We start from the raw sequence: 56,841 nt of genomic DNA, 5'->3' as shown, positions 1-56,841 counted from the left end.
TTTACCACGGCCAATCCATTTCACCGATAGAGAGAGGGCTATTATGATTTTTATCCCATCACTCTGGACGCGGGTCCACCACACAGGATTGCTGTATTTAAAGAGGGGAATATATGTTGTGGATTTGTACGATTTTAGTTTTAAAAAGTCTTCAGCAAATGTATTTGCTGTCGCACAACATTTATCCTCTCGGTGAATGGTGGAAACATTCATACCTTAGATTTATATATTTAATGTTCAGACATTGGAGAAGGAATGGGGAATGTTTTATTTTACTGAGAACAGCTATCAAACTGTGAGCGTCTAAATAGGTGGAAACTCAACTTCAGGCAGCGATTCCTACAATAAATTTGGTACCATTCCAAAATATCATAGCGTAGATTCCATGCCTAAAATCACAGCCAAAATCTAACTTTCCTTACTCCTTTCCTTTCTTCTGGCATCACACCCCACCCACTACTCCCAGCACACACACACACAAAGCCCCTTCCAAATGCCAATCAAACTCGCAGCATCTAAACCTTTGGCATTCCCAAGTACACACAAGATAAATAACTCGGGCCAGACCAGCTCAGAACTTCGATCCGGAACTTTGGGAAGAGGAGCGTTGAAAAGGGATAACGAAACATTACCGAGAGGGAGAGAGACTTGTTTGGTTTGCCGGAGTATCCCACACAAGCTGGGCTGTGGGCTGGGAGCTCGCTAGCTTCGACACTGTCTGGGTCACTTTGTCACACTGTCAGGATGATTCTTGGAGTTTCTGGCTGGCTGATACTGTGCATTCTGGAACTGGCTTCCAGTGCAGACCAGGTAAGGCAGCTTGTACCCTGGAGAAACAGCCTGAAGCTACCCTCAAATGTTTCCTTCTGAATGTGTCTGTATTTCACCCTGAAACTTCGAGGTAAAAAAAAGGTTTTTTTTTTAATTTGCTGCCAATCTTGTCTCTGCATTTAAAGTTTGTGAATGATGCAGGAAGTGGGAGAGACAGAGAACAAAACAAGAAAGGGACAATTGTAACTGATGAATTGCAGTTGAAATGTGACAAGCCAGCGGTGAAGTGTATTGATTGGTGTTTAAATAGTTGTTGCAAATTGCGGACCTGTCCCTGAAAGTAAATGATTTATCTGGATGAATGAGTTAAAGTGGCAGTTTGCCAAGCATTTGATAAACCTGTTTATCCGAAGCAGGACTTTTGTGTGTGTCCCGGGCGAACCACACTGTCAAATGGGACACGAACGAACCCAAATCAAAGACAATGAAACCCACCTCCAATAAATACAGCACTACCCCCCTCCCCCCACCCCCCGCTGTTTCACTCTGGGGTTTTCTTGTCTCCAGAAATACACCTTGGTACAAACTTTCAGTTCCTCAGATGGCTGCCTGGGATCTAAATTTAAAACCCCAAACGGTGGTACAGTGGTTAGCCTCACAGCTCCAAGGACATGGGTTCAATTCCCGCCTTGGTCACTGCCTGTGTGGAGTTTGCACGTTCTCCCCGTGTCTGCGTGGGTTTCATCTGGGTGCTCCAGTTTCCTCCCATAGTCCAAAAGACGTGCTGGCTAGGTGCATTGGCCATGCTAAATTCTCCCTCAGTGCATCAGAACAGGTGCCGGAGTGTGGTGACTAGGGGATTTTCATAGTAACTTCATTGCAGTGTTAATGTAACCCTACTTGTGACACTAATAAACAAACTTTAAGTCTCAATTTTAATCTCTGATACAGATGTGTGGACAGGTTAATTTCTGATAACTTTGATTTGATATATTATTGTCACATATTAACATACAGTGAAAAGTATTGTTTCTTGCGCATTATACAGACAAAGCATACCATTCATTGGGAGGTAACGAGAGGGTGCACAATGTGGGTTACAGTCTTAGCTAGGGTGTAGAGAAAGATCAACTTAATACAAGGTATGTCCATTCAAAGGTCTGATGGCGGCAGGGAAGAATGTGTTCTTGAGTCAGTTGGTATTCAAACTTTTGTATCTTTTTCCCGATGGAAGAAGGTGGAAGAGAGAATGTCCGGGGTGCGTGGGGTCCTTAATTATGCTGGCTGCTTTGCCAAGGCAGCGGGAATTGTAGACAGAGTCAGTGGATGGGCTGGTTTGCGTGATGGACTGGGCTTCATTCACGACCCTTTGTAGTTTCTTGCGGTCTTTGAATCATAGAATCTACAGTGCTGAAGGAGACCATTCGGCCCATCGTGTCTGCACCGACCACAATCCCACCCAGGCCCTATCCTCAGAATCCCATGCATTTACCCGAGCTGGTCCCCCGACACTAAAGGACAATTTAGCATGGCCAATCCACCTAACCCGTCCATCTTTATACTGTGAGAGGAAACTGGAGCACCCGGTGGAAATCCACGCAGGCACGGGGAGAATGTGTAAACCTTTTCAGTGTTGGTGAGATGAGAGAGTGTTTGTTTGCTCAATGTTGCTCCTTGGTTACTGCTTCGTGTCCCGTTAGCTGGGTACACACATGTAGAATACACTGACTGATGTGTGAGAACACTGCTGAATAAAGTTAGTGCATGTACAGGCTAGAGCGGTGTCACATTAACTACACACATGGCGTAGGGAGGGCAATGGCCGAGTCGTATTATCACTAGACTATTAATCCAGAAACTCAGCTAATGTTCTGGGGACCCGGGTTCGAATCCCACCACGGCAGATGGAGGAATTTGAATTCAATAAAAAGATCTGGAATTAAGAATCTACTGATGGCCATGAAACTATTGTCGGAAAAACCCATCTGGTTCACTAATGTCCTTTAGGGAAGGAAATCTTTACCTGGTCTGGCCTACATGTGACTCCAGAGCCACAGCAGTGTGGTTGACACTCAACTGCCCTCGGGCAACTAGGGATGGGCAATAAATGCTGACCAGCCAGCGATATCCGTGTCCCACGAATAAATAAAAAATAATCCGAGATTGGACGGCACTATTCTTGGCCCTACAAAAAGATCTGGCTGCCCCTTATTTGACTCTTAGTTCACTGGTCGAATGGATGCACAAGCAGCCCGGCCACTGACCCCCAGTTCCAGCATTCAGCCGGTACCTGCAATATAAATGTGTCCAGTGTGTCTTTAGTTGAGTGGAGTAGCTGTAGGTGCACACATGTGCACACAGTACACGGGGCCTGTCCAAAAACCTCTAGGTAGTGCTGCATTCCGGAACATACAAACACAAGAATGAGAGCATTATACCACCACCGGGTAATTAGAGTTGTGTGTTTATGTGGAGTTGAAGGCATCATTTATTTTGGCACTTGGAGAAGACTGGAGGTAAAGGAACTCAGAGGCTGTGATAAACCTATGCAATTGGGTTCATTGTCCTCAGCTGCGAAGGCACAGAAAGAACTTGCATTTATATAGCGCCTTCCACGACTGCCAGACGTTCAAAAGTGCTTTGGAACATAGAAATATAGAAAATAGGTGCAGGAGTAGACCCTTCAAGCCTACACCACCATACAATATGGGCGGCACGGTGGCACAGTGGTTAGCACTGCTACCTCATAGCGCCAGGGGCCTGGGTTCAATTCCAGCCCAAGGTCACTGTCACTGTGTGGAGTTTGCACATTCTCCCCATGTCTACGTCGGTTTCCTCCAGGTGCTCTGGTTTCCTCCCACAATCCAAAGATGTGCGGGATAGGTTGATTGGCCATGCTAAATTGCCCCTCGTGTTAGGGGATTAGTGGGGCAAATATGTGGGGCTACGGGAATAGGGTCTGGGTGGGATTGTGGTCGGTGCAAACTCGATGGGCCAAATGGCCTCCTTCTGCACTGTAGGGATTCTATGATTCTAATATGATCATGGCTGATCATGCACTTTCAGTATCCCACTCCCCCCTTCTCGCCATACCCCTTGATCCCTTTAGCCGCAAGGGCCACATCCAGCTCCCTCTTGAACATATCTACCAAACTGGCCCCAACTGCTTTCTGTGGTAGAGAATTCCACAGGTTCACAACTCTCTGAGTGAAGAAGTTCTTCCTCATCTCGGTCCTGAATGGCTTACCCCTTATTCTGAGACTGTGACCCTTAGTTTTGGACTTCCCCAACATCAGGAACATTCTTCCCGCATCCAGCTTGTCCAGTCCCATCAGGATTTTATATGCTTCCATGAGATCCCTGCTCATTGTTCTAAATTCCAGTGAGTACAAGGCCAGTTGATCCAGTCTTTCTTCCTATGTCAGTCCTGCCATTCCAGGAATGTGGTACTCTTGAAGTGAAGTTCCTGTGTGGGGAAACGCAACAGTCAAGGTGCCCATGGCAAAGTCCCACAAACAGCAGAAAGATGGCTGCATCCCCTGTTTTAGGGATGGCTGTCGAGTGATTGGCTGGGATGTCGGGGGGGACTTCCCTCTGAAATCGTGCTTCCAGAGTCTTCCGGGAAGGAAAGATAGGTTTAATGTTTCACCCACAACACCTCCAGTGGAGCAGGGCTCCCTCAGGACTACCTTAGGGTGTCAATCCAAATTATATACTCTAGTCTCTGTACTGGAGACTTGACCTCACAACCTTTATGTCTGAGCAGTTTACTTGCTACACACTGAGCCAGACTCGACACCTGAAGAGAGACTTCTCCCTCTCGATTAATAATTCTGACTCGCCCAGCAAATGTATCTCTGAAGAATGGACAATTGTGCGAGTGTGAGTGTTTGTGTGTGTGTGTCTGTCTATCTGTGTGTGTTTGTGGGAGTGTGTTTGTGTGCCTGTCTATCTGTGTATGTTTGTGGGTGTATGTGTGCCCCTGTGCCTGCTTGGCACTTACTATGCCAGGTCCTTCCCAATGGTTGTGGATTAATTTCTGCCCCTCAGGTCTGGGTCTGTTATAGACTGGTTGCCATTAAATGCCAGGATTAGTTAACCGTTCCATTATTGTAGCATCATACAACCACCAGGATGGTGAAAGGCCAACTGGATTCAACATGGTCTATTTTTTATCAGGTGATTCCTACGTTAATTTGAGTTTCAGCTTCAAGGTCAAAGAATTTTTTAAAAGTTGCTGATTTCCTGTCTTCCCTTTTGCCCACGGCACACTCTGCAAACTGGCATACGCAAAGTCAGAAGTGGGGATTGTGCAAACTTCGACAAACATGTTCAGCACCATTCACAGCTCCTCAGAGACTGAAGCAGCCCGTACCCATATACAGCAAGGCCTGCTCAGCATTCAGACTTGGGCTGATAGTGGCAAGTGACAGTCATGCCACACAAGGGACAAGTAATGACCATCTCCCACGAGAGAAAATCTAACCATTTCCCCTCGATATTCAATGGCATTACCACCACTGAACCCCCCCCCCCACTATCAACATCCTGGGGATTACCATCAACCAAAAGCTGAACTGGACAAGGCATAGAATCATAGGATCCCTACAGTGCAGGAGGAGGCCATTCGGCCCATCAAGTCTGCACTGACAACAATCTCATCCAGGCCCTATTCCCGTAACTCCACATATTTACCTCTAATTTATGCATCCCAGAACACTAGGGGGCAATTTAGCATGGCCAATGCACCTAACCCACACATCTTTGACTGTGGGAGAAAACTGGAGCACCCGGAGGAAACCCACACAGACACGGGGAGAACATGCAAACTCCACACAGACAATGACCCAAGTCAGGAATCGAACTCGGGTCCCTGGAGCTATGAGGCAGCAGTGCTAACCACTGTGCCACCCACAGGCATAAACTATATTGTGACTACACACTGCTGCCTCACAGCTCCAGGGACCCGGACTCAATTCCAGCCTTAAGTTTTAAGTTTAAGTTTATTTATTAGTGTCACAAGTTGGCTTACATTAACACTGCAATGAAGTTACTGTGAAAATCCCCTCGTTGCAACACTCCGGTGCCTGTTCGGGTACATTGAGGGAGAATTTAACATGGCCAATGCACCTAACCAGCACGTATTTCAGACTGTGGGGGGAAATGGAGCACCCGGAGGAAACCCATGCAGACACGGGGAGAATGTGCAGACTCCACACAGACAGCGATCCAAGCTGGGAATCGAACCCGGGTCCCTGGCACTATGAGACAGCGGTGTGCTACCATGTGACTGTGCCACCATGATGACTGTGTGGAGTTTGCACCTTCTCCTCATGTCGGCGTGGGTTTCCTCCGGGTGCTCCGGTTTCCCCCCTCAGTCCAAAGATGTGCAGGCTAGGTTGATCGGCCATGCTAAATTGCCCCTTAATTTCCCAAGATGTGTAGGTTAGATGGATTAGCCTTGGGAAATGTGTGGGCTTATGGGGATAGGGAGGAGGAGAGGGTCTGGGTAAGATACTCTGTCCGAGAGTCGGTGCAAACTCGATGGGCTAAAAGGCCTCTTCTGCATTTCTGTGACAAGAGCTGGTCAGAGGTTGGGAATTCTGAGATGAGTAACTCATCTCCTGTCTCCCCAAAGCCTGTCCAACATCTGTGGAACACAGTTCAGGAATGTGATGCAAGACCCTCCACTTGTCTGGATAGGTGCGGCCCCAACAGTACTCAAGAAGCTTGACACCATCTACCAGCTGAAACATTCATTCCCTCCAGCACCAGCGGACTGGGGCACCAGTGTAATTATATACATTGCTGCACCTCATCAAGGCTCCTTTGACAACACCTTCCAAACCTGCAACCTCTATCACCTAGAAGGACAAGGACAGCAGATGCATGGGAACACCACCACTTGCAAGTTCCCCTCCAAGCCACGCACCATTTTGTCTTGGGACTGTATCATGGTTCCTTCTCTGTTGTGGGATCAGAATCCAAGAATTCCCTCCATAATAGCACCAGGTGGACTTCAGTGCCTCAGGAAGGCAGCTTGTCACCATTCGCTCAAGGGTAGAATTGGGTTAAAAATGTTGGCCTGGCCATGCTCACTTCCCATGAAAGAATGAAAGAAAATGAAGAATTTGCTTACTAGCTTTTCTTCAGAACATGAATGTTTTGGAAATAAAGGCCTTGGGAAAAGATAACAGGACAGTTTAAGGTCTTCCAGCTACACACCTTGTAATGTCTGAAAGATCTGCTGAGTTTTTCCAGCATTTTCTGTTCTTGTAGTGTTCTGGGGGCCCGTGTTCGAATCCTGCAAGGACAGATGGTAGAATTTGAATTCAGTCAAAAAAAATCTGGAATTAAGAATCTACTGATGACCAGGAAACCATTGTCGATTGTCGGAAAAACCCATCTGGTTCGCTAATGTCCTTTAGGGAAGGAAACCTGCCGTCCTTACCTGGTCTGGCCTACTTGTGACTCCAGAGCCACAGCAATGTGGTTGACTCCCAACTGCCCGCGGGCAACTAGGGATGGGCAATAAATGCTGGCCGGCCAGCGACGTCCCATGTCCCACAAATGAATTTTTTACAAGTGTCTGGCTTCCACTTGGCAACTTGAACATCCTTCTACAGTTGAAATCAGGCACCCATGGGGGGGGGCAGTGGTGATGTGCGATAGTATAAAATTGGCGATAGAGGCCCAGTTTGTATCTCTCCCAATTCACTTCAACAGAAACAAAATCAATAGAGATATAAAGGATTCACTAGCCACTGTTTTACACATTTACACAAAGTCAATGTGAGGAGCAGACCCATATCGCGTCATTATTTTTCACAATTCCTAAAAAATCTCATTCTGGCAAGGCACAGATTGGACTTGCATCTCTGAACTATTTAGATTTATCATAAGAGATGAGAGACTTCAGTTATGTGGAGAAGATGGGAGTATTCTCCTTCGAGCAGAGAAGGTTGAGGGGTGATTTAATAGAGATTTTCGGAATGGAGGGATATTGAATGGAGAGAAACTGTTTCCTGGGAAGCTTAAAATAATTGACAAAAGAACCACTCAGGAGTGAGATTTTTTTTTAAATGCAGAAAGCTAACATAATTTGGAATGCACTCCCTGGAAGGATAATCAAGGTAGATTCAGAGGCAACGTTCAAAAAAGAATTTTGATATGAACTTAAAAGGGAAAGGTTTGTAGGTTTATGTGGGTAATTGGATAATTCTTTCATTGAGCAGGTACAGGTGCGATGGGCAGAATGGCCTGCCACATTGCACGATTCTATAGTTCCGTGATTCGCTAACTGGTTTCACTGAAGGATATTCGGGCAATTTTGCATGTTGTTGACCCAAGCCAGGAGTAGGCGCAACTTCCTTGAAAAGAAAATGGAGTCACAGGTGGACAGAGTGGTGAAGAAGGCATTTGGCATTATTGATTTCATTGGTCAGAACATTGAATACAGGAGTTGAAACGTCATGATGAAGTTGTACAAGACATTGGTAAGGCCATACTTGGAATACTGTGTGCAGTTCTGGTCACCCTATTATAGAAAGGATATTACTGAACTAGAAAGAGTGCAGAAAAGATTTACTAGGATGCTACCGGGACTTGATGGTTTGAGTTATAAGGAGAGGCTGAATAGACTGGGATTTTTTCCCTGGAGCGTAGGATACTTAGGAATGATCTTATAGAGGTCTGTAAAATAATGAGGGGCATAGATCAGCTAGATAGTCAACATATTTTCCCAAAGGTAGGGGAGTCTAAAACCAGAGAGCATGGGTTTAAGGTGAGAGGAGAGAGATACAAAAGGATCCAGAGGGGCAATTATTTCACAGAAGGTGGTGAGTGTCTGGAAGGAGCTACCAGAGGTAGTGGTAGAGGCGGGTATAATTTTGTCTTTTAAAAAATATTTAGACAGTTATGTGGGCAAGATGGGCATAGAGGGATATGGGCCAACGCGGGCAATTGGGATGAGCTTAGTGGTTAAAAAAACAGGGTGGCATGGACAAGTTGGGCTGAAGGGCCTGTTTCCATGCTGTAAACCTCGATGACTCTATAAGAAGGCGATGGGAGAGTGGGGTTGGGGGGGGGGGGTCACATGATGCAAATACGGGAACATTTTCCCAAGTTCTGGCTCTATTCCTCTTTTAATCCTTTTATTTATCCTGATTCACAATCCATAATGATCTAACCCTGGATTGTGCACTCTGCGCTGTGTTCCTGGAAGATTCTGATTACCTTTGGGTGATTGGTGGGGTTGAGAGTAATGTCAGGAAAGTCCTCGTTTGATTGAGGTGGTCGGAGGCAGCTGGGGTGGGGCCTTGTTCGCAGCGATGGTTTAGCTGATGAGCAGGTGTCGCAGACATCGAGATGATGGCGACCATTGTGGGTAATGTTGTAGATGGTGGTCGTGGCTTCCTGGCACAGATCATCGGCACTCACATTGATGAACTGCAAAATATCCAAAAGAAAATGGAGGAAAGAATCCTGTCAGTCAAGTTAGTAGTTCCCTCAGTGAAGCCTCACCTTTAATCATTGGAAATCCTGCTACATGGTATGTCGGACATCCTGGTTAATTCGGGGAGATGAGACTGGAGAAGGAAGGCACCCAATATCCCGAGAGGATATATTCCCGGCTGAATTTTTTTGATTTTGATTTTATTATTGTCCACATGTATTGGGATACATTTGAAAAATATTGTTTCTTGCTCGCTATACAAAGCATACCATTCATAGAGAAGGAAAGGAGAGAGTGCAGAATGTAGTGTTACAGTCATAGCTAGGGTGCAGAGAAAGATCAACTTAATGCAAGATAGGTCCATTCAAAAGTCTGACAGCAGCAGGGAAGAAGCTGTTCTTGAGTCGGTTGGTATGTGACCTCAGACTTTTGTATCTTTTTCCTGATGGAGGAAGATGGAAGAGAGAATTCCTGAGGTGCGTGGGGTCCTTAATTATGCTGGCTGCTTTTCCGAGGCAGCAGGAAGTGTCGACAGAATCGATGGATGGGAGGCTGGTTTGCGTGATGGACTGGACTTCATTAACGACCCTTTGTGGTTTCTTGCGGTCTTTGAATCATAAAATCCTACACTGCTGAAGAAGGCCATTCGGCCCATCAAGTCTTCACCAACCACAATCCCACCCAAGCTCTATCCCCATAACCCCATGCATTTACCCTAGCTAGCCCCCCTGATACTTTCTTGGGTTCTTGGGCAGAGCAGGAGCCATACCAAGCTGTGATACAACCAGAAAGAATGCTTTCTATGGTGCATCTCTAAAGTTGAGAACTGGCTGCCATGCTTTTGTAATCTCGATTTGAAGGCTGGGTTATCAGGTTTGAAGAGGCATACAGTATCCGGTCTTCGAATCTGTGGTGGGTTATATACCCCGATTGCTGGTCTTACATTGTCTTGACCTCGGTGGTTGTCAAGGGGGGGCTGGAGTCAGCTGGACACAGTTAGACCCCGCCAGCTACTGGGGCCTGGGTCTCTCTCTACTGGGGTTTCTGGGGATGATATAACGGAGGTGCAGAAGTTTCAATGAAACTACGAACAGATCCTCGATGTTGGCCGACAATGCTGCCAGGGCTCTGGCCTTTTCAAGCACCGGGGATAATTCCATGGCAGTTTCCTGGCTGACAGATGTAGGACAGACCTGTTCGCACTGGCAAAGACAAACTCTGCAGCAACAACCCTGAAACAAGACATTCATAATCCAAATATGATTGCTGCTTATACCGACATGTAAACCAACGATCTGAGTAAAGGTTAGAAGCGGGCTTTCGAGAGAGGGAGAACATCATTTTGAACAGGTAAGAGTTTTTGGCATGAATCCATGCTAGCCTCAGCCCAACAGTGTCCTTTCAGAGGAGATGGCCATCATAGAATCCTTACAGTGCAGAAGGAGGCCACCTGGTCCATCGAGCCTGCCCCGACAACCCCAGCCAGGTCCTATCCTATCCCCCATTACCTCACATATTTACACTCCTAATCCCCCTGACATGAAGGGGCAATTTAGCACGGCCAATCAACCTAACCCGCACATCTTTGGACTGTGGGAGGAAACCAGAGCCCCCGGAGGAAACCCACGCAGACACGGGGAGAATGTGCAAACTCCACACAGTCACCCGAGCCGGGAATCGAACTCGGGTCCCTGGTGCTGTGATGCAGCGGTGCTCACCACTGTGCCACCGTGCCACCCAGAATTGGAGTGATGTGTTTGCTGCTTCCTCTGATCATAGAAACCCTACAGTGCAGGAGGAGACCATTCGGCCCATCGAGTCTGCACCGGCCACAAATCCCACCCAGGCCTTATCCCCGAAACCCCACATATTTACCCAGCTAATCCCTCTAACATCCCAGGACACTAAGGGGCAACTTAGCATGGCCAATTAACCTAACCCGCACATCTTTGGACTGTGGGAGGAAACCCACGCAGAAACGGGCAGAATGCGCAAACTCCACACAGACAGTGACCCAAGCTGGGAATTGAATCCGGGTCCCTGGAGCTCTGAGGCAGCAGTGCTAGCCACTGTGCCACCGTGCCGCCCCTGTTAAGGACTAATGATCAACTGAATTCAAATCCCACTGTGACAGTTTGAAAATTTGATGTCACTATTGATATAAAGGTTGCTATCAGTAAAAGTGACCAAGAATTTGTTGAATGTCGCTTGAAAACCATAATTAACTGTTGTAGCTTTCTGTATCCGTTTGTGGTTATGGTAAGTACAGAGCGAGGAAAGCTCTGTAGACCACTCTACCACACCCCATCATTTATTTTCCTTAATTATAGCGAGCTTATTTTAAAAAATCTTTCTTGGAACATGGATTTTCCTAGTATTGCCCACTTCTGCCAGCCATCTTTCCCACCATGTAACAGTGGGAACACTTGGATAAATGTATTTATTAGTGTCACAAGTAGGCTTACATTAACACTGCGATGAAGTTACTGTGAAAATCTCCTCGTCGCCACACTCCGGCGCCTGTTCGGGTACACTGAGGGAGAATTTAGCACGGCCAATGCACCTAACCAGCACGTCTTTCAGACTGTGGGAGGAAACCGGAGCACCCGGAGGAAACCCACGCAGACACGGGGAGAATGTGCAGACTCTGCACAGACAGTGACCCAAGCCGGGAATCGAACCCGGGTCCCTGGCGCTGTGAGGCAGCAGTGCTAACCACCGTGCCACCGTGCCGCCCATAAGTGCTCTGGCCGGTCTGACCATTCGCGCCGGCGGAATTTTCCCATCCTGCTGCAGTGAACAGAGTTTAGTCTGTGCACCAAATTCTCCGACCTCGCTGCAGCGGCAGCATGGTGTGGATACCCGGTAAGATTGTGCCCTTAGAATGGAGCAGCAGTGAAAGACTTTGGCCGGAATTCTCCGACCTTGCCCATGGCTGTGATCCTCCAGTCCCGCTGCAGTGATTGGAGTTTTGGCTGAGTGCCAAATTCTCCGCTCTCACTGGCAGTGGTGGCGGGGCGAACGAGAGCGGAGAATTCTGCCTGTTTTATTGACATAAGGTCTTTTCAGAGTTTAATGCTAACTGCGCATTGACATGTCTCTTGTCTGCGATGCTTGTGTAACACTGGCAGGATCTTGCAGTGATACAGCAGGGTTTAATTACATCTCTCTCTGTGTGATTATATAGAAGGCCAATTAACACATTTGCAGAAATTGTGGGACGTGCAGATTGCAATTCAGATCAGTGTTGGACTAAAAATAGCAAACTCAAGGAACTAACACTTTTAGCAGATTGTAGCTAAACTGTCAGAATAACATTACAGACTTCGGAGTCCAGGTGAGTTTATATATTAGTGTCACAAGTAGGCTTACATTAACACTGCAATGAAGTTACTGTGAAAATCTTCCAGTTGCCACACTCCAGCGTCTGTTCAGGTACACTGGGGGAGAATTTAGCATGGCCAGTGCACCTAACCAGCACGTCTTTCGGACTGTGGGAGGAAACCGGAGCACCCAGAGGAAACCCACGCAGACGCATGGAGAAACATGCAGACTCCGCACAGACAGTGACCCAAGCCGGGAATCGAACCCGGGTCCCTGGCGCTCTGAGGCAGCAGTGCTAACCACTGTGCCACCGTGCCGCCTAGTGTAATATAGTCCATTTTGCTCATACAATGAACATTGTGCCACCCTGAAGTCTGTCTACTGACAGAGGGATAGCTCGGTAGTGGCACACTGTGACTAATCTTCGCTCTTCTTACAGCTGCCCTTAGGTTATACACTCTCCCTGAGGGTAACTTGAATGGGTGAAGGATATAATCCTATCCTCTAATTTTGAGTGTGATGTTTGCGGGTGTTGGAGGTCTTTCCTGTTGCATAGGCATCAGGAATGAGCAGAATTAGAGAGTGTACGGTATATTTTCAGCCTTAGAAGGTGCTCTGTGCTCCAAGTAAGATGTTCTAGCTGGAGACGTGAAGAAGATGGAGAGAGAACGTCAATCGAAATTAGCTTCAGTGCTGACTGTAAAATGTCTCCAGTACGTTTGAACTTATATCAATGCTCTGATGTGCATTTCAGGTCAAATTTCTCGAAATATGGCTTGCAATTAATATTATTTATTCTTTCATTGGATGTGGGTCTCGCTGGCTGGGCCAGCATTTCCTGTCCATCCCTAATTGCCCTTGAACTGAGTGGCTTGCTAGGCCATTTCAGAGAGTGGTAAAGAGTCACCCACATTGCTGTAGGTCTGAAACCACATGTAGGCCAGACCAGGTAAGGAGGGCAGATTTCCTTCCCTAAAGGACATGAGTGGACAGTTTTTGACAACTATCGATGATAGTTGTCATGATCACCATTACAGAGACGGGCTTTATTTTCCACCTTTTAATTGAACTTAAATCCCATCAGCCTCCATGGTGGGATTTGAACCCATGTCCCCACGCCATAAGAACATGAGAAATAGGAGCAGGAATAGGCCATCTAGCCCCTCGAGCCTGTCCCGCCATTCAATAAGATCATGGCTAATCTGATAGTGGTTTAGTTCCACTTACCCGCCCGCTCCCCATAACCCTTAATTCCCTTATTGATCAGAAATCTATCTACCTGTGACTTAAACATATTTAACGAGGGAGCCTCCACTGCTTCAAAGGGCAGAGAATTCCAGAGATTCATTAGCCTGGGCCACTGGATAATGAGTCCAGCAACATGAGCACAATACTTCTGTCTCCCTGATGTGACCATTACTCTTTGGGGCAGTCACTATGTGAGTCTGGGTGTGAGACCTCATGACCTCTCAATAGTAGGTTTAGCTGTATCTCATTTGGGTAGCATTGTCACCCCTGAGTCAGTAGTTTGTTTGTTTATTTATTAGTGTCACAAGTAGGCTTACATTAACACTGCAATGAAGTTACTGTGAAAAGCCCCTAGTCGCCACACTCTAGCGCCTGTTCGGGTACACTGAGGGAGAATTTAGCATGGCCAATGCACCCAACCAGCATGTCTTTCAGACTGTGGGAGGAAACCAGAGCACCCGGAGGAAACCCACGCAGACACGGAGAGAACGTCCAAACTCCACACAGACAGTGACCCAAGCCGGAAATCAAACCTGGATCCCTGGCGTTGTGAAGCAGCAGTGCTAACCACTGTGCCACCATGCCGCAGGCCCATCCTGGTGACTTGCACAGTGGTTAGCACTGCTGCCTCACAACACCAAGGACCCGGATTCAATTCCCAGCTTGAGTCACTGTCTGTGCGGAAGTCTGCACATTCTCCCTGTGTCTGCGTGGGTTTCCTCCGGGTGCTCCGGTGTCCTCCCACAGTCCAAAGATGTGCGGGTTAGGTGGACTGGCCATGTTAAAATTGACCATTGGTGTCCAAAGATGTGTAGGTTAGATGGATCAGCCATAGAATCATAGAATCATAGAAACCCTACAGTGCAGAAGGAGGCCATTCGGCCCATTGAGTCTGCACCGACCACAATCCCACCCAGGCCCTACCCCCACATATTTTACCCGCTAATCTCTCTAACCTACACATCCCAAGACTCTAAGGGGCAATTTTTTTTTTAACCTGGCCAATCAACCTAACCCGCACATCTTTGGACTGGTAGCCATGGTAAGTGTGTGGAGTTACAGGGATAGGGCAGGGGAGAAGGTCTGGGTAAGAAACTCTGTCAGAGAGTCAGTGCAGACTCGATGGGCTGAGTGGCCTCCTTCTGCACTGTAAGGATTCTATGATTTTAGAGAAAGAAAATTAATCTATATAGCGCCTTTCACTATCTCATGACATTCCAAAGTGTTTGACGTTCAACAAAATACTTTCCAAGTGTCGCCAAGGTTGCAATTTAGACAACACATCAAACACTTGGTTAACAGCAAGCTCTCAGAAACAGCAATAGGTTCATGATCCGATAACTTGATTTTTGTGACATTCGTTGAGGGATTAATATTGGCCAGGACAGCACACCGGGAGTATCTTGAATATGCAAACTCCACATGGACAGGCTGGAAATGAACCCAGGTCCCTGGTGCTAACCACTGTGCCGCCCGTACCAACAACAGCAGGGTCTGAGACAATATGCTGTAGTCTGTGGATCTGTGCAATCTAAATAGGGTGGGTACTAAAAGCTAACCAAGAAAATACACAAAGGACTCTTACTAAAACTTCCATTGTAAATACTTGGCTTCGTTGCTGTGCAGAAAATCAGATGATTTACTGTCAATTTCCACAATTAGAGAATAATTATGAAATGAGGTCTGTTGGTTCTTCACATGGGAAGGGTCAGGGAAACGAGTGTTCAATGGGCAGTATTTTATGACCGTGTTGCGCTGTTGCAGGGGCCAGTGCCAGGGACCAGGAACATTGAGGGTGGGGATAGTGGGGGGCAGGGCTAATGGGGTGAGGGGTCCACTGCCACTCTGCAACGATCGGTAGCGGGACTGCGATTGCTAGGGGAGGTAACGGTCCGCGATCGGTCTGGGCGGGAGGGTGGGGGGGGTGCGGCAGGGACTGCATCTCGGGCCAAGGGCCCCTGCAATTGCAGGGGGGGAGGGGTTGGATTTGAGGCTGCCTGCAGCAGCAGGGGCCTAACAGCGCTCTTTGCCTGTCAGACACCTGCTACTGCTAATGCGTATGTGCAGCATCAGAGATCTGCACATGCGCACTACCTCCCTCTGCATGCTTTTGGGTGCATTAAGCCCCGCCCACAGCCTTCTGCAGCAAGCAACAGGCTCACTCAGAACGTTGCAGCCAGTGTGTGTATGGGGGGGGCCTGAAAACACGCCCAAAAGACGGATCTGAAACTCTCCCAGTTCCACGCCCGTCTGGCACTTGTACTAAAAAGGGTAAAAATCCAGCCAGTGTCTCTAATTATGTGTTTTGTTTTAGACAATTTAGCCAAAGTGAGGGCTGTGAGCAAAAACCTCCTTTTCCTGAGTGTATCTTTCAGTCTGTGTTTTTACTGAAAGTTGTGCTTACCTGAACAGGTGCCAGAGTGTGGCAATGAGGAGGTTTTCACAGTAACTTCATTGCAGTGTTAATGTAAACCTACTCGTGACACTAATATATAAACTAATGGAGTCGCTCTGGAATCCCCTCGAACTCCTCTCAGTCATGTACAACACAGCGGCACTACCATGTTGCTGCTCAGACAAACAATGGAAGGAACATCCTGGGGACCTCTCTCTACGTAGCAACAAAAGAGTTACGAGTTGTTAAATCTTTTGTCATGAGTGAAGGAGAGCAAACATTGCTTGTTTGATAGGCCCAGCATTGTCTGTTAAGATGTGCTTGTTCACAGTCCATGGGATGACTTTTATGGGGGGTATGTATTATTTGTACACTCCCTTGCCCCCTCCATCCCCAGTCGAGCAGTCAGTCACTGCCACCTCTACTTGAAATCAAACTGTTCCGTGAGAATAATACTGGGGGGTGCCTCAATCAGACTAAATTTGGATCTCCGCCCCCTCAGCGATGGGGTGTCCCATCCTCAAAAACTACAGGGCAATCTGGCTGACAGGTCTATAGTCCCAGGAGTGACAGAGGCAGTCTGGCCGCTGTAGGCACTGCATGTACTCCCCAGGAAGGAGGAACAGAGATAGGGGACTTGAAGGTAAGTCCGGGTATTTTGGTCAGGGAATGATTGGGGATCCCAGCAGGAGGGGTGGGGGGAGGCCATTGAGGGAGGCACAAAGTAGGGATACCAACATGGAGGCACGCCCCTGATGGGCATAGGGAATCCACCAAAAGGTGGTATTACCACCGCCCCCCCCCCCCTCCCCTGCCCCCTTGCTTTTACGAAACCTGCTGGGCAAGCCACCCTTCCCAGACGCATGTATTATCATAGTGGAATGAGGCCCTTCAGTGGTTAATTATTGGCCACTCAGGAACCTCAATAGGCCTAAGAGTGGGCGGTGCTGGCCCTTCCCCCTGTAAGATGGGTGTCAGCTTGGGGTTCAGACAGGTAAAAGGTTTACCAGGAGGTTGCCTGGTATGGAGGGCATTAGCTATGAAGAGAGATTGAATAAACTGGGATTGTTCACCCTGGGGCGACCTGATAAAAGTTTCTAAAATGATGAGGGGTATAGATAGGGTGAACAGTTAGAAGCTTTTTCCCAGGGCAGAAATGACAATTACAAAGGGGACACAAGTTCAAGGTAAGGGCGGGAAGATTCAGTGGAGATGTGCGGGGGAAGTTTTTTACACAGAGGGGGCCTGGAATGCACTGCCAAGTGAGATGGTTGAGGCAGATAAGCTAACGACATTTTAGACTTATCTGGATGGACACATGAACATGCGGGGGATAGAGGGAGACAGGCGGTTGGTCTAGATAGGACAACATGACCAGCGCAGGCCTGGTGGGCCGAAGGGCCTGTTCCTGTGCTGTGCTGTTCTTTGTTCTATGTACACGGTGGGCTTTCCACCAGTTCCCCTATCCCTGACCACCTTCAAATATGCCAGTGCGTTGGTTGGGGTGGGGGCAGGGCCTTAAAATTCACCCCACGTTTGTAGAGCTGTATAACATTGATGGGCCTTTTCAGACAAGAATCTTCATGATTCCAATTGAGTGTTCAGGCGCTCTCGCCTGAGTTGGAAATCCATGGTATGCAGGATGACGTTCCCAGAAATGAGAGAGCGCTGCTACACTGTCGGAGGTGCCATCCTTTGAACAACACATTAAACCAAGCACCCTTCTGGTCTCTCGGGTGGATCTAAGAGATCCCATGGCACCATTCTGGAGAAGATTCTGGAGAAGGGGTGGCACGGTGTTTAGCACTGCTGCTTCACTGCGCCAGAGATCCAGGTTCGATTCCCGGCTTGGGTGACTGTCTGTGTGGAGTCTGCACGTTCTCCCCGTGTCTGCGTGGGTTTCCTCCGGGTGCTCTGATTTCCTCCCACAGTCCGAAAGACGTGCTGGTTTGGTGCATTGGCCGTGCTAAATTCTCCCTCAGTGAGTGTACCCGAACAGGCGCCGGAGTGTGGCGACTAGGGGATTTTCACAGTAACTTCATTGCAGTGTGAATGTAAGCCTGCTTGCGACACTAATAAATTCAGTTTAAACTTTAACAAGATCATGGGAGTCCTCCCTCGTGCCCAACTGAATATTTATCCCACAACCAACATCGTCACAACAGATTGCCTGCCCATTGCCACATTGCTGTTTGTGGGAGATTGCTGTGTACAAGTTGGTTGTTGAGTTCTCCATATTGCAGTGATGACTACACTGAAAACAAAACTTCCTCCCGTTCTCCAGGGTCATCCTGAAGTTTGGAAGATCTGAGCAGGCTTCTGGCCTCATTTCTGGTGTGGGGCCCACAAATGGCCTCACAGCATCAGATTATGTCTTTGCCCACAGTGGAAAATCAGTGTTTTGACGAAAACGTCTTGAATCTGAACAATATCATCAACCTGTGGCATCCTGAGATTTGATACATTTGATACATTGGGCGGCACGGTAGCACAGTGGTTAGCACTGCTGCTTCACAGCTCCAGGGTCCCGGGTTCGATTCCCGGCTCGGGTCACTGTCTGTGTGGAGTTTGCACACTCTCCTCGTGTCTGCGTGGGTTTCCTCCGGGTGCTCCGGTTTCCTCCCACAGTCCAAAGATGTGCGGGTTAGGTTGATTGGCCAGGTTAAAAAAATTGCCCCTTAGAGTCCTGGGATGTGTAGGTTAGAGGGATTAGCGGGTAAAATATGTGGGGGTAGGGCCTGGGTGGGATTGTGGTCGGTGCAGACTCGATGGGCCGAATGGCCTCCTTCTGCACTGTAGGGTTTCTATGATTTCTATGATTTCTATCATATGAACAGGAGCAGGAGTGGACCATTCGGCCCTTCGAGCCTGCTCCACCATTTAATAAGGCCACGCCTGCTCTGACGGTGACCTCAAATCATGGCATCCCTACAGTGCAGAAGGAGGCCATTCAGCCCATCAAGCCTGCACCAACTACAATCCCACCCTGGCCCTAACTCTGTAACCCCATGTATTTACCCTGCTAATCCCCCTGACACTAAGGTGCAATTTAGCAAGGCCAATCCACCTAACTTGCACATCTTTAGACTGTGGGAGGAAACCGGAGCACCCGGAGGGAACCCACGCAGACACGGGGAGAATGTGCAAACTCCGCACAGACAGTGACCTGAGGCCGGAATTGAACCCGGGTCTCTGGCACTGTGAGGCAGCAGTGCTAACCACTGTGCCACCCATGTACATCCTGCACCCCCCCCTCCCCCCCCCAATAACCTATCACCCCCTTGCTCACCAAGAATCTATCCATCTCTGCCTTTAAAATATTCAAAGACTCTGTGTCCATTGCCTTTTCGGGAAGAGTCCCAGAGACTCGCCACCCTCTGAGTGAAAAATATTTCCCTCATCTCCATTTTAAATGGGAGATCAATTATTTTTAAACAGTGACCCCTAATTCTGGATTCTCCCACAAGGGGAAACATCCTCTCCACATCCCCCCTGTCAATACCCCTCAGGATCTGAAATGTTCCAGTCAAGATCTGGAGAGTTGATAAATTAGTGAGTGAGCTAAAGCCTTGGACAAGCATCACTGGGAGCCGAGTATTGAATTCAAATGAATTTTCAGACATCCCTTTCATTGTCAGTTAGCATCATTATAGGAAGCTCACCATGCCATGCAATGTGGTCGACATATACCATCTTGTGGGAAGAGGATTAGACTATTTAACACATTGAGCCTGTTCCGACAGTCAGTATAAGTATAGAGGCAATCTGTCCAAATCCAGCAAAATCTTAGTAAGGAAGAAAGTCATTGCTGCGTTTGTATAGCGCCTTTCATACCCCTGGCCAACACACTGTGCTTCACTGCCAATTAAATACAAGAAACACGTTTCAGAATCACCTCACCAATGTAATGTTATCCAGGCAGAGCAGAAGGTGAACTATGTCTGGAGTTTTTTATCGATTCACATCTACAGAATCAATACGATACAGAAGAAGGCCATTCTGCCCATCGGGTCTGCACCAAATCTCCGACTGAGCATCCTACCCGTAACCCCACACAGCTATCATCGTTAATCCCCCTAACCTACATGTCTTGAGACACTAAGGGACAATTTAGCCTGGCCAATCCTCCTAACCTGTACATCTTGGGACACTAAGGGGCAATTTAGCCTGGCCAATCCCCCTAACCTACACATCTTGGGGCACTAAGGGGCAATTTAGCATGGCCAGTGCCCCTAACCTGTACATCTTGGGACACTAAGGGGCAATTTAGCATGGCCAATGCCCCTAACCTGCACATCTTGGGACACTAAAGGGCAATTTAGCCTGGCCAATCCCCCTAACCTGTACATCTTGGGACACTAAGGGGCAATTTAGAATGGCCAATCCCCCTAACCTGCACATCTTGGGACACTAAGGGGCAATTTAGCATGGCCAATCCCCCTAACCTGCACATCTTGGGACTCTAAGAGGCAATTTAGCATGATCAAGCCACCTGGGCGACACGCTGGCATTGCTGCCTCACAGCGCCAGGGGCCCGGATTCGATTCCTGGCTTGGGTTACTGTCTTTGTGAAGTTTCCACATTCTCCCCGTGTCTGCGTGTGTTTCCTGCAGATGCTCCGGTTTCCTCCCACACTCCAAAGATGTGCGGGTCAGGTTGATTGGCCATGCTAAATTGCCACTTAGTGTCAGGGGGACTAGCAGGGTAAATATGGGATGACGGGGATAGGGGCTGGGTGGGATTGTGGTCGGTGCAGACTCAATGGGCCAAATGGCCACTTTCTGCATTCTAAGGCTTCTAACCTGCACGTCTTTGGACTTGGGAAGAAACCGGAGCACCCAGAGGAAACCCACGCAGACACAGGGAGAATGTGCAGACTCCACAGTCCACCTAAGCCGGGATAATAATGCTCTTCAATTTACCAATATGGTAGATTGCCCCTTAGTGTCAGGGGGACTAGCTGGGATAAATGCATTGGGTTATGGGAATAGGGCTTGGGTAGAATTGTGGTTGGTGCAGACTCAATGGGCTGAATGGCCTCCTTCTGCACTGTAGGATTCGATGATTCTACATCCTCTAACTGTGACCCCTGGTTCTGGGCTCTCCCGCCATTGGGAACATCCTTCCTGTGTCTACTGTTAGAATTTTATAGGTTTTTAGGAGATCTCTCCACATTCTTCTGAACTCCAGTGAATATAATCCTAACCGACTCAATCTCTCCTCATACGTCAGACCCGCTGCCCCAGGAATCAGTCTGGTACACCTTTACTGTACTCCCTCTATAGCAGAAACATCCTTTCTCAGATGACGAAATCTAAACTGCACACAATATTTCAGGTGTGGCCTCACCAAGGCCTGTATAATTGCAACAACACACCCCTGCTCCTGTACTCAAAACCTCTCGCAATGAAGGCCTTCTTTACCGCCTGCTGTACCTGCATGCTTACCTTCAGCGACTGGTGTACGGGGACACCCATGTCTCATTGTACATTCCCCTCTAAAGCCACTCAGATAATCTGCCTTCCTGTTTTTGCTACCAAAGTGGATAACCTCACATTTATCCACATTATACCGAATCTGCCATGCACATGCCCACACACTCAACTTGTCCTAATCACACTAAAGCATCTCTGCATCCTCCTCACGGCTCACCCTCCCAGCCAGCTTTGTGTCATCTGTAAATTTAGAGATATTACATTTAGTTCCCTCAGCTAAATCATTAATATACATTGTGAATAACTGGGGTCCCAGCACTGATCCCTGTGGCACCCCACTAGTCACTGCCTGTCAGTTTCATTTCCAAAGTAAACTAATACCCTCTCACCTATATAATTTTCCAGTCTAATTCCATACTAATTATGGGCTTACATTAAAACAGTTTTAGTCTTTTAAGTACTTGAAGAACACTGTTATCAAACCTTTAATTAAGTCAGAGTTGAGTCAAGTTGCTGTGGGTGTGTCTATATTTTGGACATACTCCTCAGGCACCTTTTTTGAAAAGCTGTCAGCTAGTCCCCTCTTTATTCATCATCATGAACTGTGCATTTCCAATCATTGTGAAACTGAGTTAAGAAAAAGCAACAGAGGTGCAGGAGCTTCTGTTCATGCACAGTGTGTGAAAATGAACAGCATTCCCTTGATGGGGTGGCACGGTGGCACAGTGGTTAGCACTGCTACCTCACAGCACCAGGAACCCAGGTTTGATTCCCGGCTCGGGTCCCTGTCTATGCGGAGTCTACACGTTCTCCCCATGTCTGCGTGGGTTTCCTCCGAGTACTCCGGTTTCCTCCCACAGTCCAAAAGACATGCTGGTTAGGTGCATTGGCCATGCTAAATTTTCCCTTCGTGTACCCAAACAGGCACCGGAGTGTGGCGACTAGGGGATTTTCACAGTAACTTCATTGCTGTGTTAATGTAAGCCTACTTGTGACACTAATAAATAAACTTAATGCGATAGTGCTAATCATAGTTTATGTATAGTCTATTATTGTGTCATATTGTGTGTGTATGTATACTTATATTTGATACATATATTTAAATTGCCACTCTGCTACCATTACTAATGGTGAATCAGAGGATATGCGAAAGGCTTTCATTTTATTTTTGGAGGAGGTATGTGCGTCGAGGCTCCGGAGATTAATCAGAATGCTGTTGGCTGCTCCTTCTCATCAGAAGAACGATAGTGTGTTTTCTGTATCGGGTCGCTCTGTGACAAGCTGGACAGCTGAATGTAGTGAGTTCAATCTCAGTGCAGGAGAATCCTATGACCGGAATTTTACCATCCCGCCCGCCAGGGGAATCGGAGCGGGTGAGGGGCGGCCCATGGAAAGGTCCATTGACCTCAGGTGGGATTTTACAGTTTCAGAAGGAGCGAGGCTGGAAAATCCTGCTTATGCATTTGGCCCAAGTTGACGTCCATTCAGAGAAGCCACAAGTTGTTGAGGGAATTGAAAGTGTTCCGTTGGTGCAGTAATGCACATGGAATCATCGAATCATCGAATCCCGACAGTGCAGAAGGAGACCATTCAGCCCATCGAGTCTGCACCAACAATGATCCCACCCAGGCCCTATCCCCGTAACCCCACGTATTTGCCCTGCTAGTCCCCCTGACACTAAGGGGCAATTTAGCATGGCCAATCAACCTAACCCGCACATCGTTTGGAGTGTGGGAGGAAACTGGAGTGCCCGGAGGAAACCCACACAGCCATGGGGCGAATGTGTAAACTCCACACAGTCACCTAAGACTGGGATTGAACCCGGGTCCCTGGCGCTATGAGGCAGCCGTGCTAACCACTGTGCCACCGTGCCGACATTGATACATTACCGTACTGGAATGATGGGAAGAGTTGGAGTCATCACTTGAATGAACTGTTGGGATGGAATGTCCAAAGATGTGAGGGTTAGGTTGATTGGCCATGCTAAATTGACCCTAGTGACAGGGGATTTGCTGGGTAAATATGTGCGGTTACAGAAATAGGGCCTGGGTGGGATTGTGGTCAATGCAGGCTCGATGGGCCGAATGGCCGCCTTCTATACTGTAAGGATTCTATGGAATCTATGAATGAAAGGAGTTATTTTCCACACCTAATTACACTGTTTCTGGAGCTGGGGGTGTCTGATTTAGCTGGAATAAGAAATTGTTCCATTTTACAGTATTAACAACCCTCAACCTGATGACCATAGCAAGGTGAAATTTCACTAGTGCTTTAGTGATATTGGCTGAGGGTTGATTATTGATCAAAACATTGCAGGAAAGCTCCCGACCCTTCTTAGGAATTGTGCTCTGGCTTCTGAAAGGAAACATGGGGTCTCGGTCTAATACCTTGGGTGGAATTCTCCAACCTCGCCCGTGGCTGGGATTCTCCAGTCCCGCTGCAGTGAATGGAGTTTTGGCTGAGCGCCAAATTCTCCGTTCTCACTGGCACTTGTGGCGGGCGAACGAGATCGGAAAATCCCGACCCTTATCTGAAAGATGACACAACCAACAGGACCACGTTTGGTGTCGGCCTGTATCTTGCACTCAGATCTCTGGAACCTGAGCCTTCAGACTCCGAAACAGCAGTGTTATCAACCAAGCCATGACTGACACCTAATAGGTGAGTGTGTCAGTAAAGTGACAATTCGCTAGGCATGCCAGCAAGACTCTTCATGATAGCCCCTTTCAGCAAGTGGCTTATATTGGCAGAAATTGAATATTTTGGTTCTCCTTGGGTTTAGTGATTGAGAGTTCACCAGACCTTGCAAGTCCTTTGACAGGGTCTCTTCTTGGTGAATTTGTGTTCAATGTGGATGTGCAAGAAGTAACATATTGCACCTATTATTAGGGAACCATTTTAGAAACCACAAGGTATATTATGAAGTTAGACTAGATCCCAACAATTTTCTATTTTGGCTTTAATGTGAGGATAGGATGATTTCACTCCAGGCATGATTCTCCTGATAAACTAGAAAGTTTTTTTATCAAAACAAACTTTATTTAACAATGCAGTTTTACTATAACAAATTAATTAGCTTAACTTGTAACAACTGAACAATACTTCAACTTGACAAGACACAATTCTTGATTGTTAACTGTGAGTTCCAAACAAGCAATATTTCTCTTATAGACTTAAACCTCTCTTTAAAATTAGTTAGCAAACCACAGCCATACTTGCTTTGACTTAGGTAACCAGGTATGGAGCTTTCAGAAAGCCTTTGTAGAGGGCGAGACAGAGAGACACTGCTTTATTCTGGCAGCTCCAGGCAGCAACTGCTTGTATTTTAAAATGAAAATGGAACTGTTTTGTTCCTGCAAGCTGAGCTCCTCCCATTGACTGCATGACTCTGTCTCTGTCAGTATACCTAATCGAAAAATCACAGGACTCTCCATACCTAGTCTAAAATCCCAGGAGAACTTAAACAAACAAAAGGTAGATTAACTTTCCAAAGTAATGCATTCTGAGCGAAAATCAATTATTAGCCTGCATTTTTAGTATCTGCTGTATGTTTCCCAGACAAAACAACTCTTTTATAGCAAAACACTGCCTCTTAAAGCAACCCACTTTAAACACAAAATATGGCAAAACGGCACAGTATCATCACGCTATACCATGGTTTCTTCTTGCAGAGCTGTCCCAGCAAGCATCAGGTATTGAGTGCCATTCGGCAGATGCAGAAACTGCTCTCCACTCAGGAAGCCCAGTATACACAAGGGATGCGCATGATGAAGAGAAAGCTCAGTCTCCTGCAGAACACGGTGAACAAACAGGCTTCCAAGCACAATGGTAAGTGCACAAAGTATGACTAGGCCCCAGGGCGAGGAGATTCCTTCTCCAGGCCTCAGACCCTCCCTATTAGGAAGAGGCCACTTAGTCCCTGAGGTCTGTTCTGCCATTCAGTAAGACTATGGCTGACTTGTATCCTGACTCCATGACATGCCTTGGTTTTATAACCCTTGCCTAACAAAAATCTCAGTTTTGAAACATTCGATTGACAAAGCCTCATCAGTTTTGTTGCTGATGAAGTTCCACATTCCAACTACCCTTTTGTGTGAGGAAGTAACACCACCTCTTAACAGGCAGGGCTTAGTTTTAATGTTTTGGCACTTGTTATGAGGCGATGGCCTAGTGGTATTATCGCTAAACTATTAATCCAGAAACACAGCTAATGTTCTGGGGACCCGGGTTCAAATCCCGCCACGGCAGCTGGTGGAATTTGAATTCAATAAAAAATATCTGGAATTTAGAATCTACTGATGACCAGGAAACCATTGTTGATTGTCAGAAAATCCCATCTGTTTCACTAATGTCCTTTAGGGAAGGAGATCTGCTGTCCTCACCCGGTCTGGCCTACATGTGACTCCAGAGTCACAGCAAAGTGGCTTCAGGCAACTAGGAATGGGCAATAAATGCTGGCCCAGCCAGCGACACCCATGTTCCATGAATGAATAATAATACAGAGTGAACTTCTCCACCAGAGGACATAGTGTCACCCTCTCTGCCATTTCGATTCCTTTAATCATAGAATCCCTACAGTGCAGAAGGAGGCCATTCAGCCCACCAAGTCTGCACCGACAGCAATCCCACACAGGCCCTCTCCCTGCTTAGTTTCACTGCTAATCTCTCTAACCTATCACATCCCAGGACACTAAGGGTTAACTTAGCATGTCCAATCAACCTAACCTGCACATCTTTGGACTGTGGGAGGAAACCGTAGCATTCGGAGGAAACCCACGCAGACACGGGGAGAATGTGCAGACTCCGCACAGACAGTGACCCAAGTCGGGAATTGAACCCGGGTCCTTGGTGCTGTGAGGCAGCAATGCTAACCACTGTGCCACCCTCACGTGAAACACTTCAATTTGCTCACCTTAATCTTCAATACTCAGTCTAGTCTCTTTTTTGTTCTTTCATGGCAAGCTGTCTCTGCAATCTGTCTTAATAATATAACCCTTACTTAAGTAGGCACTCCTTAATCCATATTTGAGGGCTGTGGAAGTTCGGTCATTTACTATGTTTAAAGCAGATATTGATAGATTTCTGATTTACAATAATGTAAAGAGGCTGAGTGTGGGTAAAAAGCATTGTCTCCGGCATATGAATTTAAACCTTGCCTAGACCAACCCTTCCAACCAGTTAAGGTATACACGCACATAACGACAGACCTGGAGAAGAATTAAGCTTTGTTCTGTCCAGCCTTACCCACACAATTACAGTTCCTTGTGTATCACAATATATACAATCTCTAACCCACGTGATCTCCTGATAAAGGCAAGGAAAGATTTCTTTTTTTAGTAAAGGGGGGAATGTCGGGAAATATTTGGGGAATTCCTCTCTGCCAGTTCGCTGCGGCAATCAAAGCTAGTTCACCCTGGTCCTGAATTCATGTGAGGGAGATACCTGAGGTTAAGACCTTCTCGATCCAGCTCCTTTTATTTTAATTCATTCTTTGGATTGTCAGTGGCAAGGCTGGCCTTTGGTGCCCACTTTTAATTGCCAAGTGGGATGTAACAACTGAGTGGCATTTTAGGCCGCCTCAGATGACCAGAGTCATCCACATCGGTGTGTGACGGGAGCCTCGTGTGGGCCAGACCAGGTAAGTCCAGTAGCTTTCTTTTCCTGGAGGACAGGAGTGAACTGGATAGATTTGTATGACGCACAAAAATCTGCATGTCCACTTTTATTATTACTAGCTCTTATTTCCAGTTGAAAGATGCGTAGGTTAGGAGGATTGGCCATGCTAAATTACTTCTTAGGGTCCCAAGATGTGTAGGTTAGGGGGATTAGCAAGGTAAATATGTGGGATTATGGGGATAGGACCTTGGTAGGATGCTCTGTCAGAGAGTTGGTGCAGACTCAATGGGCTGAATGGCCTCCTTCTGCACAGTCAGGATTCTATGAGTCAATGACATCTGGCCACATTCCAGCCATTAGTCAGCCAACACATCCAACCTGTGACACATTGCCTTCCTACACCAATTGGAAAGCTAAAAGACTCATTACCCAATTGGATGATGCTTGACTGTCAGCCAAACAGCCTCCCCCTCCCCACCCCCACAACCCACCTCCTCCTTTCCATAAGATCAGAAGATATAGGAGCAGAATTAGGCCATTCGGCCCATCGAGTCTGCTCTGCCATCTGATCCAGGCTGATAAGTTCCTCAACCTCATTCTCTCGTCTTTTCCCTGTAACCTTTGATCCCCTTACCAATCAAGAACCTATCTATCTTTGTCTTCAATACACTCAATGACTTGGCCTCCACATTGCCTTCTGTGGCAATGAGTTCCATAGATTCACCACCCTCATCTTGTTTTTTTTATTCATTCATGGGACATGGGCATCACTGTCTGGCCAGCATTTATTGCCCATCCCTAGTTGCCCGTGCGTAATTGAGAATCAACCACATTGCATTGGCTCTGGAGTCACATACAGGCCAGACCAAGTTAACTCGGCAGATTTCCTTCCCTAAAGGATATTAGTGAACCAGATGGGTTTTTCCTGACAACTGACAATGGTTTCATGGTCATCAGTAGATTCTTAATTCCAGATATTTTTTATTGAAATCAAATTCCACCATCTGCCCTGGTGGGATTCAGATCCGGGCCCCCAGAACATTAGCTGAATTTCTGGATTAATAGTCTAGCGAGAATACCACTAGGCCACACCTCCCCCAAGTTCTAACAGGTCTGAGGCTGTTGATATTTGCTGTAGAGAAATGTTCAGATAAAATGACAGAAGAACAATCTTTTTTGGTGTCCCAATGAGTTTTCCCAAGGGTTGCCCACAGCAGTGTCCTGAAGATTGATCCTGGAGGGTTGGCCACCCTACAATCGTTGTAAACACATCTGTTGGAACACTTAAAGATTCTGGATATCAAGCCCAAACTCCTAGGCTATCCTGGTAAAGGAATCAGCCCTGCCTCAGTGGTAGCCTCTGAGTCTGAAGGGTATGGGTCCCATTTCAGAGACTTGAGTACCCAATCTATGTTTTCACTCCAGTGCAGTACTGAGTAAGTGCTGCACAGTCAGAGGTGCCATCTTCTGGAGGCGATGTTGAACCAAGGTTCTGACAGGCCTCACAGTTGGACGTGATACGAAGAAGGGTTCTCCCAGTGCTCTGGGCAATCGTCATCGTTCAAACCTAGTTCTTGGCCGTCCTTCGACTTTCACTGTCTATGTTTTACTCCCACAGAAACATGTCCCAAAATCCTCGCTCCGAGCAATGGGAAAAAATTTGGGAGCAGATATTTAGTTGGCCACGAGGTGCACTTTGCTTGCGATCCTGGTTTTGTATTGGTGGGATCCAACAGCCGAGTGTGCCTTAAAGACAAGAGTTGGAGTGGACAGCTGCCTTTCTGTAAAAGTAAGTGTGCATGCGGCACGGAGCCAGGGAAAGAGTAAATGGGCCAAATTTATCCATTCCACCCGTCACGGGAATCGGAGCGGGTGAGGGGCGGATCATGGATAGGTCCATTGACCTCGGGTGGGATTTTCCGGTTTCAGGGCAAGTGCGGCCAGAAAATCCCGCCCAGTAACTATACCGCCAGCCAGCAACATCGGATCATCCGGATGGTTTAAAGCATTAAGCACTGGAGTATTCCTGATGTTCCAGCTGCATCGACAGTGGAATTTTATCGATCATTCCTGCTCCATTATGGCAATCCACAACATCCTCGTGCAGTAATTCCTTTGCGACTGCTGGGATCCTCAGTTTAACTCTACCCAGTTTGAAGGCCTCTTTTGAACTGAAATAGCCCATGTTATTCTCCTGATTGGCAAGCACAGACCAGCTTCATACTTGTTTCTGCAGCTGCTTAAGCGTTTGATCTTTTTGAATGTAATGTTTTGGTAAGCTCTCGCCTCCCATGGCAGTGTCTCACTTCAGTAAGCCTCTAATTAGAGTAACCGTCTTCATAACATGACCTAACTAATATTAAAAATTCTTTCATGGGATGTGAGCGTCGCTGGCAAAGCCAGCATCTGCTGCCCATATAATGCTCTTGAACTGAGTGTCTTGCTGGACAGGCTAGGGTGGCATGGTGGCACAGTGGTTGACACTGCTGCCTCTCAGCGCCAGGGACCAGGGTTCAATTCCGGTCTTGGGTCACTGTCTGTGTGGAGTTTGCACATTTTCCCAGAGTCCAGATGGGTGCTCTGGTTTCCTCCCCATCTGACGAAGGAGCAGCGCTCCGAAAGCTTATGGTATTTGCTACCAAATAAACCTGTTGGACTTTAACCTGGTGTTGTGAGACTTCTTACTGTGTTCCTCCCCCAGTCTAGGTTTCCTCCCCCAGCGGGTTTGGGTTGATTGGCCATATTAAATTGGCCTTAATGTCCCAAGATGTGTAGGTTAGGGGGATTAGTGGGGTAAATACGGGGGGGCTACAGGGATTAGTGGGATAAATATGGGGGGCTACAGGGATTAGTGGGGTAAATGCATGGGGCTATGGCAATAGGGTCTGGTGCACACTCAATGGGCTGAATAGCCTCCTTTTTGCACTGTAGGGATTCTATGATTTCATAGTCAACTGTAGTGTAGATTTGGTGTAGTTTTGTCAGTGCAGACTCGATGGGCCGAAGGGCCTCTACTGTACTGTATAACCCTAATGACTCTATAACTGCATTGCTGTGGGTCTGGAATCACATAGACCAGACCAGGTAACGATGGGAGATTTTCCTCCTCTGAGGGACATTAGTGAATCAGATGGGTTTTGTTTTTACAACAATCAGTGATAGTTGTGTGGTTCCATTTGTGAGATTTTTCTGGGCAGGATTTTCTCCCCGCGACATAGTCCACTGCCAGAGGGCAGAGATCTTCCTGATCCCTGATGTCTATGGGGTTTTGCGTGCCCCGCACCCTATGCCGGCGGGGTTTGCCACTGGCAGGGCTGGAAGTTCCCACTTGCAGGAAGGGCTGGAAAATTTTGGCTATTGAATTTAAATTCCACCAGGGATGGTGGGATTTGAACACCCTGTTGCTGGGTCGTCTGGATTGCTGGTCTAGTGACATTACCTCTCTGACACGATCTACCCTAAAGGAGCTGAAATACTTACACTGATATTCACGGGGGAACAGCTTCCTATTGCATCGGAGTTGACACTGAGATATACACACATACACATGTGGGGAGATATGAGTCTGTGGATGGTAAAAAGTTAAAAGTAATGTTTATTTATTAGTGTCACAAGTAGGCTTACATTAACACTGCATTGAAGTTACTGTGAAAATCCCCCACACTCCAGCACCTGTTTGGGTACACTGAGGGAGAATTTAGCATGGCCAATGCACCTAACCAGCATGTCTTTCGGACTTTGGGAGGAAACCGGAGCACCCGGAGGAAACCCACGCAGACACGGGGAGAACGTGCAGACTCCACATGGACAGTGACCCAAGCCAGGAATCGAACCGGGTTCCTGGTGCTGTGAGACAGCAGTGCTAACCACTGTGCCGTCGTGCCACCCCAGGTTAGAGGTTAGAGTGAAGTGTTACTGTCCATCCCGTGGCTCTAATGGTAACATTCACATCTCTGGGTCATGGGTTCAAATCCCAAACCAGAAAACCGAGCACAGAATCTAGACACACTCCCTCTGCTGACCTGAGGGGGTGCCGCACTCTTGGCAGTGCCAACTTTCAGATGTGAAAGATGCCAGTGGCACTTTCTGAAGAGGGTCAGGGGGGAGCTCTGTACCCTCCCCCAGAACTGATCAATATTGATCCCTCAACCAACATCACTAAACCAGATAATCTGGTAATTGTTACAGTGCTGTTCATGGGATTTTGCTGTGCGACTCATGAACAGCTTCTTCCCTGCTGCCATCAGACTTTTGAACGGACCTACCATATATTAAGTTGATCTTTCTTTACACTCTAGCTATGACTGTATCACTATATCCTGCACTCTCTCCTTTCCTTCTCCCCTATGTACTCTATGAACGGTATGCTTTGTCTGTATAGTGCGCAAGAAACACAACATGTATCCCAATACATGTGACAATAATAAATCAAATCAAATCCCTTATCCACTGCCGTTTTCCCTTATATTACAACAGCCAGGATTAATGCACTTTGTAAGTATTTTGATTGGCTGTAAAGAACTTTGCGATGTCCAGTGGTTGTGAAAGGTTCATAGACAAAGGGTGGAATTTTCCCGTCCAGCCTGCCACGGGAAGCGTAGCAGGTGGAACATGGACCATGCAAAGGTCCATTGACCTTGGGTGGGATTTTCCGGCCTTGGGGCGAGTGCAGCTGGAAAATCCCACCCATAAGGTTATTTTTTAATTAAATTGCTGAAGCACTGGATTGCAACAGACCTCCCTCCCCCCCCATGCCCGCTCCTTCACGGAGTTACCGCTGGCACACTACCTTGTTCTGCACTGTCAGGCCTAACGTCAACTACACAATTGTGGTTGGCGATTTTCTCGGAGCTCGTTCTGCTCCATCGCTGTAACTTTGTCATTAAATGTGGGAGAGTCCTCATTTGCAGGTGTGTAATGGAAGGAGCAAGAACAGACCTGGCTGAGTCCCAGCGTATATCTTAGGCCGAACCGCCTGCACCTTCTTATATTTCCTAATGCCTTTATTGAGAGTCTGCTCATGCCCAGGTGGTCACAGAGTATCCCACCCTCTCTCTGGGCCATCCAAGATTCGAAAACTCCCCTTTCCCCATTGTTTCCACATGATTGTGACTTGACTTCTGCCCTCTTTCTCCAGCGGAGCTCAGGAGAAAACCTTTGGGCCTATTCTTTCCAACTGTAGTGGTGAATGAATTTTGAGAGTCACACAGTCACCCAGACCCATTCATCTATCTTCTCCTGTCTTGCTTACCTGTGCTAGCTGCATTTCCAGTTCTTGGGTTAGAGTTATAGAGGTTTACAGCATGGAAACAATACCTCCGGCCCAACTTGTCCATGTCGTCCACTAAGCTAATCCCAATTGCCCGCATTTGGCCCATACCCCTCTATACCTATCTTACCCATTTAACTGTCTAAATGCTTTTTAAAAGACAAAATTGCACCCGCCTCTACTACTACCTCTGGCAGCTTGTTCCAGACACTCACCACCCTCTGTGTGAAAAAATTGCCCCTCTGAACCCATTTGTATCTCTCCCCTCTCACCTTAAACCTATGCCCTCTAGTTTTAGACTCCCCTACCTTTGGGAAAAAATGTTGGCTATCTAGCTGATCTATGCCCCTCATTATTTACTGTCCAGGTCTAGCAAGTCCACCGCGCCTCTCGATCTCTTTAGGTTTGCAACCCTCCTGGATCTCTGCGCTCTTCCAATTCTGACCTCCCTTTGTTTGCGGATTGTTCCTTTAACTATCTGACCACCATTCGATGAAAGTTCCTCCTTTAAACATCTCTCTCCTTTTAAAATGGATCTCATCATCTGTCCAAATGTCTCCTTCAGGGCCAATTCTCTCCTGTGAATTTCCGGTGTCTTTTTTGCTACATTAAGGATGCCGCAGTAATGCAAGTTGTTGTTACCAGTTCAAGAGTACAGTGCCAGCTTCAGTTCTAATGCTGCCCATTGCTTACACCCTCTTTCCTCAGATGTAAACGAGTGTGCCAGTAACCCGTGTCTCAATGGTGGGACCTGCGTGGATGATGTAAACCGATATGCCTGTCTCTGTCGCGGTGGCTGGGCTGGCTATAACTGCCAACTTGCCTCAAACTCACGTAAGTCTTGCAAGATTGTTCAATCCCGGCACACTTCCCAATCCTCAGGGCTTGTGGGAAGAGAGCAGAGCGCAAATTCCAGGCCGTAACCCAATGCGGCACCGAGGGAGTGCTGCACTGTCGGAGGTGCCGTCTTTTGGTTGAACTGGCTCTCCAGTTCTTTCCGGGATGGCACAGTGGTAAGCATTGCTGCCCACAGCACCAGGAACTCTGGTTCCATTCCTGATTTGGGTCACTGTCTGTGCAGAATCTGCACGTTCTCCCCGTGTCTGTGTGGGTTTCCTCCGGGTGCTCCAGTTTCCTCCCACAGTCCGAAAGACATGCTGGTTAGGTGAATTGGCCATGCTAAATTCTCCCTCAGTGTACCTGAACAGGCGCTGGAGTGTGGCGACTAGGGGATTTTCACAGTAACTTCATTGCAGTGTTAATGTAAGCCTTCTTGTGACACTAATGAATAAACTTTAAATTTTAAAATAATTATATTCAGATTGACAATGATAGCTGTCATCACAAGCTTATGAAATCATTTACAATCAGTTACCAGAAAATGACGCTAATAAATAAACTTTAACATATGACATGGAGCAGAGTTGAAAGATGAGTGATGTGAACTACCCTCTGTGGTGATGGCAGGCAGTGCTAACTCTTAATTTAAACAATTGGTATAACTCAGCTTCTACCAGGCGGTAAGTCCAGCACACGGTGTACAGTTTTGGATTAGGAATTCTTGCTGCTTTTAGCAGCGAGCTCTGTGGGAATCGGAGAACGTTACCAGGCTGATTTCTATGCGGGAATGCAAGTCCTGTCTAATGCTAACTATCTCAATCACTTGGGATTGATCGCAAGGTATCTCCAGCGACAATGGGACCCCTGTTCCCTTCAGAAAAAGAGAGCCCGCTCGCTGTTCGGGGGCAGAGATCAGTTACAGCCACAAAGGATGGAACGTAGCGAGTGAATAGCACAGCGGAGAGATAAGTCGCTTCCAGTCTCTCTCTCATCTCATTCTCGCATTGATCTGTCACACATTATGTGGGAGACAACCGGTCACGGAGTTTAATCGTGACTCCCAGCGGCCAGGCCATTTCTGAGACGGTTTTAATTTTTCAGTGATTGAAGACGCCCTGCTCAAAAAAAGCAGAAAGAGAGACAAACAGAACAGTGACTTGCATTTACATTACATATTTCATGCCCTTGATTTGATTCAATTTATTATTGTCACATGTGTTGGTATACAGTGAAAAGTATTGATTCTTGTGCACTATACAGACAAAGCATACCATTCATAGAGTACAAAGGGGAGAAGGAAAGGAGAGGGTGCAGAATATAGTGTTACAGTCATAGCTAGGATGTAGAGAAAGATCAGCTTAATATAAGTAGGTCCATTCAAAAGCCTGATGGCAGCAGGGAAGAAGCTGTTCGTGAGTCGGTTGGTACATGACCTCAAACTTTTGTATCTTTTTCCTGACGGACGGAGGTGGAAGAGAGAATGTCCAGGGTGCGTGGGGTCCTGAATTATGCTGGCTGCTTTGCCGAGGCAGCGGGAAATGTAGACAGAGTCAATGGATGGGAGGCTGGTTTGAGTGATGGACTGGGCTACGTTCACAACCTTTTGTAGTTTCTTGCGGTCTTGGTCGGAGGGGCCATACCAAGCTGTCTTACAACCAGAAAGTATTTTACAACCACTTAAGTACATTTTTGAAACACAATCACTGCAATGTAGAAAAACTGGTGGCCAATTGTCAAACAGCAATGTCCCAGAAACAGCAACAAGATAATGACTCGATTATCTGTTGGTTGAGGGATAACTATTGACCAGGACACAAAGGAGAAGCCTCCATCTCGTCTCCAAACAAAATACCCATGGGATCTTTTACGTTCAGACAGGGTCTTGGTTTAATGTTTCATTTAAAAGATGGCATTTCTGACAGTGCAGCACTCCCTCAGTACAGGACTGAGGCACAGACCCAGGTTATATCCTCAAGTCTCTTTCATAGAAACATAGAAATCATAGAACTCATAGAAACCCTACAGTGCAGAAGGAGGCCATTCGGCCCATCGAGTCTGCACCGACCACAATCCCACCCAGGCCCTACCCCCACATATTTACCCGCTAATCCCTCTAACCTATGCATCCCAGGACTCTAAGGGACAATTTTTAACCTGGCCAATCAACCTAACCCACACATCTTTGGACTTTCGAGTGGGTCTTGAACCTGCAACCTTCAGATGTGGAAGGGAGAGTGCAACTCTAAGCCATATCTAACATTCCATATTGTATCCTTTTAGAAATATGTGGACATTACATCTGGGACACAACCATGCCTATAAATTGGTTAGTTGCTTCCAACAAGGGGTGGCATGATGGCACAGTGGTTAGCACTGCTGCCTCACAGTGCCAGAGACCCGGCTCAATTCCAGCCTTGGGTGACTGTGTGGAGTTTGCTCTTTTGTCCTGTGTCTGTGTGGGTTTCCTCTGGGTGCTCCGGTTTCCTCCCACACTCCAAAGATGTACAGGTTAGGTGGATTAACACATTGAGGGAGAGCTGTTATGGAATTTGTAACATTGAAAATACAATTGGAATGGCATCCGTTGCTATGTCAGCTCCTGTGCAAGCACAGTACACTGGGAATAAAGGAGTTGGGCAGGATTTTCCAGCCATTCTTATAGGTGGGATCTTCTGGTCCCACCAATGGTGACCCCCCACCCCCCATCAAGGGTTCTCCAGCAGCGGAGGGTGCGAACAACAGGTAACCCAATTGATAGTGGCAGGACTGGAAGATGCCACCACACTGGCCAATGGCGAACCACCTTCACCACCACAAAACACAACGCGGGGAAGGGGGATGGTAGAAAATCCCACCCATTATTCTTAGAATGCTATTGGCTTGTGTGTGCCTCAGTTTCAAATGTTTTACATTGACAGTTCCCACCAGAGATTACTTTGCCTCTTTGGTGGTTCTGTTAATGTTTTGTCAGTGTTAGCTCCTGTCTGTTCTGAATGAGGTGGCAGGTCCTACATCATGGTAAAATTGGGCTCATGGGTTCCCTAGTGTATGAAAAGGAAAAAAATAGAACTTGTGTTTATATAGCGCCTTTCACAACCTCAGGATATCTCAAAGCACTTTAAAACCAGTGATGTACTTTTGAAGTGTAGTCATTGTTGTAATGTGGTCTGTGGATCTGCTGATCTGCACAAAGCTAACTCCCACAAACAGTTACGTAATAGTGACTAGATAATCATGATGCTGGTCGAGGGATGAATGTTGGCCAGGACATCAGAAGAATTGTCCTGTTCTCCTTCAGACAGTGCCATGGGATCTTCTGCGTCCACTGGAGATTTATTTTGCCCACTCCCCGTTGTCCTTCTGTGGTATTGAGCCTTTGGGCAGTATTTTACCATCTTTCGTCTGAGTGCTAGGTGGGATCTTTTATGTTCACCTGAGAGGGTAGGCCGATCGCGGCCCCACTGCCCCCCCCCTCCCCCCCGCCCCCCACCGATCACAGCTCCACTGCCCTCCCCCCACCGATCGCGGCCCCTCTACCCTCCCCCACCGATCATGGCCCTGCTTGCCTTCCCCCCCCACCGATCGCTGCAGAGTGGCAGCTGGCCCCTCCCCCATTAGCCCTGCACTGCCCGGTGGGCATTGCCCAGGTACCAAACTGGCATTACCCAATTGCCAGGGTGGCACTACCAGTCTGGCACTGTCCAAGGGGCAACTTGCCCTCGGCCTCCGCAGGAGGCCTCAGTGGCCTCCGGTTCCACCAGCAAGGCCAAGTTGACTGCTCCCTGTTCATGGGGAGCATATCTGTTCCTCGCCAGCGCGGACCTTTCCCGGCGAGGCGATAAAGGGCAGGCCTTGACGATTGAGTGCCGGGCTCACGAAGCAGATGTAAAACAGTATTTGAATAAATTTACATGCATTAACCTGCCTCCCGCCCATTTCCAGCAAAAGGCTGACTGCGCTGGAAATCCGCGCTCATAAAATGGCGCCAGTCGCGAACACTGGCGCCAATCTCGCTGATCACTTTACACCCCACTTTATGACCACTTTGCGCCCAAAAACGGGTGCAACGTGATGGTAACATCGCCCCCTCTACCTTGAATCACTGAACTCTGCCTGGGATTAGTGCTTGCACAGTGTTGAATCAAAGCTTTTTGATTAAGCAGCTATGAAGGAATTGTGATTTCTCTCCGTGCCTGGTTAGTAACTGAGAGGTGATGGTGTTCCGCAGGTACAAGCATACGAATTAGGAGCAGGAGTAGGCCATTCATCCCCTCGTGTCTGCTTTTGTCATTTAATCAGATCATGGTTGACCTGATTGTGGTTTCAACTCCACTTCTTTGTCTACCCCCTATCCCCTTTGACTCCTCTGCCAGTTTGGACTCTGTCTAACTTAAAAATATTCAATCAACCAGCCTTTACTGTTTGCTAGGGTGGAGAATTCCATCGACCAATGACCCATTGAAAGAAAATAATTCTCCCTCACCTCTGTCTTAAGCGGGAGACCCGAGTTCTTGTCTGTTCCACAAGGGGAAACATCACCCTGTCAAGTCCTCTCAGGATTTTGTATTTTTCAATAAGATCGCCTCACCAGGGTGGCACGGTGGTACAGTGGCTAGCACTGCTGCCTCACAGCTCCAGGGATCTGGGTTCAATTCCCGGCTTGGGTCACTGTCTGTGTGGAGTTTACACGTTCTCCCCTTGTTTACATGGGTTTCCTCCGGGTGCTCTGGTTTCCTCCCACAGGTCAAAGATGTGCAGGTTAGGTTGATTGACCATGTTAAATTGTCCCTTAGTGTCCCAGGACGTTAGGGGGATTAGCAGGGTAAGTATGTGGGGTTTCAGAGATAGGGCCTGGGTGGGATTGATGTCGGTGCAGATTTGATGGGCCGAATGGTCTCCTTCTGCACTGTCGGATTCTATGATAAAAGGAGGCCACTCAGCCCATTCAGTGGCCAAGGGTCAGATGCAATGTTGTGCTAGTCACTTCTACTGTAAGCAACAGCATTTTTGCAACTATGAAATAGCACTCGGTGCATAAGGTGCCAAACTTCTCTGAGGCAACGAGCCACAAATCCACTTCATCAGGAGGGCATCCTGGATGCGTCACACATCTTGCTTGGATCATCTGCCACTCCCATCATTCATAATTTCAAGCACTTTTCTATTCATTCACGGGATGTGGGTGTCGCTGGCCGGGCCAGCATTTATAACCCATCCCTAATTGCCCTGGACCAGAGGATACTTTCCTTTAAGAGTGGAGTCACGTGTGCAGCAGATCAGGTAAGGACGGCAGATTTGCTTCCCTAAAGGACATTAGCGAACCAGATATTTCTTTTACGATGGCCCACGGTGGTTCATGGTCATCAGTAGACTTTCACATCCAGATTTTTATTGAATTAAAATGTCACCATCTGCCACGGTGGGATTCGAACCCACATTACCCTGGGTCTCTGGATTATTAGTCCAGTGACTGTGCCACCACTTAGAGGGGTGTGGTCGCCTATCAGGTGAAGCTGATGAACCCCTCACTTAGTTTAGCTTATCAGCTCATAGACTCGCAAATCCTTCTTTTTCATGTGTTTATCCAGTTCCATTTTGCGAATTATTCTTTCACCAACTTTTCCGACAGTGCATTCTAGACCATTACTAACTGTGTTGATTCATGAGATGCCCCCTCATCTCTGCCCTGGTCCGATTATATTTTAAATTCAGGGCACCCTATTACTGATGTCTACGGAAACAATTTCTTCCTGCTTGCTCTATCGAGGCCTTTCATAATTTGATGCCTTTATTATAAATCTTCTCTTTAACCTTCCCTCCCACTCGGAGATCAATCGTACCTCCTCTAGTCTCACCACGTAACTTAAATCCATCTTCCCTGATACAATTCAGATAAATCTCTTTCACACCCTCTCCAAGGGCGTTCGGCACCTTCTTAAAGTGTATTGTCGAGAATGGAACACAGTACTCCAGCCAAGGCCTCACCAAGAATCTAAATGTTCGGCATCTCTTCCGTGATTTTGTTCCCTTTGCCGTTACTTACACAAATCTCCTCTTCCTGACGACAGACTGGACTGCGTCGCAGAGTGACCCCTCCTACAGTCGCCAGCCACGTTGCACAGACATTCAAGGCTCGCAGCATTGCAGCTGTGAGTCAGGCTTCCGGCTCAGTGGAAAGGATGTTCGACAGTGTCGAGGTAAGGTGACGTCTATTGCGTTATATATTTAAAAGAATTGCAGGTTGCTTTAAGAGCTGATCACGTGATTTGAAGGTGATGTCGTCACCATGTTGCCACCGGCTGCTGTTTCACTTTCAGTTTTGTATTCTGTGCAATGCAGAGAGCATCTCTCTCAATAAAACCTGTTGTGTGTTAGTTTGAACCTACATGTGAAAACCAGATCTTTTTTTGACATAGTTAGGACATTACATATTGTAATTGTAGCTGAGGTTCTTCACTCAGCCCAGTTCACAATGTGAGAGTGGTTCTTTGTGTGAATTTCAAATGGCTCACCATCACCCAGTTCACCTTGGACTAGTCACCAACTGAATTTACATAGCACCTTCTATGTGGTAAATCATAGGGCGGCACGGTGGCACAGCTTTGCCACCTCACAGTGCCAGGGACCTGGATTCAATTCCGACTTTGGGTCACTGTCTGTGTGGAGTTTGCAAATTCTCCCCACGTCCACATGGGTTTCCTCCGGGTGCTCTGGTTTCCTCCCACTGTCCAAAGATGTGTAGGTTACGTGGATTGCCGTGCTAAATTGCCCGTTAGGCCCTGATTTTACCAGCATCGATTTTACCGAAATCAGGGTGGGCGAGGTTTGCAGAATGGCATTCTCCATTGGCCTCAAGCGGGCGTGCTGGTAAAATCCCGGCACGAATGCCCAAAGATATGTGAATTATGTAAATTAGGAGGATTAGGGTAAATACATGGGTTACGGCGCTTGGGCCTGGATGGGATCTCTGTCAGAGAGTTGGCGCAGACTCGATGGGCCAAATGGCCTCCTTCTACACTGGAGAGATTCTATGATTCTATGAAAACAACCCATGTACGGAGGGGTTAGAATCGGTGAGCAAAATACTACTTCAGTGAGATAGGTTTTAAGGGGATGCAGAGAGGTTTAAGGGCGGGGGGACAATGGGTGGTTTTCAGAGCTGAAGACATGATTACCAATATCGGAGAGATGAAACTGAGGATGTGCAAGAGGCCACTGTTGGAGTGTTCACAGATCCTGAAGGAGATTGGGATGGAGGAAGTTACAGGTATTGGGAGAGGGGAGGACATAGAAGGATCTGAAAAGAAGGCTGAGAGTTCTTAAATCAAGGCATTACCAGATCGAATGTAGGTCAGTGAATACAAGAGGAGATGAGCGAGCGGCACTTGGTACCATTGTGCCTCCACTCTGAATGGTACCCCAGGCACATGGAGCCAAATGGCCGACTCCTGCTCCTATTTCTTAAGATCATTGGTTAGGTGCAGGCCATTGATCACTACTGAATTATATTAATATATTGCTTTAAGAGCTGATCACATGATTTGAAAGTGATGTCGTTAGGGTGTTGCCACCGGCTGCTGTTTCACTTTCAGTTTTGTATTCTGTGCGGTGCAGAAAGCATCTCTCTCAATGAAACCTGTTGTGTGTTAGTTTGAATCTGTCGAAGAGAATAAAAGAGGAGTCTTTGAGTCCATGTCAGGCTCTAGTAAAACGGTTTTCTTTCCACATGCATGGGGGAGAATCAGCCCGGATCCAGTGAAGCCAAACATAGAACATAGAACAATACAGCACAGAACAGGCCCTTCGGCCCACGGTGTTGTGCCGAGCTTTATCTGAAACCAAGATCAAGCTATTCCACTCCCTATCATCCTGGTGTGCTCCATGTGCCTATCCAATAACCACTTAAATGTTCCTAAAGTGTCTGACACCACTATCACTGCAGGCAGTCCATTCCACACCCCTACCACTCTCTGCGTAAAGAACCTACCTCGGATATCCTTCCTATATCTCCCACCATGAACCCTATAGTTATGCCCCCTTGTAATAGCTCCATCCACCCGAGGAAATAGTCTTTGAACGTTCACTCTATCTATCCCCTTCATCATTTTATAAACCTCTATTAAGTCTCCCCTCAGCCTCTTCCGCTCCAGAGAGAACAGCCCTAGCTCCCTCAACCTTTCCTCATAAGACCTACCCTCCAAACCAGGCAGCATCCTGGTAAATCTCCTCTGCACTCTTTCCAGCGCGTCCACATCCTTCTTATAGTGAGGTGACCAGAACTGCACACAATATTCCAAATGTGGTCTCACCAAGGTCCTGTACAGTTGCAGCATAACCCCACGGCTCTTAAACTCCAACCCCCTGTTAATAAAAGCTAACACACTATAGGCCTTCTTCACAGCTCTATCCACTTGAGTGGCAACCTTTAGAGATCTGTGGATATGGTCCCCAAGATCTCTCTGTTCCTCCACAGTCTTCAGAACCCTACCTTTGACCCTGTAATCCACATTTAAATTAGTCCTACCAAAATGAATCACCTCACATTTATCAGGGTTAAACTCCATTTGCCATTTTTCAGATCAGCTTTGCATCCTATCTATGGGATCTCTTTGCAGCCTACAACAGCCCTCCACCTCATCCACTACTCCACCAATCTTGGTGTCATCAGCAAATTTACTGATCCACCCTCCAGCCCCCTCCTCTAAGTCATTAATAAAAATCACAAAGAGCAGAGGACCAAGCACTGATCCCTGTGGCACTCCGCTAGCAACCTGCCTCCAATCCGAAAATTTTCCATCGACCACCACCCTCTGTCTTCGATCAGACAGCCAGTTACCTATCCAATCGGCCAACTTTCCCTCTATCCCACACCTCCTCACTTTCATCATAAGCCGACCATGGGGGACCTTATCAAACGCCTTACTAAAATCCATGTATATGACATCAACTGCCCTACCTTCATCAACACACATTTAGTTACCTAAAGTCCAGTCTGTATCTAGGCTGATTCTGCAGATACAAAGGCTGTACACATTACTCATACTGTTCTCTGGAGTCCAGAGTATTGTAATACAGGGTATCATTGATACAAATAGCTTGAATTGATTATAGTCGATCACATTAGGCGGGTCTATTGTCCTGACAACTTCATGTTAATTGGTGTGTCCGGCTATCCTTGTCTATCTGTTTTATGATACAAAAGCGATGTGTGTGATAAATAGGTTTCGATGGTGTGATAACCATCCCATCTCCCCAGTGTCTGGAAACAATGGCTTCTCTAGACTCTGGGGCCTTGTTAATCAGTATCGACCCTGCATTGTTCGCCAAGGCCTTGAAGTGATTTCACCTGTAAGGTAACTGTGTTGGCAGTCTGAGATGTTAATTGGGTGTGTCTACCCTTTCTTAGACATTCCTTTTCCTGCTGTTACATGCACATCCTGGATTTGCCCCAATATTGGATTTTGTCCTATTACAGAATCTATATCTGTTCAATATTTTTACTGACTTACTGTCCCTGGGTGTGTCTCGCTTTCAGATGTGGACGAATGTGAGCTGTTTCAAACAGGCCGCTTGGCCCGTCTTTGCGTACACTCCTGCGTGAACACGCCAGGTTCATATCAATGCGTGTGTCCCTCCGGATACAACCTACTGGAGGATTCACGGGCCTGTGAAGGTAAGAACGCCTGATGTTCCCATCCCACCACCTGCTGTTGTCCGGGTACCTCACTATTGCCCACCCATTATATTCGATGTAAGTCACTATTGCCTGTCTTATTCTAAATGTTAGCCATGATGTGGAGGTGGACTGCGGTGGGCACAGTAAGAAGTCTCACAACACCAGGTTAAAGTCTAACAGGTTAATTTCATCAGGTGATGAAGGAGCAGTGCTCCGAAAGCTCGTGATTCCAAATAAACCTGTTGGGCTTTAACCTGGTGTTGTGAGACTTCTTACTATCCTAAATGTGACTGTGTCAGCTATACATTATTGCCCATTTCATTACTGTCACTTTGCTCCTACAGATATAAATGAGTGTACAAGCAATCAACACAACTGTACCAGAGAGGAGATTTGTATTAATATACATGGCGGATTCCACTGTGTCTACCCAGAGTGTCCAAAGTCTCGCCTCAATGCTAGCTACGTAAAAACATCACAATTGTAAGTGCTGGTGCTTCGAAAGATCTCGATCGGACATAAGGGATTGGCAGTGGATTGCTACGTTTCAATGAGAAAAACCAGACAGCAGAAAATATTTAAGCACAGGGGCAGTGCAGTGAGGAGTCACTTAACTGATCTCCTCTATCTGAGATATAGGAAACAAGGAAAATGGACTTCCGGACCCAAACGTTAGCCTCTGAATGGATATATCATCGTTGAGGGTCTTAGCTCAGGTTGATTAGGATCATAGAATCCCTACAGTGCAGAAGGAGGCCATTCGGCCCATCGAGCCTGCACCGGCAGCAATCCCACCTAGACCCTATCCCCATAATCCTCACATATTTACCTTGCTAATCCCCCTGACACTAAGGGGCAATTTAGCATGGCCAATCCACCTAACCCGCACATCTTTGGATCGATAGGGACGACTGGAGGCAAGGCTTGTGATAAACTTTATCTTTCGTTAAACATTTTTCTCCCTATATCCAGGATCAGGTTTAGCACGAGGATTCATGCACAATCATCCCTCATCTAGCTCTACCTATCATATAGTCTTTTATCACTGATGCTGTGGACCTTATTTAACACTGACCCCTTATGCTACACACTCCCCCTCCATCACCCCCCCCCCTCTCCCCCACCCCCCACCCTGAAGTCTCTGACAATATTTGGTACATTATTTACATTACCCCACACTCCACCCGCCCCCTTCCCACCCCATGATGCTATTAAATACATTTACATTATCTCACATCTCCCCTCAAAGTCTCTGCCTTCATCCCTCGTTCAGCATCATTTAGCACAAGGACTTTAGGGGCGGCATAGTGGCACAGTGGTTAGCACTGCTGCCTCACAGCGCCGGGGACCTGGGTTCGATTCCCGGCTTGGGTGACTGTGTAGAATTTGCACACTCCCCCTGTGTCTGCATGGGTTTTCTCCGGGTGCTCCGGTTTCTTCCCACAGTCCAAAAGGCTTTCTGGTTAGGTGCATTGGCCGTGCTAAATTCTCCCTCCGTTTACCCGAAGAGGCGCCAGAGTGTGGCCACTCGGGGATTTTCGCAGTAACTTCATTGCAGCGTTAATGTAGGCTTTGTGACATTAACAAATAAATAATATCCCGAAGCCTCACCATGTCTATCCAACTGAAACATTCTCGGCCTAATTCCTTTCTAGGTGTTTGAAAGTCCCTTACAGTACATGTGGAGGATGCTGTTCTAATCTCCCAAACTGCTTGCAGTCCAGCCCCTTGCTGTAGGCATAGAGAGTGCACACCTGAAATGTTATCACAGAATCATAGGATCATGGGCCGAATTGCCTACAGTGCAGAAGAAGGCAATTCGGCCCATCGAGTCTGCACTGACCACAATTCCACCCAGGCCATGGACCATAAGACATAGGAGCAGAATTAGGCCACTCGGCCCATCGAGTCTGCTCCACCATTCAATCATGGCTGATATTTTTCTCATCCCCATTCTCCTGCCTTTTCCCCATAACCCCTGATCCCCTTATTAATCAAGAACCTATCTATCTCTGTCTTAAAGACACTCAATGACCTGGCCTCCACAGCCTTCTGCGGCAAGGAGTTCCACAGATTCACCACCCTCTGGCTGAAGGAATTCCTCCTCATCTCTGTTTTAAAGGATTGTCCCTTTAGCCTGAGGTTGTGCCCTCTGGTTCTAGTTTTTCCTACTAGTGGAAACATCCTCTCCACGTCCACTCTATCCAGGCCTCGCAGTATCCTGTAAGTTTCAATAAGATTCCCCTCATCCTTCTAAACTCCAGCAAGTACAGACCCAGAGTCCTCAACCGTTCCTCATACGACAAGCTCTTCATTCTAGGGACCATTCTTGTGAACCTCCTCTGGACCCTTTCCAAGGCCAGCACATCCTTCCTTAGGTATGGGGCCCAAAACTGCTCACAATATCCAAATGGGGCCTGACCAGAGTCCTATTCTCAAAGCCCCACATATTTACCCTGCTAATCCCCCTGACACTATGGTTAACTTAGCATGGCCAATCAACCTAATCCGTACATCTTTAGACTTGTTCCTAACTCTTACAATTTTCCCTTTTCTTCACAGCAAGTGTGAGAGAAACCCGTGTCTGGTGGACAACAAGGTGTGCGCAAATGCGGCCTACTCCATTACCTTTCATTACCTCACCTTAACCTCCAACCTCCGAACCCCAAGAGCCCTGTTCCGGATGACGAGCAGCCGATTCACGGGCGATACCATGCGCTTCAGCATTGTAGGGGGCATCGGGCAGAACCATTTCACCATCCAGCGCTCCGACAGGCAGACGGGGGAGCTGGTGCTGGTGCACCCTATCCAAGGCCCTGCCACCTTGGAGGTTGAGATGGAGATGACGGAACTCTCTGGAAAGACGGTCCTGACCAAGCACATCTCCAAGGTCACCATCTTCGTTTCCCGATACAATTTCTAGACGACGTCCTTCTTCTGGTGTGACTCCTGCTTCTGTTTTTTTAAAAAAGAGAATCAAGATAAAGTGTGTATGTAACCAGTAGAGAATTAAAATGCTTTTTAAAAAGAGACGATTAGAATATCAAGCTACACAGCTGCGCACACACGTTAGTGCCTCGGAAGGAAGAGAGAAGCCCACTGAGGAAAAAGGCTGGAGATCTGTGGGGAGGGAGGGAGAGTCTGATGGTTGTATTAGTTCCGTGGTAGCAGATTCAGCTCTGTATTAGGGACCCTGCATATGCAAACATTTCTTCATTATTCACAAAGACCCCCCCCCCCCCCCGCCCCCCACCGCCACCTCACCTTGGGCGAGATCTTTCAGCCACGCACGCCCCAAGACCGGAAAATCCCACCTGAGGTTATCGGACCTAACGGCCAGTCTGAGGAGAGAAAACAAGAAGCAAAATTCAACTTAACTAATCTTTTTAAACAACTGTTCTAAAAATTTGGCGCTGTCTTATAGAAATGTCAATTCAGTTGACTTATCCTTTCCCTCACATTGAAAACACGGTCACATGTCAGTGTGGTAAGGACAGCCACTCCAGACTGAGCTTGGCCCTAAATTCCCTCGCTATCCCTCACCCCTGTGGGACTGGCCTCCCCGTCTGTCCTCCAAGACTAGTCCTGGTTCCACTCAGTGCCTCCCCGACCCTTCATACACCCTCCAAACCTCAGTCCCCTGGTTCCTACCCATCAGCCCTCATCAACCTGTTGCTAAAAGTAGCTCGGGCCTCCTGACCCACTCCACCCCACTTTGGCACCAGCTTCCCCCTGCAAACCTAGCCCTGGTGACCCACTCCTCTCTCCCCCCAGCGCTGCCTCTCTCCAATCATCCCCCCCACCCTACCAATCAAAATGTCCCTTGTTCTTTTTCCTCCGAGATTGTCACCCTGAACTTTACATTTTGCTAGTGCCACAGCTAAGTTATTATACAGGGAGCAGAGTAGGTGCAAAAGCATGTTGGGAGAGTTTTCCATTGCCTTTCTCTCAGTGTGTGTGTCCCCCCCCTCCACTTCCAATCAGTGCCGTTAAGAAGAACATGGCTTTTAGTGTCTGGAGGAGAAATGTGACGGAACTCGAACCATCAGTGTTTGTTAGTGTTATTTCATGAGCTTGGTTTAGGACTGTTTTGTGAATAATGCATTCTCACCAAGCGGTAAACATGTCTCTTACTCACTTGAGATAGGGCTGGGTGTTAAACCACCAGGTAACTCTAGCACTTGTGATATTACGTGAATAATGATTTCTTTGATGAAATACGTATTGGGATTTATTATACAAACACTTGTTAGCTTTTGGACATCTTTTTAATGTTCCCCCTTTCCTCCTCCATACTCAGTGTGTCACACAGTAATTATTTCACATGGATTCGGCCATTCAGTTTCTTTTGACAGTGAGTGATTTGAACTAACTGTTGTGCCAAATCTACATACCTGGAGGAACAGTTTTGAATTCTATCCAGCTGTCTGATTGTGCTGTTGAAGTAGTTCCATTTGAACTTGTGTGCATTAAGAAAGTTGCTCAGTACATTACCTTCATTATTCTGTAGTCCAATTGTTGGTGATATCTTTTTTCCAACTCTGTGCTGCTATCATCACACCTACCATCTCCCTTAATCTCTCTTAATAGCAACATTATTATTGTCATCTCATTCCATCATCATTGGCATCTCATTATCATATCATTACCATCATACCATCCCATTACCATCATCATCATCTCATTACCATTCCATATCATCATATTACCATCATACCATCCCATTACCATCATCATCATCTCATTACCATTCCATATCATTATCATATTACCATCATACCATCCCATTACCATCATTATCATCTCATTACCATTCCATCTCATTATCATATCATTACCATCATACCATCTCATTATCATTTCATTACAATTCCTTCTCATTATCATATCATTACCATCATTATCATCTCATTACCATTCCATCTCATATCATTATACCATTCCATTACCATCATTATCATCTCATTACCATTCATCTCATTATCATATCATTATCATCATACCATCTCATCACCATCATCTCATTGTCATCTCGTCACCATTCCATCATCATTATCATCTCATTACCATTCCATCTCATATCATTATCATACCATTCCATTACCATCATTATCATCTCATTACCATTCATCTCATTATCATATTATCATCATACCATCTCATCACCATCATCTCATTGTCATCTCGTCACCATTCCATCATCATTATCATCTCATTACCATTCCATCATCATTATCATCTCATTACCATTCCATCATCATTATCATCTCATTACCATCCATCAATATTACCATCTTATTATCATATCATTACTGTCCTATCTCAATATCATCTCATTACCATTCCATTTTCATTGTCATCTCATTATCATAATACCACTCCATCACCATCATCATTACCATCTCATTATCATATTATTATTATTCCATCATTATTGTCATCTCATTTTCTTTCCATGAAATGTGGGCGTCGCTGGCTGGGACAGCATTTATTGCCAATCCCCAAAGGCATTGAATAGCCAACCACATTGCTGTGGCTCTGGGGTCACATGTAGGCCAGACTGGGTAAGGATGGCAGATTTCCTTCCCTAAAGGACATTAGTGAACCAGATGGGTTTTTACAATGAGCGACAATGGTTTTATGGTCATCAGTCGACCTTTAATTCCAGATCTGCCATGGTGGGATTTGAACCCGGGTCCCCAGAGCACTACCCTGGATCTGTGGATTACTAGTCCGGTGACAATCTCATTATGCCACTACCTCATATCATTCCATCACCATTATTATACCATCCCATCACCATCGTTATCATTTCATTGTCATCTCATTACCATCCCATTATTATTATCATTACCATTCCAGAACCATCATTGCTATCGTATCATGAAGAATGCTGAGGCCAACAATGCTTCTCTTGCTTTGAAAATCAATTGATTTCTCAAAAGTCACGAAATGAAAATATGACACATGTGGGTGACGTGAATACTTTTCCTTTAGTCACTGCTATGTTAATGAGCTGGTGCAATGGAGTAGGACCTGGGGTTTTGTATGGCCAAGGAGTTTGACATGTTGCTGTGTCCGCTTGACACGTGATTTCCCCGTAACTGATCGAACCCCGCCAATCCGGTATGCGTCAGATTTAAATCATCTAACTATTCTATGTCATCATTATTATGTCAACAATTTTACTGTCAGCATCAATGCCGACATTGCACCATTTTCATCCAAATCACCTCTATCACTCACTCCATCTTCATCACCTCCATCTCATGGTTATGTTTATCTCATCACCTTTCTATCACCACTCCATCCCGTCTCATTCTTCATCCCGTCACCAACTTCATACCATCATTATCAACTAAGACTCATTGTCGCATCATTCATCTGGGGCGGCATAGTGGTTAGCACTGCTGCCTCACAGTGCCAGGGACCAAGGTTTTATTCCGGCCTCGGGTCACTGTTTTGAGTTTGCACGTTCTTCTGCGTGGGTTTCCTCCGGGTGCTCTCATTTCCTCCCACACTCCAAAGATGTGCGGGTTAGGTTGATTGGCCATGATAAATTGACCCTAGTGTTAGGGGATTAGCAGGGTAATTATGTGGGGTTACGGGAATAGGGCCTGGCTGGGATTGTGGTCGGTGCAGGCTCGGTGGCCTCCTTCACTGTAGGGATTTTATGATTCTATGATCTGTTCACCATCACAAAGCCCACCTCAGCATATCATTGCCTCCATCCTAACGTCTCCATTCCAACATCATCTCCATCTTCACCACATTCTGAAGCCCACCACCATTCGCTCACCACCTCCATCGCAACAGTTTAATTTCCATCTTATCATCTCCATCTCACCATTTATTCCATCAAAATTTCCACCCCTTCATTATCTGTCTCAAATCCCTCATGACCCAACTCATACCATCGGCGTTAGTTGACTGTTATCTTTATCTCAATTATGTATAACATTACCTTCATCATGTCTCCTCTCTGTATACATCCCGTCCTCCTTCATCGCCACCATCTCCATGATTAGGAAACAAAATAAGTCAAAGCACCTTCAGCTGTTTTCTACTTTGACCAGTGAGGGTTGACCTTCCTGAAAGGACACATAAGAACATAAGAACATAAGAAATAGGAGCAGGAGTAGGCCATCTGGCCCTTTGAGCCTGCCCCGCCATTCAACAAGATCATGGCTGATCTGAAGCGAATCAGTTCCACTTACCCGCCTGCTCCCCATATCCCCTAATTCCCTTATCGATCAGAAAACTATCTACCCGTGATTTAAACATATTCAACGAGGAAGCCTCCACCACTTCAATGGGCAGAGAATTCCAGAGATTCACTACCCTCTGAGAGAAGAAGTTCCCCCTCAATTCTGTTCTGAACCGGCCCCCCCTTATTTTGAGGCTGTGCCCTCTAGTTCTGGTTTCCCTTCTAAGTGGAAAGAATCTCTCCACCTCTACCCTATCCAGCCCCTTCATTATCTTATATGTCTCTATAAGATCACCCCTCATCCTTCTAAACTCCAACGAGTACAGACCCAATCTGTTTAATCTCTCCTCATAAGCTACACCCCTCATCTCCGGTATCAACCTGGTGAACCTTCTCTGCACTCCCTCCAAGGCCAATATATCCTTTCGCAAATAAGGGGACCAAAACTGCACACAGTACTCCAGTTGCGGCCTCACCAGTGCCTTGTACAGTTGCAGCAAGACCTCCCTGCTTTTATATTCCATCCCCCTCGCGATAAAGGCCAACATTCCATTCGCCTTCTTGATCACCTGCTGCACCTGCAGACTGAGTTTTTGCGATTCGTGCACACCCGTTGAGTTTATGTCATGCTGCAATATCACCATAAATATTCATGAAGTATTTGTCCCAATTTTCCTCTTAACTTCAGGTGCAACTCCTGAACAGTTCTTATTCCTGTGCTTCCGTTTATTTACAGCAAGGGACCAGAATAAGTTTCAGGATGGGTGACATGGTGCTTGGCACTGCCGCTTTCACAGCATCAGCGACCCGGGTTTGATTCCCAGCTTGGGTCACTGTCTATGTAGAGTTTGCACGTTCTCCCTGTGTCTGCGTGGGGTTCCTCCGGGTGCTCCAGTTCCCTCCTATAGTCCGAAAGACGAGCTGGTTAGGTGCGTTGGCCATGCTAAATTCTCCCTCAATGTACCTGAACCGGCACCGGATTTTCACAATAACTTCATTGCAGTGTTAATGTAACCCTACTTGTGACGCTAACAAATAAACTTTAAACTTTATGGAAATTCTACCCTCCATATCTCATCAACCTCACAGCCGAAACTGTGATCACTAGAATTGCAATATTTCCTTGAAGCCCTTTAAATCATCAGAGTATTTTTTACTTCAAAGTCTTTATCTGTTTAGTTTGGACACTTCTGTTAAATAACGTGCCATCGTGAGCAAAAAAAAGGATGTGAACACCCCAAATTGGCATGAGGTAGTTGAGGTAGTCCAACATGTTCAGCAAAGATTACGGGCAGTGATGAGGTCCTGGTCTCCGCCACGTTTCTGTTGCCCACTAATATGCGGGGATCAGCCATCTTCCCACGAGGGGAGAGGGCTAATGGGGGAGAGTCAATGCCAAACCTCTCCAGCGGAACAATTGTGAGCAGGGCTTGGTGTATTCCTGGGAACAGGACATTCATTTTGCCTCCAGGATTGGCCATGCTAAATTGCCCCATAATGTCAGGGAGACTAGCAGGGTCAATAAGTGGGGTATGGGGATAGAGCTGGGAGGGATTGTGGTCGGTGCAGATTCGATGGGCCAAATGGCCTCCTTCTGCACTGGAGGAATTCTATGATTCTAAGGACATGGATTTGGTTAGCATAGGGTGGGAGGGATTTTTAAAAGACTGAGACAGCGCCTGAATTACCCTTCCCTTCTATTGTTCGCCCTGTGCTGGGATGGGCTATTTCCCTGGATATCATGAATTGAACAACCAATGTAATTTGTACTCTGGCATCCTCAGTAGATAGTCCGTTGAGAGCAGAAGAAACAACAAAGAAATGAAAGACTTTTGAATATTTTTATAAGCAATAAATTTCTTATTTGAGTTTTATATTTTGCTGTTATATCGGTCAATAATTTATCTTACTGGAGTTTACTGAGTGAATGTAAACTATATTGTTTCAACCATTAAAGTGTCAAACCATTGAATATGAGTTAAGGTGAATCTGTTCCATAGCGCATACAGTGATGATGCAATTTGTAAAGTTTCTCACATCTCACCTATGGTCCAATGCTTGCACTTCCCCCACTCTCAAGCTGGAAGGTCGTGTGCTTCACAAAATTAAAGAGTCCAGACATCTTTGAGGATAATGCTAATCTTGAGGAGTTGGCATGACTTTATTTTATGTGGATCAAGACATATGCCAACACATGGGGTGGCATGGTGGCACAGTGGTTAGCACAGTGCCTCTATCTTATGATCTGAATACCGGTCAAGTCAGATCCCAGAGTGAAAGCTGGCTTGGTCGATCCTAACGTTTATTTTAGAAACTCTGAAGATCAGTTACTGAACACATTCACAAGAGTCTGCTAGAGTAGAGACATAGGGCCCGATTTTACCAAACTTTTAGCGCCCGTTTTCGGGCGCGAAATCGTGGTAAAGTTGGGCGTCGGGCCTAAAACGCGGTCCAGACCCGACCCAAGGCCAATTGCGCCTTTACCAGCGGCCGATCCGGGCGCCGATCCGGCACGCGCCCGAATCGGCCAGCGGGCATGCATTTAAATAGGCATAATGAAGTCCATGCCCAACTTACCCAAGGATTCCCACTTTACGAGGCTCCGATCCGATTGGCGCCCGCACGTTTACCGTGTTGCTGAATTCAAGTCCGATAGGGCTTCAACTCAGCAACTGAACCACCGAATCGCCCCCCTGAACCAGCCCAGCAGCCCACCTCCCCCCCGATCGGACCACCCTGGGACGCAGGCCCCGCCAGCAGCCCCCCGCCCCCCCCCAGGGATCGGACTCCCCAGGCCCCTGACCTACCTTGATCGCTGGTGTCCGTCGAAAGCATTTTGCAATGCTGGGTCCTGGCCAGCATTGATGGGGGGGGGGGTGGTTGGGGGGGGGCTGTGACATCTCTTCCCTGGAGGGGGAGGGAGGAGGGGATGTGACGTCTCTTCCCTGAGGGGGGATGGGTAGGGGGGGATGTGACGTCTCCTGCCCCTGGGGGGGGGTGGTTGGGGGGGGGCTGTGACATCTCTTCCCTGGAGGGGGAGGGAGGAGGGGATGTGACGTCTCTTCCCTGAGGGGGGATGGGTAGGGGGGGATGTGACGTCTCTGCCCCTGGGGGGGGCGGAGACATCAGATTCCCCCCCTACCCCCCACTCAGGGAAGAGACGTCAGATTCCCCCCCTAGCCCCCCCCCCCCCCCCCCCAGGGAAGAGACGTCACATCCCCCCCTTCCCCCCCCCCCACCCCAGGGAAGAGACATCACATCCCCCCCTACCGCCCCCGCCCCCCCCCAGGGAAGAGACGTCAGATCCCCCCCCATCCCTCCCCCCCCCCCAACCAGGGAAAAGACGTCACATCCCCCCCCACCCCCCCCCCCCCCCACCCACCCCCCACCAGGGAAAGTCAAAGTGCTGTCAGCGCTGCCTTTGACTTTCGCGCTCGGGAGCGCTGAGTGCTGTCGGCTCCGGGCTGCGCATGCGCAGTTCGGCACTCCAACAGATGCAAATACACTAGGCCCCGCCCACCGGACCCGTGCCGAAAAAAGGCGAATGGGGGCGCTGGAGCGCGGCTGCCGGGCGCAGGTCTGATTTACGACCGCACCCAGCACTTAGAGCCAATTTGGTAAAATTGGCCCCATAGAGTCATAAAATCATAGAGGTTTACATCATGGAAACAGGCCCTTTGGCCCAGCTTGCCCCTTTTTAAAATATCCCTAAGCTACTCCCAATTGCCTGCATATGGCCCATATCGCTCTATACCCATCTTATCCATGTAACTGTCTAAATGCTTTTTAAAAGACAAAATTGTCCCCGCCTCTACTACTATCTCTCGCAGCTTGTCCCAGACACTCACAACCCTCTGTGTGAAAAAATTGCCCCGCTGGACCCTTTGTATCTCTCCCCTCTCACCTTAAACCTGTGCCCTCCAGTTTTAGACTCCCTTGTCTTTGAGAAAATATATTGACTATCTAGCTGATCTGTGCCCCTCATTATTTAGCAAACCTCTATAACATCACCCCTTCGCCTCCGACGCTCCAGAGAAAAAAGTCCCAGTCTATCCAGCCTCTCCTTATAACTCAAACCATCAAGTCCTGGTAGCATCCTAATAAATTTTTTCTGCACTCTTTTTAGTTTAATAATATCCTTTCTATAATAGGGTGACCAGAACTGTACATAGTATTCCAAGTGCGGCCTTACCAATGTCTTGTACAACTCCACCAAGACATCCCAACTCCTGTATTCAATGCTCCGACCAATGAAACCAAGCATGCCAAATGCCTTCTTCACCACTCTGTCCACCTGTGACTCCACTTTCAATGAGCTATGAACATGTACCCCTACATCTCTTTGTTCTATATGCCCTGCCATTAACTGAGTAAGTCCTGCCCTGGTTCAATCGACCAAAATGCATCACCTCACATTTATCTAAATTAAACTCCATCTGCCATTTGTCTGCCCACTGGCCCAATTGATCAAGATTCCGTTGCAACCCTAGATAACCTTCTTCACTGTCCACGATGCCACCCAATCTTGGTGCCATCTGCAAACTTACTAACCTTGCCTCCTATATTCTTATCCAAATCATTAATATAAATGACAAATAACAGTGGACCCAGTATCGATCCTTGGTCACAGGCCTCCAGTTTAAAAAACAACCCTCTACAACCACCCTCTGGCTTCTGTCATCAAGACAATTTTGTATCCATTTAGATACCTCACCCTGGATCCCGTGAGATTTAACCTTATGCAACAAACTACCATGCGGTACCTTGTCAAAAGCCTTGCTAAAGTCCATGTAGACAACATCAACTGCACTGCCCGCATCTACCTTTTTGGTTACCCCTTCAAAAAACTCAATCAAATTTGTGAGACATGATTTTCCATTCACAAAGCCATGCTGACTGTCCTAATCAGACCTTGCCTCTCTAAATGCCTGTAGATTCTGTCTCTCAAAATGCCTTCTAACAACTTACCCATTACAGATGTGAGGCTCACCGGCCTGTAGTCCCCAGGCTTTTCCCTGCAGTCCTTTTTAAACAAAGGCACAACATTTGCCATCTTCCAATCTTCAGGTACCTCACCTGTGACTATCGATGATTCAAATATCTCTGCTAGGGGACCCGCAATTTCTTCCCTAGCCTCCCATAACATCCTGGGATACACTTCATCAGGTCCTGGGGATTCATCTACCTTGATGCGCTTTAAGACTTCCAGCCCCTCCTTCTTTGTAATATGTACACTCCTCAGGACATCACGATTTATTTCCCCAAGTTCCCTAACATCCATGCTTTTCTCAACAGTAAATACTGATGAGAAATATTCATTTAGGATCTCACCCATCTCTTGTGGATCCAAACATAGGTGACCTTGTCGATCCTTAAGAGGCCCTACTCTCTCCTTAGTTACTCTTTTGCCCTTTATGTATTTGTAGAAGCTCTTTGGATTCTTCTTTGCCTTATCTGCCAAAACAATCTCGTGTCCCCTTTTTGCCCTCCTGATTTCCCTCTTAACTCTACTCCTACACTGTCTATACTCTTTAAGGGTTTCACTTGATCCCAGCTGCCAATGCATGGCATATGCCTCCTTCTTCTGCTTGACCAGGGCCTCAATATCCTGAGTCATCCAGGGTTCCCTACTTCTACCAGCCTTGTCCTTCACTCGAAGAGGAATGTGCTTACCCTGAACCATGGTTAACATACTTTTGAAAGCCTCCCACTTACCAGACGTCCCTTTGCCTTCCCACAGACTCCCCCAATTAACTTCTGAAAGTTCCTGCCTGATACCATCAAAATTGGCCTTGCCCCAATTTAGAATTTTAACTTTTGGGCCTGACCTATCATTCTCCACAGCGATCTTAAAACTAATGGAATTATGGTCACTGGTCCCAAAGTGATCCTTCACTAACACTTCTGTCACTTGCCCTTCCTTATGTTTAAAGCGCGGATGGATGGATTCCTGATCGGTAAGGGAATTAAGGGTTATGGGGATCAGGCGGGTAAGTGGTACTGATCCACGTCAGATCAGCCATGATCTTATTGAATGGCGGGGCAGGCTCGAGGGGCTAGATGGCCTACTCCTGCTCCTATTTCTTATGTTCTTATTTCCCAAGAGGAGGTCAGGTTTTGCCATATCTCTAATTGGGCCATTCACATACTGAATAAGAAATTCCTCCTGAATACACTCAATAAATTTCTCTCCATCCAACCCTCTAATACTATGACTGTCCCAGTCAATGTTGGAAAAGTTAAAATCCCCTACTATTACCACCCTACTTTTCTTGGAGCTATCTGTAATCTCCTTCCATATTTGCTCCTCAATTTCCCGCTGACTATTTGGGGGCCTATAGTACAAACCTATCAAAGTGATTTCTCCCCTTCTTATTTCTCAGTTCTACCCATATAGACTCAGTGGGTGAACTCTTGGATATATCCCCCCTCAGTGCTGCTGTGATGTTTTCCCAAATCAAAACTACAACTCCCCCGCTTCTCTTACCTCCTGTTCTATCTTTTCTCCAGTATCTGTACCATGGAACATTGAGCTGCCAGTCCTGTCCCTCCCTTCGCCATGTTTCAGTCCTTTTAACATGAAGAATAAAATGTTTATTCTATTA

At 47.1% G+C, this 56,841-nt stretch overlaps 1 protein-coding gene across 1 annotated transcript; it reads left to right on the top strand.

Moving 5' to 3' along the window:
- The first annotated feature begins 694 nt into the window (after positions 1-694).
- LOC144506970 (fibulin-7-like) lies at positions 695-45,952 on the top strand. The gene is made up of 8 exons (XM_078233442.1): positions 695-810; positions 25,300-25,456; positions 28,863-29,033; positions 33,222-33,347; positions 39,422-39,550; positions 42,889-43,026; positions 43,374-43,512; positions 45,592-45,952. Exons 1-8 carry the CDS (start codon positions 745-747, stop codon positions 45,950-45,952), a joined length of 1,287 nt encoding a protein of 428 aa, XP_078089568.1. The 5' UTR covers positions 695-744.
- Positions 45,953-56,841: the final 10,889 nt, after the last annotated feature.

The sequence above is a fragment of the Mustelus asterias genome, chromosome 18 (genome assembly GCF_964213995.1).
Source record: "Mustelus asterias chromosome 18, sMusAst1.hap1.1, whole genome shotgun sequence".
Lineage (NCBI taxonomy): Eukaryota > Metazoa > Chordata > Chondrichthyes > Carcharhiniformes > Triakidae > Mustelus > Mustelus asterias.
Note: the sequence above shows the minus strand (reverse complement) of the source record. Positions and strands in the feature narration are given on the sequence as shown.

Excerpts from the sequence above, each read along its gene's own strand:
- LOC144506970 (XM_078233442.1), top strand. The coding sequence starts at position 745 with ATGATTCTTGGAGTTTCTGGCTGGCTGATACTGTGCATTCTGGAACTG. Across the intron at positions 29,034-33,221 it reads ACAGCTGCCTTTCTGTAAAA|ATGTAAACGAGTGTGCCAGT; the intron begins GTAAGTGTGCAT and ends CTCTTTCCTCAG. Across the intron at positions 43,027-43,373 it reads GGATTCACGGGCCTGTGAAG|ATATAAATGAGTGTACAAGC; the intron begins GTAAGAACGCCT and ends TTGCTCCTACAG.